The 72,089-nt window shown below is 41.7% G+C and overlaps 1 protein-coding gene across 3 annotated transcripts; it reads right to left on the reverse strand.

Moving 5' to 3' along the window:
- Window positions 1-5,572: 5,572 nt before the first annotated feature.
- LOC106571616 (leucine-rich repeat transmembrane protein FLRT2) lies at window positions 5,573-40,871 on the reverse strand. Of its 3 annotated transcripts, none has more exons than XM_014144885.3 (2): window positions 40,489-40,871; window positions 5,573-11,476 (listed from the first exon to the last, which is right to left on the reverse strand). In XM_014144885.3, exon 2 carries the CDS (start codon window positions 10,990-10,992, stop codon window positions 8,980-8,982), a length of 2,013 nt encoding a protein of 670 aa, XP_014000360.1. In that variant the 5' UTR covers window positions 10,993-11,476; window positions 40,489-40,871; the 3' UTR covers window positions 5,573-8,979. The 3 variants fall into 3 exon arrangements, with proteins under 3 accessions (XP_014000360.1, XP_014000361.1, XP_014000359.1); XM_014144886.3 differs by lacking the exon at window positions 40,489-40,871 and adding an exon at window positions 14,271-14,634; XM_014144884.2 differs by lacking the exon at window positions 40,489-40,871 and adding an exon at window positions 13,786-14,253.
- Between the last annotated feature and the right edge of the window lie 31,218 nt (window positions 40,872-72,089).

Here is a 72,089-nt window from a genome sequence, read left to right on the forward strand (position 1 = left end):
TTTATTTATTAAAACATTCACTCCCTGAACTTGCTTCCCGACTCTCAGCGCACATCGTTACACTGGGTGGTTCGAGCCCTGAATGCTGAAAGCCGTGGTATATCAGACCGTATACCATGGGTATGACAAAACATTTATTTTTTACTGCTCTAATTACATTGGGAACCAGTTTATAATAGCAATAACGGCACCTCGGGGGTTTGTGGTATATGGCCAATATACAACGACTAAGGGCTTTTCTTATACATGACGCAACGCGGAGTGCTACCATGCCGTGGTATATTGGCCATTTACCACACCCCCTCGGGCCTTATTGCTTAAATAATCAATTTCCCTGTGATCTTTCCAAGTACATAGTGCTTATTACCTGATTATAATTAGCTATAGCAGGTAATGGCCAAAAAAACAATTACGTTCTTGTAATCCAACACCTGAGATGGAAAGATACATTTTGCACCAATAAGAAATGTGTAGATGACATTGATACTATTCTGATGTCAGTATGCAAACTGATGCTAAACGGGTTATAGATGAATCAACTGAATGAATGGAATATGCTAATTGTTTACCAACTGTGTTATTCAATTATTTAGCACAGAGGTAATTAACATACTTGAGACCTATTTTAGCAGCACTGGAAAAATATGTAACTCAGGGACTCTGACACATACAGTGTTCTGACGATTGATCTAGAGACATACATAATAGTGAGGTTTGATCTAGTTCAAGACAAGCATAACATGAATTTAGGCCAGTGCTTTTTAATGATCTCTTATAATCCACTTTTAGATTCTAAAAGGGACAATTCTACATTTTCTACCTCAACCAAAAACATCATAGTAAAATTGTCGGTTTTAGTGGGGTAAAGATGGCCGTTCGTGAGTTAGGGAGTATGGAGCAAGACAGCCTGTGGTTGTTATTGGGAGTGTAGGGACTGGAGAGACATCCATGAGATGTTGACAGCCTCAGCACTGCCATAGCTGGGTCTCTGGGGAACTACTGCTGGAGCAGATTTTAGACGGTTATTTTATTCAGAAAAACATTTTGTCGCCAATTAGGTCCGGGAGTAGCTGGGATGCGTCTGCTTGTAGAAGTTCTGAGAGGCAAAACAGAATGTATTTTGAGGACGGGTGTGTTTGGAAAAGTAGGGAAGAGATTTTTACTGGGTTCTGAAAGCAAGTCTCTTTGGTGGCTGTAAACTTGTCATGTTTTCATACTAGTGTTCCTTTTTGGTAAATAGGGTATATTAGTCGGTAATCTCCATTGGGTTACATTGCTCATATTTTCAATCCAGTTGTAGAAACCTTGGAAGGAATGGTCTGTATACACTTGTTTACTAGTACTAGTAATGTCTAGACAGGTCATTTGTAGTTGGGTAGACATTTCCTCACGTCTCAAAGCATAAGGTAGCATAAAGATGTGTACACTTGTTCTTAAATATTTATTTTACTGCGTGAACTTCAGAAATAGGTAGCCTTGGGATTTCAATGGAATCCGATGTTTTGGCCATGAAGGTAAAGGTTGTGGGTTCAGCTCCCAGCATCGTATTTTGTGCAAAGCAAGCCATTTAGAAAAACTAGTACAAAATAAAATAAAACTTTTGCATATTACAAAAAAACTCCATGTTCCGATCAACCCCTGAGCCAAAACATTTTACTCACTAAGCGGTAGCCTACTTAAAAATGTTTCCACTCATTTGTGTGTTCATATGATTTCACCCAGAGCGGTCGACCAAGGCAATGATCTTCAGTGGATTTGCTCTCTCCCTGTACTTAATGATTATGACCCTCTTCAGTGGAAGCAGACGGGCAGAAATTCAGTGACCCATTGTGACTCAAATTAACCCTACAGAACAGGAACAGAGGGCAAGGCCTCACCTCCATGCAGGCCATAATTAAAGCCTATTGAAGGGGATGGAATCAGGGGAATTGAGTCAGAATTAGTGCTTTTGGCAGGCAAACTGCTCAAGTGGAATCCCAGTTGACTATACTTACTGGACATCAATGTAACATTTAATGAGAGTCCATTGACTGGTTCAACTATTTCCAGTTTTCTGTTAGGAGTAATTTTAAGAGCTTGGGAGATATACAGTTGAAGTCGGAAGTTTACATCCACTTAGGTTGGAGTCATTAAAACTTGTTTTTCGACCACTCCACAAATTTCTTGTTAACAAACTATAGTTTGGCAAGTCGGTTAGGACATCTACTTTGTGCATGACACAAGTCATTTTTCCAACAATTGTTTACAGACAGATTATTTCACTTATAAGTCACTGTATCACAATTCCAGTGGGTCAAAAGTTTACATACACTGAGTTGACTGTGCCTTTAAAGAGCTTGAAAAATTCCAGAAAATGATGTCATGGCTTTAGTAGCTTCTGATAGGCTAATTGACATCATTTGAGTCAATTGGAGGTGTACCTATGGATGTATTTCAAGGCCTACCTTCAAACTCAGTGCCTCTTTGCTTGACATCATGGGAAATTCAAAACAAATCAGCCAAGACCTCAGAAAGAAAATGTAGACCTCCACAAGTCTGGTTCATCCTTGGGATAAATTTCCAAATGCCTGAAGGTACCACGTTCATCTGTGCAAACAATAGTACGCAAGTATAAACACCATGGGACCACGTAGCCATCATACCGCTCAGGAAGGAGACACGTTCTGTCTCCTAGGGATGAACGTACTTTGGTGCGAAAAGTGCAAATCAATCCCAGAACAACAGCAAAGGACCTTGTGAAGATTCTGCAGGAAACCAGTACAAAAGTATCTTTATCCACAGTAAAAAGAGTCCTATATCGATATAACCTGAAAGGTCGCTAAGCAAGGAAGAAGCCACTGCTCCAAAAACCCCATAAAAAAACAGACTACGGTCTGCAACTGCACATGGAGACAAAGATCTTACCTTTTGGAGAAATGTCCTCTAGTCTTTTGAAACAAAAATAGAACTGTTTGGCCCTAATGACCATCGTTATGTTTGGAGAAAAAAGGGGGAGGTTTGCAAGCCGAAGAACACCATCCCAACCGTGAATCACGAGGGAGGCAGCATCATGTTGTGGGGGTGCTTTGCTGCAGGAGGGACTGGTGCACTTCACAAAAAAGGTGGCATCATTAGAAGGAAAATTATGTGGATATATTGAAGCAACATCTGAAGACATCAGTCAGGAAGTTAAAGCTTGGTCACAAATGGGTCTTCCAAATGGACAATGACCCCAAGCATAGTTCCAAAGTTGTGGCAAAATGGCTTAAGGACAACCCTATAGAAAATTTGTGAGCAGAACTGAAAAAGCCTGTCCGTGCAAGGAGGCCTACAAACCTGACTCAGTTACACCAGCTCTGTCAGGAGGAATGGGCCAAAATTCACCCAACTTATTGTGGGAAGCTTGTGGAAGGCTATTCGAAACGTTTGACCCAAGTTAAACAATTTAAAGGCAATGCTACCAAATACTAATTGATTGTATGTAAACTTCTGACCCACTGGGAATGTGATGAAAGAAATAAAAGCATTCTATGTACTATTATTCTGACATTTCACATTCTTAAAATAAAGTGGTGATCGTAATTGACCTAAAACAGGGAATTTTTACTAGGATTAAATGTCAGGAATTGTGAAAAACTGAGTTTAAATGTATTTGGCTATGGTGTACGTAAACTTCCAACTTCAACTCTATACTGATTAACTCTGAGCAGCCAGAGTTACTGTTAATGACATAACTAATATGTAATCTGAGGTTACATGTACTGTAACTACAATGGTTAAATGTCATTATTTTTTACATTATTCTAATGAGACCATGTTGGCACCAATCATGAGGAGTGATACAGACCAGAACAAAATGTTATTTTTCTGAGGGAAGAACATGAGAATACATATGTTCCCTTAATGATTCCGAATGCCGGATTTATATTTCATGAAATCTGGGCCTAACGAACGTGGTGCACATTGTCTGCTAATTCAGTGATATTACGGCTATCCGAGTCATTAGCAATAACTTTTGGTATGCTGTGGTTAAACACAGTGTGTGGTTAATTGTCAGAGTGAATTAAGATGAGGCTAATGTGTTGTTAGTGGGGTGGGGTTTGTAAAGGCCTTGTGGAGAAGTGAGAAGGAATGTTAGATTACTGTTGAGACATTTTTTTTACATTGTGGATAGGAATATAGCATTTAAATAGGGATGCACTTGTGTTAAACAGTAGAACAGTACTGTGTTCAACTGAAAGCTAAGCAGTATAGTTATACTGTGACGTGTGATGGATAACTAGGTACAAATAAGTGGATAACTATTGGTAACACACTGTAGGAATAAGTGGATGGAAAGGTCAAATAAGAATAAGTATATAACTCTGTAGATAGGTATAAAGGCCCAGTGTTTGACCCAGAACAGTACTCCAATACATCATTTGACTGTCCACACACACACACACACACACGCAGGATAACAAGGTCAGTAATATTGTCAGTGGAGCAAGTCAAGGAAAAGTACCTCTTCAGTACATCTATTGACATCTAAAATACACTCTTCTCCGTATTTATTTGGACAGTGAAGATTTGTTCTTTTTTTGCTTTATACTCCAGCATTTTGGATTTGAAATCAAATGTTTCATATGAGGCGACAGTAGATGATGTCACCTTTAATTTGAGGGTATTTTCATAAATATATGTTAACTTGGCAAGTCAGTTAAGAACAACTTCTTATTTTCAATGATAGCCTACTAGGGAACAGTGGGTTAACTGCCTTGTTCAGGAGCAGAATGACAGATTTTTACCTTGTCAGCCAGGGGATTCAATCCAGCAACCTTTTGGTTACGGGCACAACGCTCTAGCCACTAGGCTACCTGCCGGCCCATATCTAAAACCCGCATTTGAAGAAGTCATAAATATTTCGACAAATTCACTTATAGTGTATTAAAGTCGTAAAAAGTGTAGTATTTGATCCCATATTTATAGCACGCAATGACTACACCACCCTTGTGACTCTACAAACTTGTTGGATGCATTTACATCTTGTTTTGGTTGATTCTGATTATACTTTGCTCAATAGGAACTGATTGGTGAATGATGACTGGAGTACTGTAAATACGATTTTTCTGAACACTAAATTAGTCCTGACAATGCCATGACTAAGAAAAATCATAAATGAATCATGAATAATGATGAGTGAGAAAGTTAGAGGTTACAACAAAACATGCTAACCTCTTACCATTAGCAATAACATGGGATGTTAGCATTTTTGGGGGGGCATGATCTTTGCGACCCAACACGTTTGTAGTCACAAGCTTGATGTAGCCATTGTGTACTAGGAATATGCGACCAAATACTAAACTGTTGACTACTTTAATCCACCGTAAGTAAATTTGTCCAAATACATAGTGTTTTCTTTTCTAAATGGTAAAACAGATATTTATGAAAATACCCTCAAACAAAAGGTAATACCGTCGCATTGAGTACAGAGCCAAACAAATGAAAAAATGCTTCACTGTCCAAATGAATATGGAGGGGAGTGTAAATTATATGTTTCAATGAGCCTATAATCTTTTGACTGAAATGACGATGAATGATATCAAATCACATATCACATAATGGCTCTTTTATTTGCAAAAAGCTTAACTTCTATATTTACATTTTGTGCAAAAACATTTAAAGGTTTCAAGGACTTTACATCGTAAGTTAACCTCAAGGCACATACATGGGACAACAACAATATTTTATCATGAGAAAAGAAATGTAACTTTGGTTCCTAAGTAGCATATTGGTTTACGTTATTAAAGTCAAAACAACTCAATGTCGAAATGAAAAGCCATAATAGCCGAGAACCCCAAGCCAAATGATACGCGTTGTTAATTTTCAGCATACTTTCTTCTGTCAAATGATACATGAACAAATAACCTGTCGTTGTTCATATTATTTCCATTAATTCGACCCAGCAGCTGTAAGGGAAAGTGTTTATTATCCAAAACACAGAAAATGTAATTACTTCAAACACCCATGAATAGTTTGCTGAAGACTTCTAGTTTGCTGAAGACTTTTATGTTGGTCTACAAGGTAAATTTCACATGAGGGTTTTGCCGTCAAACTGAACAAAGACGACTTAAAATGTATTCAACTTTATTCACTTGGGTGCTTATTTTGATTTGACCTCTCAGTGATTTAACATAATTATTCCAATGAGAATTATTGAGCTTTAAGGAAATTACTATCAAAGCCTGAAACAGTAATAAACAGAGGTTACAGTCACTCTTTTTCTTTCACTCTTTCTCCCTCTTTCTCTAATGTGTTCGGTCTAATTCCATTGGTCACGCCATTGCGTTTGTGTACTTTCTTCAAATGAGGGAGGGAATTAAGAGTAATGTACTGCCACAAATAAACAACAAGGCTTCTCAGTCACTTTGTATCATTACCCAGCACCACTCAAGGCGTCGTTACGAATGAACAGGCTTTCATTAATTATGTGTTGGGTCTATTGCTGTCTGTCACTCTTAGTTTTTTTCACCAATATGAAAAAATGTGCTTTCCATACAGTAACTATTCAATTACTGTCATTGTCTCTTTCACAGTTTAAACATTACTTCTTCTCTGAAAAAGTCCTTGAACAAACTAAGTGCAGTTAGCCGGTACAGTACTGCATAAAGGTAAGGCAATAAATGGACCTCTATCACTTCTTGGAACATTCTTTAATTTGGGGAAAAGTGTTGCAACAGGTTGGCCTGAAAGACTAACATTACATTTAAATCCTAATCACTAATGAAAATAAAGATACTTTGCTGTATGGGATTGTTGTCAGACAGGCTGACTTTGCCACAGGCAAAAAGCACTACGGCCATGTAGCCGTGTAGTGTGACCTTAGGTCAGTAAATGTCGGTGGGATGTTTTACATAACTTGCCATGTAGCAGTGTCAAACTGACTTCAGGTCAGCTTCCGCTGGTGGAGCTTTAACACAGGGTGATAAACCGATATGTGTACGTTTGTAGACAAAGTGGTGACACTTTGATAACCACAGAAGAGCAACTGTTATTTCTAAACGAAACAAATTATTCTGATTTATAAATATAAATTTGACTCAAAACCCTATGAAAGCACACATGAAAGCTTAAGCATCAACGTGAATAATGGCATTATAGTGTCTATTGCGTCATAAGCTCCCTACCTACTATTTCTGGATCTACTGAAGGAGTTATTACTAACGGCAGATATGCACTGGCATGGCAATTCTTCAAAGAGAGACTAGACAGCAGAGAATTTGTCCATTAACACCTGAGCACAAAGCGAGAGTTCCACTCTTAAAATTGTGTTTACTATTGATACTTTCAAATTCAAGCCAAAACAATGCAATGTAGTGGTTTTACGGTGTATTTAAACCAGTGACTTGGTGCCCTGTGAATGGTTAACTCTTGTCATTTGACCTTCCCCTCTCTCTCTCACTCTTCTCCCTCTCCCAGCTTGTGATTCGAACTGCCAAGTGAAAAATAAAGTCTGCATATTTTCTCCCTTTTTTGTATGAGGATTATGAGTGGGGCAGAGGGGGGGTGGATTCTTTGAACTCGGTCTGCAAAATAAAATCTTGTCAAAGCAAATAAAGTCTGAGTAAGAAGTGCATAATAAAGACTCCTCAGTGGTACCAGGCATTCCTAACTGGGAGCCAACATTGTTTGGAATTGATGATGAATGTGTAGCTCGAACCAATCAATCAATTAATCAATAGAATAGCCAATCCCATGTAGACAATAAAACACATCACATGCTACAGTAGGAAAGTCCTTCTATCAACACATTGTAAAGCAGATAACAGATAAATGCCTCGACTGTTTATTGTGATTCACACTCAATTTTCATTTGAGTACTTAACAATAAAGGACAAAAGAAAGGCCGAGGAATGTATAACTGTGAGTGTATCTGCTCCACATTCATCATCACGGCAGACACCACCTGGCAAAGACAAGACACGCAACACAACCTCATGGACCTCCGCCATGATAATATCCGTATCATTTAGCCGCTGAACAACAGAGCTGAGTACTGTTCATCTTAAATGATTCCATAAGTAGCTCTGCGACCATTAATACTCTAAACAATGCCATTTGAGAATGAGTAATGTAATGTAATGCAATGCATCTGAGGTAATGGACTCATGGGATGCTGGAGGTAAGGGAACTCTTAGACTACCGCTACCTCTCTCTCTACTCTATACTGACTGAGAAAACATGCCCCCTAGTGGCCACAACTGGAAAAACCTCCTGTATCAATGGAGGCAAATCTATATCCAACAGCGACAGCATTATCCCTCCCATCCCTACCACATTGAAAATTGTTCACTTAGTCCTGTTAAGGTAGTCTCCCTCCCATCCCTTCCACATTCAAACGTGTTCACTTAGTCTTGTGAGGGCAAAAGGGGGTGTTGAAGAGTGTGCCCATTCCTCTGATGGGATTTCCACAAAAAGCTCATTTGAATGGCTGCTTACACTCTCTGTTGCATTAGGAAGTGCACTTTGATTCTTAAAAAAAATACCACCAGTGCTTATTTTCCACTGCAGTCTAATCAGCAGTGTTAGTTTTGCCAGACCACTGTGTTATCTTAACTAGTGTTTCTGTGAGGGGGTGGCTCTGCACAAAGGCCATATTTTTGTTTCTGTGGTTAGCAAAGAATCCCAGCCCTCATAGCGCCCAACAACCCAAAATCCTGACAGACAGGACACCGTTCGTCCGAACCAACCCAGCGTGCCGTGATTGTACAAATTTCTATGTACAGACAATACTTGAGCAAAAACCACTTACTGTACTTAAAACCCGCTGATTAGAAAACACATGTATTCCTTTTTTACTAAGAATAAAAAAAGATTGCAGATAGAATTCCACATTATTGTCCACAGTATAAATTACATCGTAGACAGAACTTGGAAATATATATGGTACAGTATATTTAACTACTTTGTTGTTTTTTTCTTCTGTCAGACAACCGGTGTGGGAATATCCTGTGAGAAGCATCACGTGTGGCAGAACTCGGTGCTGGGAACATTGCTGCTCTTGCAGTAGGCTAAGCTATTGTCACTGAGGTGGCAGTCTCTGAAGCCGATGCCTCCGTTGGGTGTGTAGATGGGCTGAATCCTGAAATCCCCTTTCAAAAGTTGCTCATTGTTCAGCGAGACTATCTGGAAGCTGGTCTCAGTCATTTCCAGTATAGAGTTATCCTTTTTGGTCCCAGCCTCGCAGTAGTCGTCTTTTCTCCTGCCCCGGTTGTATTTCCACTTGGACGACTCCGAGCGGCTCTTCTTGTGCATGTGCCAACAAAACAGGCTCAGCAGTATTACCAGGACGACCAGGACGGCCCCACCAATCACCCCGGCCAAAAGGAGGGTGGAGTGGGCGTCCTGTTGGGCTTGCTCTGACCCTGTGGACTTGTTATTGGAGTTGGATGAGGCCGACTTGGTCCTGGCCTCTGAGCATATTGTATCCTCGCCTGGGCGGTAGGAGTTGAGGGTGTCCAGTACGTACACACATATCCGGTACACTGACTTGGGCTCCAGGTTGGTCAAGCTTAGCTTCCGCCTGTCCCCACTCAGCGTCCTCTCGCGGCTGACGTCGCTCATTAGGCTCTTGCCCATCTTGACCCAGGTCACCTTGTAGGCCGTAACGGTGAAGTAGGAATCCCAGCTCACCTCGATGCAGGAGGCGTTGACCACGTGGAAGGATATCTGTAGGGGATCCTCGTAAGGGGGCAGGGGTCCAGCGGGGTGGGGAGGCAGAGCAGGGGGAAGGGAGGGCGATGTGAGGTAGGAGGAGGATGTGGAGATAGGGATGGAAGTGGTCATGGCGGTGGTAAGGAAGGTGGTGGAGGAGGTGGTGGGGAGTTGGGGGTGTGGGGGCGTAGAGCGCAGGGTGGGCCAGAGGTCGGGCTGGAGGTCTGTCCCGGCTGAGCACTGGATAGCATCCAGGGTGAGTTCTCTGATTGCCATGCCGCGCACCCTCTCGGGGCTCTGGCACATGAACCCGCGCACGTTGATGGAGCCTGGCAGTGACTTGAGCCACACCACCACCCATTTGACAGTGCAGTCACAGCGCCACGGGTTGTTCCGAACGGTGAGCTGTCTGAGGCTGACGAGGCCATCAAATACCCCCTGTGTCAGCGTCTGCAACTGGTTGTTGGATATATCCAGTCTCTCGAGCCTCTGAAGGTCGGAGAAGGCCATCACTGGAATATGGTCCATCTGATTATCCTGCAGGCTGAGCTTGACCAGGGACTGGGTCGGGAGGAGGGGTGGGGGGAATGTCAGAGAGTTACGAGCCAGCGCCAGCTCCCGGAGGGTGGACAGCTCCTGGAACGTCCCCGGGGCCACGCCCTCATCCGTCAACAAGTTCCCATCCAGCAGTAGGCGTTGGAGCCGCGTCACGTTCTGAAACGCTTCCTCAGCGATGACGGCGATGCGGTTCTCGTCCAATCGCAGCTCCTTGAGGTCCTCCGGAAGACCAATGGGGACACTGCTCAGGTGGTTCTTGGTGAGGAAGAGCAGCTTGAGGCTGACGGCCTCCCGGAACGCCCCCTCCTCCACCCCCACGGTAGAGATGGAGTTATCATCCAGGTGGAGCTCCTCTAGGCGGGGAAGCTGGGCCAAGGCAGCCCTGGAGATGGTCTGGATGTTGTTCTCCTGCAGGTGGAGCACCCGGATGTTCTTGGGCAGGTTGAGAGGAAACTCATCCAGCTGGTTGCCATAGAGAAACACCGTCTCCACAGAGGCCACATTGTGTAGTTCCCATGGGAACCCAGCGTTGTTGATCTGGTTGTTGTGGAGGTAGAGGATCTTGTAGCCCTCTGTCACCCCCAGAGGTACCGACGTCAGGCTCCGCTCGTTGCAGTAAACAAATGTTTTGTCGCAGCGGCACTCCTCCGGGCACGAGGCTGCGGGGCGGCTGAAGTGCAAGTTGAGGCTCAGGAGGACTGTCAACCAGAAACGCAGAAATGAACCCCAATTTTTATTCCACAGCCTGACCTGAAACTCCATAGTGGAAAAACAGAAGGAGGGGAACTGCCTCAAAAAGGGAAAAGGATTGAAGGCGATGAAGTAAATCCCCCAAAATAGTAGACAAAAACGAAAGTCCTCTAAAATAGTTTGATAATGCTCAGTTCACTTCTTCACGGGGTGGTAGAACAGGAAGCCGTAGGGTTAGGCTTAATCCCCGTGTAATTGGTTAGTCCTCTGCTTTAAGAGGAAGGAGTGTCGCATTAGGAAGAGCAGGTCCTCTGACTGAAGCTGACTCTGACTCCATCCATGCTGATATATTAGACCATGGCAGGGCTCCACAATCTCAGCTCCTCCTCAAAGCACAGGGCCAAGCCTGGGCCAATTTAATGCCAAGTCGCAGCTGAGAGCTACCGTGTCCGGGGCCTCCTTCTCTCCTCTCCTCGCCACACGCCCGTCAACGTCACACACTGCTGGTCCCCGCCCGGGGCAGCGTCCAGGTGGTGTGACATTTGGATCCAGAGACCTGTTCCACAAGACAAAAGAAAGGTGAGATAAGTGGGGGGGCGGGTGTTCAGGGCAGGGGTGGTCTGTTTCTCTCCATGAGAAAAAAAGAGCTGTCTATAACTCACGTGCACACAAAGGCTGAAAAAATTACTCTGTTTCACATACATATTCAGACCCATAAACACATAGATCGTAGACACACACTCACACACACTCTCTCTCTCTGTCTCTCTGTCTCTCTCACACACACAAACATACTTAACCTGCACACAGATCCACACACACTGACATTCTCACACCTTGAAATTGAAATTTATGCACAGGCTATTTCTTTAAAAATGTCATACCATCTGATAAAAATGCAGGAGCGCTCTAGCACATCCGGTTTAGCAGACATAAAGGGGCTTTCATTCCTTCCTCTCAGTCAAAGAGGAGAGAATATAATAGCTGCTAGAACAGCATGGACATTCTGCGGTTTCTACAACAACAAGTCAATGCCTCAGTGCTGAACAACACGCTAATACACACATTGCAATTATTTTGAACTGTCTGAAACATAAATTAGACATAACGGAGACATAAAAGGAGAAAAAGCAACAGAAAGGAGATACAAATACTGCCTGAAAGCAAAAATACTGCCTGAAAGACTTATTGGGCAGCCCTTTGACTTGTGTGAAAACAGTCTCTTCTTTTTCTTTGCCTTTGTTAGAGCAGACAGTGCTTTGAAGTTAGAGCTGATAAACACATTGTGCTCACAGTAGACAGAGAGAGGTGTTGTTTTGCCTCTTAAGGTGCACCATGCACATTACATAAGTAGGCCAGACACACCACCAACCATCTCCAGCACATATACATGATATAAGGCACCGCAAAATGAAATGAAAGGGGAGTGTGTGGGTTGGGGGGGGGGGGGGGGGGGGGTAGTGGGACTTTATACCAATCCCAGAGTGACAAACAGAGCCTGTCAAATGAAATGGGATTGGAAAATAATTTAGCTCCTCCACCTGCAATAAATGATCGATACTGGACTATTTCACAATATGGTTTAGAGGTTTAGAGTGGGCACAAGGCCACCCAGTTACAGTAAGGCCTCAGCTCCCCACATCCCAGTATTCGAGTTGCCCATCACACATGTTCTATCCAGAAGACTGAAAGATACTGCTTGTCATCAGTGCTTTTAACGTAACAGGAGCACATGTCAATGCTCAATAGGCCCATACATTTAATAAATAATGGGTTTGATGGTCTGAATTTTATATAGAGGACATAGGTCATATAGGAAAGGAGGAATGGGCATCGGGGGAGATGAAGGTTATCTGCATTTATAGGTTGCTCTGTAGCCTGATGAGTGATGAGATGTGGCACCACTGCTCCTTATAAGGATGAAGCAAAACAATATGAAATAAATCTGTGATCTACTTTTCTAAATTGAAAAGAGCTAAATTTAATCAAATAAGCTTCAGGGGAAATAAGGAGATACCACAAGCTGCAATAAATGTGCTGCCACAGCAAAAACATCTAAAATGATTATAGCTGCATAAATAAAGACTGTGGACATTGGAATGAATTGTGGAGTAAAAATACATCTAAGCAAGGCTGAACAAAATTCTCATATGGACACAATAAAGTTGGCCTTGCATGTATCCAAATCCAAAATGACATGGACAGAGAGCAAGGTGTATGTGTGAACACATAAAATAACGTTTTTCGGTTGAGGCCAGGTTCAATCCGATTAGGATTGGATTAAACGACAGAAACGCAATTAAAAGTTTTAAAAGGATAGGCTATTTAAAAGGCGATAAGAAGCGGATCAGGTGTAGGCTACTTCAAAGGCAGCCCAGTGAGTGGTGTTCAATTGAATGAATTATTACAAAAGGGATTGAGAGCCGTGCTGAGCATTGAGATTGCAAATGCAAACGGAGGCTTTGCTTTTCTCTGAAGAAAAACAAAAATCTAAAGCAGTGCGCTTTGTAGCTAAGCATTGATCTTCGACATCTAATAATGGATTAATAAATTATACAACTGATAAATAAACGATAAAAAACGAACTGAGAATTTACAAATTGACCATATTTCCTTTAGAGATAGCAGAGGGTTGTGAGGAGAATAGAATTAGGCAGCAGTTTGGCTGGGAATAAAATTAGCACCATAGCTCTTAACAATGGCAGTTCTTCTATGTATATATATCCATAATAAATCACATCTAGTTCAATCTACTCATACAGCCTAACAAACTAGAACTCTATATAAACTATTTAAATAAGTTGTAGTATAGTTGTGTATATAGCCTTTATGCTGCTATAAAACATTTGGGCTTCTGTAGCCTACCTTAGACGAGGCTTTATCCATATTCATTGTATGCCCCTTTACCATGTTCAACTATTTTCTTTATCCTTCATGCAATCCTAGAATATAACCGTGCGCAATGATCCAGCGCCATTCGGTATTGTTTGTGCGAATCGCTTCCAATCGCCCTGCCACCCGTGGGTCTACCGGACAGCATGCTGCCTGAGTCGGGGAACAATCTTCTGCTCTGTCCGCACTTTTCTGCAATTGCGGGGCATGCAGCTCAACCTATGACTACACTCAGCTCAGCCCGCCTGAAAACCTTGGGCAATGCATTCGAGCGGGAGAGCGGGACTATATGGACCAGAGGCAGCACCGACTTCTATCGAAACAGTGAACACGCACTTGCCAAGGTATCCGGGTTGTTTTGGGGACGATTAAACTTGCCTTCTATGCTCGGAATCCCAGAGAGATGTTTGCTAAAATGAATTCCGTTGATAGTGATGTGTGTGCAGTGCACCGCTCACCTCTGTCTTGCGCTCTCTCTCTCGCTCTCTTCTCTCCCTCTCTCATCGTCGCTCAGGTCCCTCCTACCCTACCCTCCCTGAATAAAGAATGCGTCTCCCGGTGCAGCTCGGAGAGAGATGGCTAGGAGCCACTTACTGCTCCTCCCAACACTGCTGCCCTCATACTTCCTCTGTTATCAGGGAATTTCAACTTTCTTGTTTTTTCTGGAGAACTTTATATTCAGCCTATGCATTTGTCACTATATATTTTTCCTATACACAATAGTTTATTAGCAATGGTCCAAAACGCAACGACTAGACTGACCTGGATAAAGTAGCCTACATTTCCATGCTGACTTGACATTTCTATTCGGTTTTCAGGACGGCAGACTATGCTTCATTCTGTCTACATTTACAGCCAAAAGTTTGGACACACCTACTCATTCAAGGGTTTTTCTTTATTTTGCCTATGTTCTACATTGTACATTAATAGTGAAGACATCAAGACTATGAAATATCAAATATGGAATCATGTAGTAACCAAAAAAGTGTTAATTATATCAACATATATTTTAGATTTTAGATTCTTCAAAGTAGCCACCCTTTGCCTTGATGACAGCTTTGCACACCCTTTCATGCTCATTTTAAAGTTATGAAGTGTGGCCTACAGTTTGCGATTCATTTTTTTAAAATTTATTTAAAGTGATTTACGTTGGTAAACACATTCTAAACCGCTCTGGTGACAAACACTTTTTGCCTTATCTCCATTCATCCACATGGCTGTTGGCTGCCCATTATTTCATTTTTCTAAGGACCCAAAAACAGAGGCTGTGGGAAAACCTATTCAAGTAAATAAATGCATTTATAAAATGTAAAAAACCGATGTATTATTTGCTCGCTAGCTAACTAGATTGCTGGCTAAAGTAGGCCACTTTGTAGGCTAACTCAACTGAGCAGCTATTTAGCTAACTAGGTAGCTGACTTTACACCTGTTTAGCTAAGGGTAGTAAATGTAATCAGTTAGCTAACTTCATATTAGCTAGAGATCTTGATGTAATGATTGTAAATTAAAAACTAAAATTGCAGCTCTGGCTGTCAGTAAAGGGAAAGTGTAGGCTACTGGACTGGGCAAGTAATTTTGTGAGAGGACATTAAGAAACAATGTAAATAGTCCGGGTGGCCATTTGATTAATTGTTCAGCAGTCTTATGGCTTGGGGGTAGAAGCTGTTAAAGAGCCTTTTGGTCCTAGACTTGGCGCCCCGGTACCGCTTGCTGTGCAGTAGCAGAGAGAACAGTCTATGACTTTGACAATTTTTTGGGCCTTCCTCTGACACCGCCTATTATATAGGTCCTGGATTGCGGGAAGCTTGGCCCCAGTGATGTACTGGGCCATATGCACTACCCTCTGTAGCGCCTTACGGTCCGATGCCTTACGATCGGATCCTATACGCCATGGGTTATATGTGTAGGTTTAGCTATGTTAGCAAACATTGTATACAAACATATGGTTAAACATCACACAAAATGTATAAATCTATTACAATTGGAGCAGGCCTGCTGTTGATCTGCTGGGTGTGCAGGGTTCTGTTTCAGCCCAGCAATAACACACCTGATTCAATTTATCAAATTTAATGAGTTGATAATCAAGTGTGCTATTGCTCAGCTGGAATAGAAGTCTGCTCACCCAGTAGATCACGGATCAGTGGACCAAGGTTGGCCACCGCTGGTATGGAGTTTTATTTTTTCACCTGAAAAGATGCGTTTAGTAATAATTGCTTACTTGTTACTACTCAATTATCTATTGTTGTTTAGACTAAGATATCTAATCTTTACATATGAGTTATCTTTTTTGTAGATTTTGAAGTATTGATTCTTTAAATATGAAGTGTTTAAACTTGTTTTATTTCTTAAGCTATTATTCAAAATTAACTAGTGTCAATGTCACAATCCTGCAATAAAAGGGGTTCTGTCGCTAATGTGTCTGTTTCTGAGTTGTTTTCTCAAATTAACATTTTATTTTCGTCTAGTTGTAAGATGTCCAATCTGTTTTATTTGATTTTTACGCTCTCTCAGTATATTTATTTGTATGTTTTATTTAAACTCTTACTGACAGTTGTGGCTGCTTTACTTGATGTATTGTTGTCTCTACCTTCTTGCCCTTTGTGCTGTTGTCTGTGCCCAATAATATTTATACCGTGTTTTGTGCTGCTACCACTGCCATGTTGTGTTGCTACCATGTTGTTGTCATGTTGTGTTGCTGCCATGCTGTGTTGTCATGTGTTGCTGCCATGCTATGTTGTTACTGGCCTATGGGCACCTGTCATCTGAGGCAGAGAATAGCTAAACCCACACATTTACATGTTGAGAATTTACATGTTCTTAATGTAAAATGATACCAGTAGACAATGTATATAAGGCAAACCTTACACCAGATTTTGTACATGCCTTTAAAGTGCTGACATATACAATTGTTTAGTGCAAATCCAACCTCGTAATTTAGTTTGAAAATAAAAAATAGGTTGATTTTATTTTATTTCAATAATTTTTGCAATGTTGCTTGCAAAAAGGTTGCAGTTGTTCCCATAGATAGACAGTACATGGTTTCTCAATGTGTCACTGACCTTGGATAACCTAGCGACTGGGCTAACACAACTAACCTTTCAGGTCAATAATTTGCTGTTTTAATAAAAAAATAGTTGGCTTTAGAATCTTGAGAGAAATTGAACTAGCTAGTAGCTAGCTGGTTATACCTAGCAGCATACAAGGTTAGCAGACTTTTCTCAAAACGAACCTCTTTGTGGCTAGCTACTTCTTGTCCCTCATGCTAGCCTTACAGCCAAATATCACTTCAGAAATGTAAAAATTAAAATATTGATATGGCCATTATTGTAAACCATTTCTCTGCCCTTGCTGCAGATTTAACTAGTCTTGAAATAGCAGAGAAATGCCATGAAAACCAGCTGTGTTTTGTCACCAGTGCTTGCTGACATTTTTAGTCCTAACACAATGTTGCGCCTACGGCACTAATCCGATGTGCACCTTGAGCTCCGCCCAAGCAAGAAAAGTCAACTCGAAGCCAGCAGATGGCGATTCCATTGGTTTCCTGTATTATCGACTCTCCATGAGTCAATTTTGTGAGTTTCATTCTGCCTTTCATGTTTAATTTTCTCAGCAACATCCCAAAGATGGACTGCCTTGCCATGTCCTGTCCACAAAATGTTATTTATCCATAAATCACACAACTGTAGACAGCATGAATTATATATTAGACATGAAGAATGCAGGGGAAAATAGACCATTTTAATTTGCAACATGTTTTCATGTTTTGCAGCACAATTCCAATGGATGGAATTTGGCATTATGGAGTTGTAAAATGTTTCTCTAAAGTCAAGAAAAGTTTTTACAGTTGTTGTATATACATTTGATTTAATGTAAGTTTGTGTAGGACAGTGTTAATATCAGTTTACTTTTAGCTACCAAGCCCATTAAAGCGTGCATCAGCTTTAGAATTGCAAATTGATTTTGGCCTCTATCAATGTCATTGTCTGCATCATTTCCAATCCCCCATATATATATATATATATATATATATATATATATATATATATATATATACACTGCGAAGTGGTCTGTGGTTACCACCTGCAGAACCACTCCTTTATTGGGGGTGTCTTGCTAATTGCCTATAATTTCCACCTGTTGTCTATTCCATTTGCACAACAGCATGTGAAATTTATTGTCAATCAGTGTTGCTTCCTAAGTGGACAGTTTGATTTCACAGAAGTGTGATTGACTTGGAGTTACATTGTGTTGTTTAAGTATTCCCTTTATTTTTTTGGGCATTATATATATATATGCACTACCGTGTCTTACTCCCTTCACAGAACAGCGCAAACTGGCCTAACCAGAATAGAAAGAGGAGTGGGAGACCATGGTGCACAACTGAGCAAGAGGACAAGTACATTAGAGTGACTAGTTTGAGAAACAGATGCCTCACAAGTCCTCAACTGACAGCTTCATTAAATAGTCCCCGCAAAACACCAGTCTCAACGTCAACAGTGAAGAGGCGTCTCCGGGATGCTGGCCTTCTTGGCAGAGTTTCTCTGTCCAGTGTCTGTGTTCTTTTGCCCATCTTAATCTTTTATTTTTATTGGCCAGTCTGAGATAAGACTTTTTCTTTGCAACTCCGTCTAGAAGGCCAGTATTCAGGAGTCGCCTCTTCACTGTTGACGTTGAGACTGGTGGTTTGCGAGTACTTTTTAATGAAGCTGCCAGTTGAGGACTTTTTGGGCGTCTGTTTCTCAAACTAGACACTAACGTACTTGTCTTCTTGCTCAGTTGTGCACCGGGCCCTCCCACTCCTCTTTCTATTCTGGTTAGAGCCAGTTTGCGCTGTTCTGTGAAGGGAGTAGAACACAGCGTTGTACAAGATCTTCAGTTTCTTGGCACTTTTTCGCATGGAATAGCCTTCATTTCTCAGAACAGGAATAGACTGACGAGTTTCAGAAGAAAGTTCTTTGTTTCTGGCCATTTTGAGCCTGTAATCGAACTCACAAATGCTGATGCTCCAGATACTCAACTAATCAAAAGAAGGCCCGTTTTATTGCTTCTTTAATCAGCCCAAAAGTTTTTAGCTTTGCTAACATAATTGCAAAATGGTTTTCTAATGATCAATTTGCCTTTAAAAATGATAAACTTGGATTAGCTAACACAACGTGCCATTTGAACACAGGAGTGATGGTTGCTGATAATGGGCCTCTGTACGCCTATGTAGATATTCCATGAAAAATCAGCCGTTTCCAGCTACAATAGTCATTTACAACATTAACAATGTCTGATCAATTTGATGTTATGTTAATCGACAAAAAATATAGCTTTTCTTTCAAAAACAAGGTCATTTCTAAGTGGCCCCAAACTTTTGAACAGTAGTGTATGTATTTATATTTTTTCTTCTTTAATTTTCCCCTAACCCTACCATCCCTACCCTAATTGGAGTAAACTAATGGACAACAACACTTACAGTAGGTTTCTACTTCAATCTTATACATACTATATACATTTTATGGACACAGTATATTTTACATTAGTTAATTTTGTTTGTTTTTAGTCCCATCGTTCAGCTATCCTCAAGCCCTCCCATCTATCTCTGAACACCATCCAGTTTTGATTTCTATTTGCCATGATGTTTCACAAAAGTTTTTAGCTTTTCTATTCTCATAGGTTTTACGGATTGTAAATTAAAGATAAACATTTTTGCTAAGAGTTTTATTACAATATATTATTGATTGACTATGACTTTTTGGATCACCCAGCAGTGCTATTTGCAGAGTTAACTCCATTTGAATGTTGCAATTCTTCAGCCATTCCTGAACCTGCGACCAAAAACAAGCTACACATTGACAGTAGCAAAACAAATGATCTAATGATTCTGTCTCTTTGCAGCAAAATCTGCAGAGCTGGGAAGGTTGTATCCCCCGTATATATATTTTTAGTTATTGGTTGCAAGAGTTTTGTATAATCACTAAAATTGAAAAACTTGAATTTTTGAATCCAGAGTCGTTTTGTGTATCTGTTCATAAACCATGTGCCGTGGAATAGGTGTAACGATCGTCGTAGAGAGGTGACCAAGATGCAGCGTGGCACGTGTTCATAATTATTTATTTAAATCAAACAAACACTCGAAGAAAAATAAGAAAGGAAACGAAAGCGCACAGTTCTGTCAGGTACAAAAACACAAAACAGAAAACAACTACCCACAAACAGAGGTGAGAAAAGGCTGCCTAAGTATGGTTCCCAATCAGAGACAACGATAGACAGCTGCCTCTGATTGGAAAACATACCTGGCCAAAACATAGAACTATAATGACATAGAATGCTCACCCCCTGACCTAACAAAATAGAGAAATAAACCGTCTCTCTCAGGTCAGGGCGTGACAATAGGTACATCGTAAATCTCTTCCCAACTATTTTGCAATCTGTATGGCGCAGCTGTCAATTTTTGGTCATTATATTAAACGGGCAAACTTTTTTATTTATCACAATTTTCTTTAACTAATTTTGGTCTTTTTTGCAGAGCTGACAGATTAGTTTCTTACTTTCTCCCCCTTACACTTGCCTCTTCCATTTTTGCAGTAATGCTGCAATTCGTTTTTTGTCATTTTGGATAGAGCAGACATTTCAATATATTTTTGTTAGCTGCATGTGCAACATAACTCATCCAGTCCTATTTATGATATAATTTACAAAGATTATACCGTAATCTTATATTTGACTTTAACCATAATATTTGTAGTAATTTGCAAGCAACTTTCAAAAAATAATATCCGAAAGTGAGAGGTTGTAATCTGAATAAAGGAAAAAAGGCCATTCTTGAACACGGGGTGAGCCATTCGTGCTAATCTGCTAGAGAACCAGTTTGTATTTAACTCTAGCTTTTGTATGACTGAAGCCTTTACTGAGAGTTCTAATGCTTTAACCTCTTAATAGTTAAGAATTTCTTCCCTCAGAATTCATATGAATTAAATAAATAGGCATGTTTCATTTGTGTGGGTTTGATGAGTAGGATTTATTGGTGCAGTGTGGTGGTCCAATCATTATTACTTTCAAAGTAGAATTTTTGACAGATCGTAATTTCAATTTCCAATGCATGACAAGTATCCTTCACAGGGGGAAAACAAGTAAAACATCTCTAATCTGGGGAAATCTCCTAAACCTAAAGTATTTCCATTCCTCTTGGCAGCTTTTAGTTCTTGAAGACAGACGGAGGAGGTCCAGTGAACCCCACACACACACATCGTTTTATTGTTCTTTATAGGCTAATCATCATTGATTAGCTGAACCTGCTTAAACTGCTGATATTGTGTTTCACTTCTGTTTAACTTTGATACTTTCAATTCCCGTCACTCTGTGTACCAGACTGTGACCCTTACACAGGTACTAATATCAAGTTGCGTGTCCACAGAACCTAACCGCAAACTTCCTGATATTCGACTGAAGGTTTCTGTTCCATTTGAAATGCAGAAGACTTAAGACAAACAATGCAGCAGATGGAGAGCATTTACCATAATAGGCAGAAAAAACTAACTTTGTGACAAAACTGCAACCCTCTCAGGTCTCCTCCTTTATCTTTACAAACTCGTATCTGGAATTGTCTTCAATACCATTGTCCATCTCTCAGTGATAGAATAGCATAGAGTCTAACTGGGATGTGGGTCATGTTGACCACACTATATAATCTCAACACTGGGAGAAACGCTGAACACTGTTTCCAAGCTTACAGTTGATAAATACATACATGAATTACATTTTTTCTTAATCATTTTTATGCATGTCAATTATAAATCTACCATTGTTACATTTTTACGGCACAACTCCCACCAAAGAAAAGCCCCATTTTTAAAAGTCAACTGTAAAATTCAAAATTTGTGCATGGCACTGCGTCACCACCATATCAGTTGTGGACTGTGTTTCCGTCGATGTACTGCTGGTGTTATATAGGCGCTCCATTAAATGAAATAAAGAGAAACTTGTAAAGCTTACAGTTCCTTTTAAGAGAATAAAGCTGCTTGTCAAACTGTTGGGCGGAGGAAGGAGGAGGCAGTGCTCAAACAGCCTGGTAGTCAATTCATCAGGAGCTCAGCTCTCACATGGATATGATGTGAATTATGGGGGGAATATAAATGGTAGCTGTAGACCCTCATTGAAGGCTTCCCTGTGAAAATGTCACACTGGAAAAACAGACTGACTGATAACAAGCTGGTCCCTGTTGTAGCCTACTGCAGAGAGAGAGGAAAGAGAGAGGGCAGAAAGGGAGGGAGAGTGGGGGTAGACAGACAGACAGACAGACAGACAGACAGACAGACAGACAGACAGACAGACAGACAGACAGACAGACAGACAGACAGACAGACAGACAGACAGACAGACAGACAGACAGACAGACAGACAGACAGACAGACAGACAGACAGAGAAATAGATATTCTCTAGAGATAGAGAATAAACAGATCGACAGAGAGAGTGATATAGAAAGAAAGATGGAGAGAAAGAGCGATGCCAGGAACAGGTCTTTGGGTCACGCAAAGGATGGGCCTTATCCCACCTCCAATCCCTCCGGATTTCTTTCTGTTTGAAGTCACATCTGGGGTGAATTTCCCCTCCTGAGCTGAGTGGAGAGGAAGTCTTAGTCTAGCTGTTCATAGCCTGGATGTGGATTTGAGCTAGCGCCTACCTCCCAGGCTATAGCTCTCTCTCTGAGTCTCTCCCTGTCACCAGATCAGATCTGCCTGCCTGCTGTTGTCCAGACCTCACGTCTCAGTATGTCTGCATTTTAAAATTTATTTTACCTTTATTTAACTAGGCAAGTCAGTTAAGAACAAATTATTATTTTCAATGACGGCCTAGGAACAGCCATGATGGACACATGGCTGGCTATTACTGCCTGAAAGATCTGCTGACATCATATGGCTCAGCTCTCATAGGGCTAGGAGTTTTTCCTGTCTTTGTGCAACAAGCTCTCACAGTCTCACTGCAGAATTAGACGTTCAGCCACGTTCTCCAAATGTCAAATTTTGAAGAGTTTATGACACCCTGAGTTGACTTCTGCTGCTTTGCATCATTCCATTTCTCCAAAGGTCAACTTTTTGAAAATAGCTTCAAAAAGTAGGCTATTTATAGAAAATTATTTGGAAATGCATTCAAATACTTCAAATAAAAAGAGTTGATTCGGCACTACATCATTTGAAAATATTTGATAGACAAATACTTAAATACTCATGTATGTGAACCCTGGTCTGTTCTCCATATTTAGATTTCAATGTGTTTGCATTCTCCTGATGAGTTGATTAATTATTGAATTGACTCCTAATTAGGGGAGGGTGGAGAAAGACCCTGCGACATCAATTAAACTAGTGATTTAATTTGTATGGCCAAATTCACTGCTTGCTTATCTCCCGAGAGTATCCCCAGAGGATGTCTGTAGCATGGAGTGTGTGTGTGTGTGTGTGCGCGCGTGTGTGTGTGCATGCGTGTGCATGTGTGTCTGTGTGCGCATGCTAATTATAGTTCTAGTCTTCTGTGTCTTGGGTTTTCCACTCAGCATGACCCAGTAACAGTGGATTAGTTGCCCGGTTTTTAATGTGCTAATTCGCTTGTGTAGGGTTGTAACTGTTCTAAGACTGATTGAAAAGATAAAGTACATTTCTCAGGATACAGTATGGGGCTACATTTTGGGGCTTTGATAGCTCTACCTTGTTATTGTTCTTCGCAATCTAAATCTTCCCTCCAACAAGACAGGACTTTGGGTAGCCCTCTCCTGCAGTCAAATTACCTAATGCCCTCATGGGTGGAATATTATTAATATTTGTCATAATTTCATAATTAATCCACATAATTTCAAAAAAGCTGCTGAAAGCCCAGTGTTTCAATGTCAAATAGTTTTGTTATATTTCAGTCTTCTATTATGTATATAAAGTGTAATATTGGGATGCAAACTCAAAATTGAATTCATTTTAACTCTATATCTGACATGGTACAGGTGTTGTCTTTTTTGCAGATTACATATTTTCTTTTGATGAGAACAGTGGCGATTTTAGCAAAAAAGAAAATGTATAAAAAAATTAATAATAATAAAAAAATGTATGCATTCCAGCAAAGCCACTACACAACACAACACTTAACAATACATTAATTGCACTATAACGGTGACAAACGGTGCCCACAAACTGTTAGGGCCTACATAAAGCTGTCCCAACACTTTATCACTGCTACACCTGGCTATCAGAGGAGCCTTGTCTGGCAGCGAAACAGTTCATTTAGCCTCATTTACTACCTTTTAAAAAAATATAGCTGATATTGCTGACTTATTGAAACAAATGTGATTTCTACTGACAATTGAGATAAGGCAATTGGCATAAGGGACGACGAGCGGATAAGAGGCAATCCGTAATTTTGATTAAGACATTAATGAGTGAGCTAAGACTGACATTGTCAATATAACTATTTGTTCAGCAGTTTTGAAATGTACAGCGGCAGAATTCAGAACATGGCTGCTCTTACAGTATTCTCTCTGTACACCAAGTCAGAACCGTAGGATAAATAACAGGGCCATATGAGCAGACAATGAAAGCTCTTACAATATTCGATGATTAGATTTCTCTAAAACAGGCTATAGGCTACATGTGCACGTGCACCACCAAGTCAGAACAGTAGAAGAAATTAAGAGCGGTAAATGGACCAAATTATTAGGGTGAGGCATGTGGTCTACTAACATCTTACTACACAACATACACTTCATATTACTTTCTTAGCTGCAGTATACATTTCTCCCTGGCATATTACATAATTTATGCAGCAGCATACAATACATTTTTGAAATCACCTTGTGCTGTGCTCACTTCCTTCCAAACCACTCATTGTTGAATTTGCGATTTCCAACTTGTTGTGTAATGTTTATGTCCAATGGCCGAAGAGCACCAATACAGTTTATCAATAATTTCTCTTAATTATTTCTCTTCATTTGACAAAGATTTGCCAGTAGATTGTCGACTTAATTCAAAATGATGAGTGCTAGCTAAGATTTTGAAAGTATAATGTTTGACATGATCAGTCCAATCAAAGCTACTGTACATTTAACGTGATTTGACATCATTTTATCTGTGGCCAATGACCTTGAGCCTTCTTGGGTGGGCACTTCTAATGTATTGTTATGTCAGCACCCAAAGGGTTTGAGTTTTTGAAGTCTCCCCTTAGACTTCACGGTGACGTAGTTTCCCCATGAGTGACAGAACACTGAGCCATTCACGGCCAACGCCCCGTATTTTCTACTAGCTTGCTGCACCACCACAGAAAGCATTGAGCTGGGCTGAAACCTGCATTTTTGAGCTGCCTTACTCAAGAAAACAAAAAAGAGATAATGTTAGTATGCGACTTTATTAATTCAATGATCTATATATTTTTTTACATTGTTTGCAACCTGATATTTAACACGTATTAATGCCAAAATAACAAGCAAAAGAGGCAAGCCCCTCCAACATTTATTTATTGTTTATTTATAATTTTTGCTAAAAATACAAGATACAACACAAACTTAATCCACAGTATTTGTGAAATTAGGATTGTTGTATATTCCACACGTTTACCTCCCTAGAACTTGTTTAGTAGCTGGTATTTCCTATATGAGTTAATGATATGTAATATCTAATTCTTTGTTCACGAGACCTTTACCGCCTTCTCCCAACTCCCTACTGAACAAGATTACCGAGATGTGCAAATAAAATGTTTACCCCATATAGCTTTCGCTAAGGCAATAGCCCTCACATACCAATCTGTACCATCTGGTCAATGTGGGTTTCGCATTTACCATTTTCTACCCCTTAGCTTTCACTTACTGCCACAGTGAGTCTTCCCATTTGAAAAGAGTCTTGCAAACATCCTCAGGCGGTCTGCTATGGATCTCTAACATCAGACGATTAGAAGCACGACACTGCCCAGTTGCTGTTGGGACTAGGCTGGTGAATCACACAGCGCCTTTAGAACATGTGCTGCCCTCTTCCAGGTTTATATTAGGTAACACTTTTTTGGGGATATTAGATTTTGGGATAGTAGATGTCCTACAGACTAGCTACAGACAATCAGCAACATTTCAACTAACTATCTACTAACCTTAGCTCTAACCCTAACCTTAACCCTTATCCTAACCCTAAAATGAACCCTTCCCTAAACCTTATTCTAAACATAACCTTAACTGTAAGCAAGCAGCTGCTTATCAGCAGATAGTTTGTTGATAGTATGACCATCTGTAGAGCATCTACAGATGGAAAAATCCAGACTATCCAAATAAAGTGTGACCTCCTGTTATTATATTTCTGTGTTAGTGTACGCTTTCCAGAGGGAAAGAGGGAGAGGAAGAGGGCAGAGTGAGAGAGAGAGTAAGAAATAGACAGAGAGATGGAGAGTAACTGAAGAGGAGTAGGGAGAGAAGGAGGGAATGGGGTTTGTGTGAGTGATTATGTAAGATCTATCGATTAAAAGGATCCCCTTTCGTCCCTCATCCTTCACAGGGCTGCGTTGCCCCAGAAGATAACTCTCTTAACTCTCTTTCTCTCTACACTCCCCTCTCTCTTTCTCTCATCTCCCATTTCTCATCTCTCACTCTCTTTCTCTCATCCCTCTCTCGCAGGTGGAACAGGGCCCAACCCTGGCGCCTGCCACCCTGCGCAGATTAATTGAAGCATAGCGCTGTAAATTAATCACATATGGCTAATATCTCTCCTCTCAGCGTTGCAGGGAGAGGGCCAGAATCACCTCGCTCTATTTTTCCAGGAGTCAGTCAGTAGTGACTCTCAGGCCACTCAAAAAAATGACAAAAATAAATAAATGAAAAACTGTATTGTAGCAAAGTTCAGTAGCTGGAGTCCCACTATATGATTCACGACTTTTCATTTTGTATTACTCGGATCCTCCGGTCCATTCTCTCTCTCTCCGTTCTTAATGCAAAACTCTAGATTAATTGCATTGTTCCAGGTAAGTAAAAAACAGTGGGGAAACCTGTCCGATTGCATTAAGATAAATTGAGTGATCATAGTTTTAGTTTCATTAGTTATTTTTAAGGGCCACTGCCAAAATAACATTTTACTGAGGAAGTGGAAGACGGCTGGACAACTGGTCATCATTAAGGGTTAATGGAGATCATGGTCTAATGGACTTCAACAAAGTGAAATATGTTCATGAAAGTGCAATAAGAGATGATCGAAGACTAAGCAACACAAGGAACTTTGCAATGCAGTGGCAGCAATAATAATACTATTAGTATGTTGATACAGTTGTGTAGGGTTAAGGTAAACACAAAGCAACAATGCTGTAACAATGTACTGATTTTCCTCTCAGATACTCAATGTAATCTTGTCAATGATACGGACTGTCAACTCTTTGGAGGTTTAAATTCTCTCCCTTTTTTTCTTCCAGTCATGGGTTTGACTTGTTGCTCCTAGATTAAATTGCAGAGATTTACGATAGGATAATATTCCTATAACTAAGGTCTGATATCAACAGTCTTATAACTAATAAGAACATTGCTTTCATACAAAGTTCCAGTGCACTGTTGGTTCACCTTATCGTCTGGCTGATCAACAGTATTCATTGACTTGCCAAAGGCCCTGATTGCATGGTTAGAAATTCATGTGGTAGATGTATTGGCTTTGATATGAATGTTATGTGGTTTTGCCCATGGGGGCAGTTCCATTAGTTAGATTTTCGATCTGTCTGAAGCAAGACTGAAGTCTTTAGCTTTGTCACATTACATTTTCTTTGCGAACTAAAAGCTTTCAAACAATAGACTAACTTAAAGCTGCAATATGTAGCTTTTTGGGCAACCAGACCAAATTCACATAGAACTTTGAGTTCTATATCTGTCATTCTCATTGAAAGCAAGTCAAAGAAGCTGTAGAGTTGTTCTATGTTCGCTATTTCTATGCTTCCCGTTCTTAACTTTCGTTTTGTGTCTTTTACTCATTGTTTTGTACACCAGCTTCAAACAGCTGGAAATACAATATTTTTGATATTTCAAAGTGTTTTAGATTATACAATTATTCTCTACACAATGTCTGCTTGTTTTGTCACAAACTGAAATTAGGCGAACTATTAGAATTTTAGCAAACAGGAAATTGTGGAGCAATTTCTGCATATTGCACAATTAAAGTTGAAATATTGACATTTGTCAAGGAATTTTTACTTTCTAAATTATGTTTCTAGCTTGTGCCTTGAAATTATTTCCCTATTGAATCCTATATCTAGGATTATGATGCTAAGAAATTCATGTATCAATTCCATGCTCTTGTACATCAAAAGGAGCGGAGACCATGTTGTGTTATATTTAGATGCAGCAGCACCCTTGTTCTGCGTGGTGTATTTACTGCTAGTACTGTGTACTATTGTTATCTGTCAGAAAAAAAACACGTTCTTAGAACACGAGAACAGAATCAGATTTTGTTGAATTGATGTGCCATTCAGCCCATGTGTTCTATGCAATGTTTCGCCACATAGAGCAAGCAAGCCTGGGTCTGATTAAACATAATCTTGATGTGTGTAATGCATATACTAAGCGCCATGTCTTCCCTGCTGTGCGTGTGCACACACTGCCCACACACATTTGTCATGCCGAGCTACTTGTTGAGACTGTTGTTGTGATTAATGTGGTGGTTTAGGGTGGCTTTAGCGTGATCGCTGCACTGTCAAAGCAGTGTGTGTAATTTTGCTGTGCATGCCGCAGTTTTGCTGAACCACATTCACATTAACAGCAGGCACGAGGAAAACAAATTGAAAAAAAATAACAAAAACAAACTCATTTAAACCGCAGGTTGGTAGGTTTGCGTCCGCGAAACGGTGAAGTGGCATTCCCACAAACAGTAAACCCCTTTGTTCTCCCCACGATCTTAGTACCAACACTTTTATTTCACATTGAGGTGTGTCCTGCCCAACAACGGTTGTTAAAGCATCTTAAGTCCCCTTAACACACGGATATGTCTCCCGTGTGAGATTATGACTGTAATAAAACAACCTTGGCTCTGTTTCCCTGAGAAAATAAAAACAATAGTCAACACGTGTGAGGCATGTCAAAAATTCCCCCTGCGTTATTTAAAACTGTTATGGCAGGTAGCATGGCGGGTAGGAGCGTTGGGCCAGGAACCGAAAGGTTGCTGGATTGAATCCCTGAGTTGACAAGGTACAAATCTGTCATTCTGCCCTGAGCAAGGCAGTTAACCCACTGTTCCCCGGGCACCAATGATGTGGATGTTGATTAAGGCAGCTCCCCGCACCTCTCTGATTCAGAGGGGTTGGGTTCAATGCAGAAGACATGTCAGTTGAATGTATCCCTCTTTCCCCAATTAGAGTGAGCAGGTATTTCTCATGAGTATCTGTTTTCTCCTGGGTGTCCAGTGACTTTGAGGTGAAAAGCCTGGGATTGGTAGTCAGGACTGGGGAATGCTCTAGACGTGCACATGGAAGTGTTTTAGAGATATTTTGTGGGGGAGGCGGTTTGCCAGAGAGATGTAGGTTCAAACAATGTCCTCTTAAATGTATCTTTTGGAAGGAGAGTGTTAGCACATGTGCGTTCCTCTCTAGCTATCTGTGCATGTCTGGATTTTGTGGGGGAACGGTAACTGTCGTGTAGCACAGGGGTTGTGTTAGAAAACCCACCTCAGGACTTGAGAGTTGGCTTCAGTCCAGTTCAACTGATTGGCTAACAAGAATAACTTATAAATGGAGCCCTTCATGCTGTCTGTACATGCAAACACATACACACGCATACAAGAATGTAACGCCCCATTCACATCCCAAATTTGCAGTCCGTTGCGTTGCAGTCCGTTGCGTACAACATTGGATGTTAAGCCAATTATATTATATGACTGTAGCCTCACGTTTTAATTCGGAAAAGTTTCTTGTGACGGTAATGACATTTGTTTATGAAGTGTAGCTACACCATCTTCAACCGAGCCTAGCTTTTAGTTAGTTAGCTATCGTTAGCTGCTCTGTGTAAACTAGCTTGACTTGCTAGAAACTAAGAGAAAGAAGTTGAGGGAAAAGTAACTCAATGTTTTATTATCACCTGAAACATTGTTTATAAATGGAGCCCTTTATGCTGAAACATTGTTTCAGGTGAGTGCTATCTCTGTCGAGATAGCACTCACGCGTTATGAAACCCTATGCTCATCCGACCAGTAGAGGAACGAGATTACGTGAAAAGGAAGTATGGCCAACTGAATTGTGTCAGTTTGGGTATGGGTCATAAGCTCGTAAACGCAGGCACGCATACACACATACACACATGCGTGCACACAGGTAATCACTCATTCACATGCACGTGTACACACACACACATACACACACACACACACACACACACACACACACACACACACACACACACACACCACTGCCTGCAGGTGTCAGAGAAAGTAGTGTTTTCAACTCCCCAGCATTCATCACAGCACTTCAGTAACACAGTCAGAAAGTCATTGTTATTACTCTTACAGAGAGGAATCCAAGCCCCTCATAGATAGACAAGCTGAACTATGCCAAGAATAGGGAGAGGTGGGGGGAGAGAGAGAGATCACAATGATGATAGGGAGGAGGAGAGACCTGTCACTTCTCTTGCTGGAGTTTTTCTTGGCTTCTACACTGGATACAAGACAGGGTGAGGTACAGCAAACAGTACCGCCACTGAGCGTGCCCAGTTGAGCCTACCAATCTCTCAACGCACTCCGACCTATCCGGCCCACTGACAGAATTTAATTACAAACAGGCTAGTGTCAGGCACACACGCACACACACACACACACACACGCACGCACGCACGCACGCACGCACGCACGCACGCACGCACACATACGCACACACATACGCACGCACACACACCGAGTGTCAGGTAATTCCTTGCTCTCCCTCTCTCACACTTCCCCTTCCCAGGCAGCAATTACACCCTTTCGCTCTTGTCAACGCAGCAGCGTTTTTTTTCCTGCTCTGTGTAGCCAAACATCTACCCCTACCCTCCCTACCTCATCTGTCACCCCCCCCCCCCCCCCCCCCCAAGTAGAACAAAGGCCAACTGCTCCATTACTCACTTGTTCAGTTTAACTCAACAATGAGAGCCTATAGTATTGGCTCTGTTGAAGCTAACATAATACAGTAATTCTACACCTAGAAGTTGATAGATCTAGGATCAGGTTCCCTTTCACAAGTTTTCATTGGTCTATTAAGGGTTAAAGCACATAATTGACCTTCTGTGTCACGAGCTGATCAGTGTCTCAAGGCATGTTGATTGAGAATACATTCTTTTGCCAGAAACGCCCTCGGGAAGACCATGAAATCATCTACTGGATTAGTTCATTCAATTTGATTTGTTTTGATAATGACTCATTTATGACTAGCCAAAGCGATGGAGGCGTTATACTGTATCAGGTTAACGGGAATTCACTTAACTGAGATCAATCAGCAGTGTTTCCATCTGTTTTCTCTGGTTTCATCTGAGACTATAATTATTATTTACGACAAGATACATTCTGAATGCAAACAACACCTGTCTTTCTTACCAGATAAAGAAGTTGTAAAAAACTACAAAGCCATTGGATTAATAAAAGCATTTCCTGTAACTAGACAATCAGCTTTTGAAACAACACAACAATTACACTTAGTTTGATATAGCTGTCATTCAGCCGTTTACAGTAATTTTCATATATTTTCATAGTAAAGTATGGCTTCAGGCGAGGATACACAGTAGGCCTATAGAATAGTGCCATAGCATAGGACCTGATGAATGAAAATATACATTTAAACAGGGATCCTTTCTGTGGTCATTAAGGGATTTTATGAAAGCTACTTGTCACCTCCTTAATACTCAGAGTACTTACTGGAAAAAAAGCCTGACTTGATTCTTCCCTAGCGTTGTTTACCGAGCCAGCCAGAGCCGATGAATGCCAAAGAATAACTTCACCCTCAAACTCTCCCTCTTTACCCACAGCCAATTTCCTCCATCGGAGGTGATTCTTTTTGCTGGGCTTATTGAGGCGGATGCCACTCTGGCTTTTACACAGTGGAGTGAAAATGAGGGATTTCTAATGACTGTGCACTCTGATAGTCTTCCAACGGAACAGGGTCCAAGGCCGCTCTGCCCAAGGCCTCTAACTCCAGAGCTCTAACTCAGCATAACTCATCAACAGCCACATAACTCTCCCTACTCTCCACCAGGCCATAGTAGAATACTGGAGAATGGAAGGAAAACCGAGCTGCTCGCTGTACTCTATGAGTGTTAGCAGATGGAGAGAGTTAATGCGAGTCTGTAACTGAAAAATATGTGGCGTACTCGGCCAAAACCTTAAAGCTTATTATATCTCATTATGGAGATTTCTGTTGTGACAGCAGGAGAATGTTCAGGTTGTTGATATAGCTTCTTTTTTTTTGCCGTGAACATCTGCAGAGAAAAAACTGTGGTGGTGTTGGTGGTGGATGCGTCGGAGAAGAAAAATACACTACCATGTACACTCCAGTGTACTGGTACATTTGCTCATGCTAACCTAAAGCACGAGTAATGAGCACTTAAATGTGTAGTGTCAAAAATGCTAATGGACTTAAAAATGTTAACGGTTTTAATTGATGGAGTAATTAGTGGTGTGTTTGTTGAATAACATCCAACCTTCATAATCGTTTTCTTGAGAAAGTAATGTTTCTTGTTCCTAGTTCAAGAATTTAAAAAATAACACTTTTGTCCTTAGTTACGGGCTAGATAGTTTTGTATATGCTTTTTTGTTGTTGTATTTCCTTAGTCATAAGGGAAATGTCAACTATATTTGTTTTATATAGTATGTGGAGTTTCAGTCTAATTTGGATTCAGACGTCTCTCTGTGTAGTGTGTCTAGATTGCTTAAATCCATTTATTGTTTATTAATCAAGTAAATTAATGTACAGGCAGCTACTGTATATCTACAGTAAAACTTTCCTACCATCCTAATATTTTACAATTCTAGAGATACTGTTTTTTATAAAAGGGGGATAATTTATTTTTTTAAATGACAAAGGGGGATGGTCAAAGGCACATTTTTGATCATTTAAACAAATTATATATACCCATTGATTCTTGAAGAATATCGATTAAAAATGCCTTATACATTTATTCAATGGGCATTTCAAGGTTCATAATTTTTCAGTGGAGGTTCATCAGTTTCTAATCTGGTTCCAGTGACAGGTTTGGTATAGTAGCCTATATAGACAGTAGACACTGGGGGACTATTTTCTCAGGGCCAACACTTCATCTCCTCTCCCTGAGTGAGCGTTTGCTCTGTGTAAAAGGAGAACACTTGACCCCTATTGTCTCCATGTACAGACATATTCCCCTGTCTGGGTAATGGGCTTTTACATATAGATGTCAAGACACACACACACACACACACACACACACACACACACACACACACACACACACACACACACACACACACACACACACACACACACACACACGCACACACGCACACATGCACAGGTAGGCACATCAGCATGCACATACACACACACGTGGGAGTGCATCCACAAACACAAGCCATATTACAGAGATGCACATACACACACACATGTGGGAGTGCATCCACAAACACAAGCCATATTACAGAGATGCACAAACACACAAAGTCGCATTTCTTTTCATTGACGTACCACACCCAGGATGAGCGTCTTTTAAAGGCATTCGTTCCATGGCATTTGACTTGCAACATTCAACTGAAGCAAAACAAATTCCACTCATGAGTGCATTTGAAATAGCGCGGCGCAAAAACAGACGCGCCCAGGAATGTCCTGTCGACTTGCAAAGACCTACCGATAAGAAGTCTTGAATTGATACAGTACTATGTTCTGAAAATAGCTACAATAGAAGCAGTGTTGAAATTCATAGTCTATGTGGTTGTACGGAGATGAGAGAAGGGTTTAGCAGATAATGATGTGGCTTTACACAGTAAGAGGTTAACTAAGTTTTAACCCAGTAGGAATTCACTGCTTTTGCTCGAAAAGTTCTTAGTAAAAACTGCTTCCGTTTCTTGCCTTTATGTATCGGGTTTTTTTCTTCAGTTTAGTGCACTTTTCCTGTAGGCTAGTGTCTGTCTGTCTGTCTGTCTGTCTGTCTGTCTGTCTCTGTATTTTTTCAGCAGTGCCACTGGACTTATTTTTCCCTCTGTCTGTCTTTCCTCTCGCTTCAATGGGCCATATGCTTCAACAACATGTGGGAGGCAGGGAGACATCTTGGGTGGAAAATTGATTATAACTGGCTGATCCAGGGTATACGTGTAATGGTGGCCGAGACTGCCTCAGTCCCACAGTGCAATGTCACCACAAGCTATCAGCCTTAGCGCTCTGGGCTTTGATGCTGCTCAGTGCATATTCTGAGCCGGTAAGCCTATATGCCCCAGGGGACCAGGTCAACCAATGGGCCCACAACCATCTCCTCTTCTTTGATATTGTTATGGAAAAGTGGCAACCGACAGATTTTTTTAGGGGCTTGATGTTGAAACAGCTAGAGCTCAGCAGAAACAAAAAAGGGTGACTCTTCTAGCTACGCTGAGTGTGAAGGAGATGTAACTGACCACCGTTGTTTTAGTGCCAACACAAACTCACTCACTTCTTGGAATCTTTTAACGTGCCATAATAAATTGCCGCAGAAAGCAATTGCTGGGCGATATGCTGAGGGGTTTGAAATTGAATCCTGTATCATTTGGGGACGACGAGGCACCCTCAAAGAAAAACGCCGGGGTCCCTGGGGGATTCTGGGAAGGCCATCCGATCCCACCTCGAATGAGCTGAATTAATGGACATGATACAGCTTTCAGAACTACAGGTCTCTGTACTGTCTGACTGAACATACACACAGACGTACACACATTCACACAAACACAAGCACGCGCACACAAACACACACACACACACAAACACACACACACACACACACATACACACACACAGGGATAGATGAACCTTGACATGTGTCGTCTAACTACTTCATCACACGATACAGCAAAAAACCCTCCCAGCAACAAGAACATTCCAGCAAATGACAGCCCTGATCTGCTGCACCCTCCAAGAGAGATGCGAGTAAGCCCATTAAATATGTCTCTATAACTCTCACTGGCTAAAATCACCCTGGTCAGCCCAAGGCTGAGACACTCCCTCTGATTGGTTGGCTGCAGTTTGTTTGAGTTTAAACGGTGGGTCGTTGCCGTGGCGTTGGAGCCCCACTGTGTGGCAGTCAGCCCTGTTTACTCGAACTCCAGGTGGCATTAGCGATATGCATTAGGAGCCCTCTGCCCTCATAATGGCAGAATAAAAGTGAGCCCCAGCGCTGTTGGGCTCAGATGTAACTGGATAAAGGCTGTCAGAGGCTTGTCTGCACCGCAAGTGGAAACGTAGACAGAATCTAATAAGGAGGTCCAACCCGCAGCGATTCAGACAGAATCAAAACAAAGGGGCTCTGAATATGGGCCCTAAGGGTAAATTGGGCCCTTCTGGGCCTAAACCAGTGCCGCCTCTAGCCCGTTTGGGGCCCTAAGTGTGATTTGGATTGGGAGCGCCTTCTGCGTATAGGCCCCTTCTGCGTATAGGCCCACTCTGTGTATTGGGCCCCCCCTCTAAATCTGGACCCCCTCTGCATATAGCAGAGCACTGCTGACATGGGCTAACTGAGTGACTGACATAACAAATGGAAAACTCCTGATGCACAACAGATTTTGGAAATTACACCTTGTGTATTCCACTTTTTCTGATTCAGTTCATAAAAAAAGGCCCCCTAGTGGCCGCATTTTGTTTCATTGAGTCCAACTAGCCGATTCGGGATGGTAGCCTACTTTAGGAATATAGATAACCACAGTCAGTCAATGTCTTGTTTATCTGTATTCAGACAGAAGGATGTTTTTTCTTCTTCTCTTCTATCAGGGATAAAATTATGGGAAGAGAAACCACCAAAAAAGGATTGGGGAGGGGAGAGAGGCAGAGCTGGGTCAGCGTGAGGTATCTGATAGCTCTGTGTGTGTGTGTGCGTGTGTGTGTGTGTGTGTGCGTGCGTGCGTGCGTGCGCGTGTGCGTTTCTGAGTGTGTTCATGCGTGTGTTTCTTTTTTTTTTAATCCCAGTACAATGTGTGGGAAGACAGACCCTGGACTAAAAGACCCATTCATCCTGAGTCATGTTTCACTAGGGCTGCAGTGTCAGGCTGAGAGAGAAAAATAACAGAGCCTAATATCCTCCATATGTCCTAGCAGCCCCATGCAGGAAAACAACATCCTGGTCCTGGCTGCCTCTCCTACTGCCTGATCAAAACAATACCTCTTCCTCTCATCGCTGCTCCTGTCCTGCTTACTGGTGTTGGATGGGAATAACTAGGAAAATATATGCGTAACCCTCCCCTGACATAGCGCCTCGTTTGATGTGGATTATTCAAACACATGCACTTTCTCTCCGTTCTCGGAGCAAAAAAATACATCTGACTCATTAAGTTTGAACAGCTCTGACAGAATATGAATGAGGCCAGTCAGTCAACAAGTTTTGTAGACCTGATTTTTAGGCCTGAGATAAGTTGGCTTGTCTAAAGCTTTCTCTCAGATGTTGAGCTGGAGGGCTGTCAATTTTTCAAACGTGGTGTAAAAAGAAGGTGTCTAAAATGACCTCTTTTTATCCTTTTTTGAAAAGCAGCTGATCTTTAATGAATTCACAACTAGAGCTCTTCCACGGTTGGGCTAATGCGTCTAAATGTTTTTCTTGATAATTTTGATTTTAACGTAAGAGTATACAGCAGTCAGATCATGTCAAATGCAACAGATAAAAGCCCATGAAATTAACAACACCTCTCACTGATAAGTAGAAGTGAATAATTGCTACGCCTCACCAAATATATTAGATTTTTTGGGAAAGTGATTCAAAATTATTTAAACAAGATATCAAACGTGTGTACCAGCTGACTTATTAAGTTTGAACACCTCTGTTTCTCGCAGTGACAGAATATGAATGAGGCCAGCCAGTCAACAAGTTTTGTGGACCTGATTTTTAACCCTGAGATGAGGTGGTGTGTCAAAAGCTTTCTCTCAGATATTTAGCTGGAGGGCTGTCAATTTTTCATGCCAGTCAAAAATAAGGTGTGTCGTGGGATATGATAGTTTAGCCTTGCTTTGCTCCAGGCCAGGTCTGTGGGTCATGTGAAAATGTGAGTGGCTTGGCTGATATTACTGGCTGCTGGAAGACAGACAGGGAGAGGGGACAGTACTTTCTCCCTCTGGCTGATAAAAAGCAGAGAGGTGATCACGCTGCTGCCCAGGCCTACAGCCCTCTGTTGGGCTACTGCCAAAGCAATACATACATACATACGCACGCGAGCACACACACACACACACACACACACACACACACACACACACACACACACACACACACACACTCCACCCCCACATCACGGGCCACAGGGATAAAAGATCTGCCTGCCAGGCAGCACTGTCGCAGCCAGGTCGTCAACTGAGCCTGCTATTAGCAATCTGAACGCAGCCGACAGACTGAAACCAGAGGAGGGCAGGTAGCAGAGCTTGGATGAGCATGCCTTTACATTACAAGCCCTGGGCAAGTGAACAACCAAATGTATAGGCTTGCACAAAGTCCACAAAGTTTATCTTGGATATGTGCTAATGTATTTGTTGATTAAACCGCAATGAATTCAGACTATATTCGTGATGAATGATATGGAATGGAATAGATGTTGCAATAGCAACATGAATAATGACTGATGGTTTAGTGTCTGATTGAGAGTGGAAGAGGCACTAAGGCATGAAGGGGGAGTCGGTGGTCAGTGGTCAGAGACGTGATGCCTGTTAAATGAGTCTACTGTGACGGTGGCTGGACAGAGGAGAAAATACAGAGACTGAGCGAGAGACAGAGAGAGAGAGAGTAAAGAGTGAGAGAGAGCGAGAGCAAGAGAAGAGTGAAAGAAAGAGAACGAGAGAGAGAGAGAGAGAGAGAGAGACTGCGCGGGAAGCCTTGGCTGCTGGCAGCTCGGAGCTCCGGAGTGCTCTCTTGGCCGCCTTCTGAACGTTCCAAAACAAACAACAATGGCCCGTCCAGCCTTGCTGCTCACAGCCCATAAAATGACTCTCAGAATTCAGTCAGTCACAAACTACTTTGCTCTCTGGATATCCATGCTCTAGCCAAGAGAGGACGCACACAGCGCAGTTATCACGAGAAGGCTAAAACATTTTCTGTGATTAATCTGAAAGTGGGTTAGAATCAGTTAAAATGATGTTTTTGTGTTTTTATAGATTCATCTTCATTTTTTTTATAGTACATAAAAATATGTTTTAAAAATCCTATAAATAAATACAAATCATTGACGTCTAAATAAACAAAATTCATATTTTTTCATCTGGAATTGGGCTCAATTTTGAAACAACCCAGTGGGCAAAAACTGGTGGAATCAAAGACGTTTCCATGTCATTCCAACCAAAAAAATGAAATGTAATGATATTAAATCAATATGGAAAACTGATTGGATTTGAAGAAAGTCATCAACATATGGGAGTTTTGTCTTTTTTTCACCCAACTTTTAACCTAAATCCAATGACACATGACATTTTTTGTTGATTTCACGTTGAATTCACATTAGTTGACAACTTAACCAAATGTAAATCAAAACTAGCTATTGAACTGATGTCTGTGCCCTGTCTGTGTACGAAATAAATAAATAAATAAAAAGGTATGAAATGTATGCATTCACTACTGTAAGTCGCTCTGCTAAATGACTAAAATGTAAAATGTAAATGTGCCCAGTGTGAACTAATTAAATGTGGCTGATGGTAAAAATGTAAATAATCAAATTATTTGATATATTGTACTATGCTTATGCACTATTTTAGGATCCTACTTTTACAATTATTCAGACACACAACATTTGTATTTTATTTACATTCATCTGTCATCAAGTTCCAAGGAAAGGTTAGCTCACAAATTCTAGTACAGTATGTTTTTCCACATATAGACTTTTTAGGTCAATTACACATTATCCATTCCTTTAGCACTAATGACATTGCCCGCTGGTATTTGGTTCTATTTTTCTTTCATCTGCGGGAGGTCATTTCTCTCTCCCTCTTTTTCTGATGCCCAGAAGAAGGTGAGGGTTGAAGGCAGTAGGTTATAACTCAGTACGGTTCTTCCCTTATCCCTGGCTCTCAGTTTGCCATGTATGTTCTGCTCTCCCTGGCCTCCCTCCCTGCATTTCTGGGCTGTGCCCTGAGGCCAAGTTGCTGCTCTAGACAATGCTTGATTCATGACTGAGTTTCCCGACGGTCATCTGACTCAAGACACTAATGGAGATTTAGGTCATGCACTCCCGAGGCACCTAAAGCGAGGGTTGGTATGACATATTCTAAGTGGAGACGTGTAACTGTTCTTTGTAGTGGTATCAAACCTGTTACCAAACCTGATGCTCCTATCACGTAGCAAGTAGCAATATGTTGTTCTGATGTCATAGTTACATCATGATTAAATAGTATGTGAATAGAGTTCTGGTTTCTGAGGAATGTGTTAATTGAAGGTAGGGAAAATACCATTTTACATGGTAGAATTACAAAAAATATTGTGGGGTTTGTTTAACAATGGTTCAATAATCAAACTGCAGTTTTGGCAAGGGCCTTATGAGTTCCTGCTTTTTCACTGAAATTAAAACTGACATAGAGATAAAAGAAAGTACTGTATGAGAAACCCCAGTGCAAACAGTGTGAAAAGAACGTATCTAAAATCAAATCATAACCTCTTTTTATCCTTTTTTAAAAAGCCGCTGATCTTTAATGAATTCACAACTAGAGCTCTTCCACGGTTGGGCTAATGCGTCTAAATGTTTTTCTTGATCATTTCGATTTTAATGTAAGAGTATACAGCAGTCAGATCATGTCAAATGCAACAGATAAAAGCCCATGAAATTAACAACACCTCTCACTGATAAGTACGCCTCACCAAATATTTTATAATATTCATTTGGAAAGTGATTCAAAAATATTTTAACAAGATATCAAAAGTGTGTACCAGCTTTTAAAATGTACCATTATCTTCACAATTTCCAGGCTACTCCTAAGAGCCTATCTTTCTCAGCTACCCAGAATAATACCCTACTTTATCAGGCTATAAAAAATACCATAAGTCATTCTAGGTTTGCTCTGTCTGAACGCATCACAATCTTTCTGAAACGTTTCACAAGGGAATTATCCTAGTAAACACTACATTAACAAGTTAAACAAGTTTCATTGGCCAAAAATACATAGCTCAAACTGCACAACAGTCAGTGAACTGGAAAGGGTTAGGGTTGTGGCCAATGGCCAATGCCTTAAAAATGGATAGACTACTGTATCTAATAGCACCATTTAAATTTTAGAAATAGCTTCCTTGTATTCAGATCCAGTGGCTCCCTTTCGGGAGTATGTTCTTCCTTCGCTCAAACTCTACCTCTTTATGCAGACGCACTGATTGGTTTAATTATGATTGCACCGATTAAGTGTGTCTTCACTGCTCTCCTAGCTATCTCAGCCTGAATCACAAAGATCCAGGGAGTTTGAGTTTGGAGCCTTGCTTTAAGTGCCGTGGGGTGTTGTTAGTCTCTCACGCTCTCTCTCTCTCTCACACTCTCTCTGCTGTTACTTTCTCTCACATGTTGTCAGACACTCATTAGAAGAGGGGCTCTTACCGTTTTTTGAGGCAGCTGGTGGTCAGATCAGGGTCAGAGAGAGAGCGGCGACCTCCCGGAGTTACACACGCATCCCAGGACAGCTCCCGGACGGCAGGGTAGTGAGGGCTCGTTATCTTTAAAGAGCGCAGCGTCTGTCGGGCAGCATGTAGCAAGCGGCAGACGTGTGTCGGGCGGAAACTACAGGCACCAGTCAGAGAGGCGAGAAAGAGCTGAAAGAGAGAGAGAGAGAGACAGAGCAGGACGTCGGCAGTCGTTTCGCTTCCTCCTCTTGCGTGAGGAGTGTATGTAACTTAACCCCTGAGCAGCCTCAACCTTCACACACTGACACACACAACCAGTTCGAACCCGTCCAACAATGGTTGTCTTTTTTTGTTATGTTGTTTAACTCCTCTAACTCCTGAGAGTGGCGATGAGCTCACCGTGGTCTCGTGTTTCAGGGCTGGGGTGTCTTGGAGGAATGTGAGAGCAGGTTCACAGAGAGGCAGAGGCGATGGAGAGGTCAGAGGGCACGAGAGGGCACCTGGGGGAGTTATCAGGGGAATGATGGGGGGGGGAGTTCGAAGAGAATCGCTGAGAAAAAAAGAGGAGTTAGGGACTGTTCGACATTTCTGGAACTGGGACCCGGAGAAAAATGGGGGAGGGACATGTTTTTCCAATTTCAATCAGAGGAAGGGTTTAGTATTTTTTTAATCTAGTCTAGGAGAGGGTCATGTAATTTGTAATCGATGAAATTTCTAAATTTCCCATTCTGCCTCTCATCCCTGATTCTCTGCTGGTTGTGCAATATCAGGTGCACCTTGTGCCTGTGGTCTCAATAAAATGATACAAAGCCTGTAGTTATACTATAGGCTATAGGCTATACGAAGTACATGCTCAGATAATTTTTGCTTTTCAGTGGGCCCATCAAGCAGAAATTGCTCAGTTCTGCCTCCAGGACAAGATTCATCCCAATAATCATCAACCTACTCATGTAAAATTATGTAGAATTGCTTGAATTATATATTTTTTCTCTGATAAAGAAGATCTTTCCACCCTACTCTTGTCCACGGCGGTCTTCGAAACCCACAACCTTCTAGCCCACAGCCCTGTGCACTATCAAAATTGCTACGTTACAAATGTAATGCTGACAGGAAGAAGAACAGCTTCTAAAAGTGCATACCTAAGGCTCTGACCTGTCCTAAGAGTGAGGGTAAATGGTAGACATGTTATCGGCTATCCACATTATGATTGAATTATTATTTTGGGTATAGGGGAGGGTCACTTGTTTTTTTTTGTGTGTGCAGGGAGGGTTGGGTAAAAATATATTTTACTGAAGGGAGGGTCATCCATAACGTACAGTTCCTTATAGGGGTCAGGTGTCAGACATGCTGCAGGGCTAGAGGAGCGCCCAGGTGGATTGAGAGCTGTAGGCTATGAACATGAGGACAGAGCGCAATTAGCACTCCCTTCACATGCCACAAACCCACTGTCGATTTACCCCTCGCTCAGAAACTGCACAGGCTCTGTGCTTTGCTTTGAACAGAGACAGCAGCCGAGGTGTGTGTTTTACTGTCTAATGCTCGAGGGGGGAAATGACAGGCGCCTGCTTTGTTGGAACTGGGGCCTCTCCTGTCTGACTAGATGATTTCTATATTTCTGTTATGTTCCTCCGTTCCACCTGAGGAGAGGACAGAGGTGTGAGATTGTTGGTGTTAGTCATTTTTTCCTCAGGCTAAATCCATACAAAAACTTGCCAATTAGGAAAGGAACAAACTGGTTTCTTAAAAAACTTATATGAACTAAATCATCATCCCATATCAGTTCCAACACACGCATAACTCACTGGGCAGGTAATAGGGAGTTGGAGCATTTATTTGTTTCTTTTTCAGGGCTTTGTTTACTCTCCTTGCCTGCTGTTGCTGTTGCAGCTTCGAACTGCCAGATCAGCATTGCTTCAGAGCCTCTGGGAACGTGTGGTCTGTATTAGGGAGAGGAAGTGTGTGAATGAACACTGCAGGCCCCACATCCCACATCTCAGGAATCTTAATCCCTTTTTCTCTTGTGGCTGATTCAAGAGCGGGACTGGCTAATCGCTCGCACTGATAGCCTCCTTTCTGAGGCCTTTTGGGACTGTAAACACCCACCTCATTACGGGATGGAAGTGTGTGTGTCTCTCTGTGTGTGTGTGTGTGGCGTGCAGTGTGTATGTGTATGTTTGTGCAGATGAATGTAAGTTTCTGCGGGATGGGCACACCCTGGTGGGTCCGATCCCATGGGAATGCGGTGATAGCAAACAGCTTGTTTTTGTGTTCTTTGGCGATGCTGCTGCTCCTGGAATTCTGACAGGCACAGGGGAGGTCTAACATTTAAAAACACTGCCAGGTATGAAAAAAATGTTTTTTTTAAGTTATAAAACCTTTTTTATTTTTTTACTTAAAATGTCTTCTTACTTTTTAATCCATGTTTGTCTAATTGCTGCCATATTTTAACTGTATGTTTCTCAGAATATCATTTTGATGCTAAAAACCTTAGTTTGAGTATCAACTTAGTTTTGAGTCAGTTTCTAGTGGCTCCCATTTTTGTACCTACCTATGTGTTGATCTAATGTAGCTTGTATTCTATGTTAATTCCTTGTCACAGCCTGACAGGTTGAACTTGAGGTTGAGTTTAATCCTCTGGTGAATCACCTGATCTGTCTCAGCCAAATGAGTCAGGTCAGTGTTACACGACCCGACACGCCCAGCATACTAACACTTGGCTCTGGTCATGTCCCCTAGGCATCCACACTACATAAACAGGAAAATAACTTTAAAAATGCCCCCCCCCCCCTAAATAATAACATCCCTGTATATTTACTCTCAGGTCATTAGCATATAAGTCATTGGAGACCAATCTCCTTCCTGAATCTTGATTAGAAGGGTGAGAGAGAGGGAGCTTTCAAACTAACTAAGATTAGATATAGCAGGTTGCTATGGTGAGAAGTTGTAAACATGTTGTGGGTCTGATTCCCATTTAAATTGCTTACACTAAAGGTGTTTAAAATATAATTATTAAACTGGGATGAAAACAAAAGTGTTTTGTCTTGGTTTATAGGAAGCAGCAAAGGTTTGATGTTGGGTAAACAAACACATTCCCTATCTCTGTCCAACAACTAGAAACAAACCCCACTGCACACATCAAAGGGAATTCCATAACCTCAAATTATCAAACGTTTGTTTTATACACCGCCCCCCAGCTCTCTTATACATTACAAACATAAGCCACCAGCTGAAACCGCAGTGGAAGGGCTCAAAATGAAATGAAAGTGTACGTTTATTGTGCAAACTACTACCTCTCTTTATGGTGTTTTGAGTCTTAAATGAAAACATATTCCTGGAAACCCCCGACACTGGCCTCTCGCCGGGAGCCCACAACCTTTAAGTGAAGAGAGTGTGTGTGCGCGCATGTGCATGCGTGTGTGCGCACCTCTCCACCAATGCAAGCAGGGTCGAGGCTGCTGCTACCCTGCCCGGGACGCCTGGCTAATTACATCATTTTGGAGACAGCATGAAAGCACTTTAAAAGCAAGAGCAAATGAAATTCTTTATTATTTGCGGAAATGCCAATTAAAAGACAACACCTGGACACATGGCCGCTAACATGGCCACCGTCTCCCTGCTATGCTGAGGAGGCATTTGGTCTTCGTACGAACCGCAAAGGGGCCCACCGCCATTTCGATTCTCTCTTGACAGGCCGAGGAGGCATATGGTCTTCGTACGAAAGCCAACGGGGCCCCCTGAGAATGTTTTTCTTTCCATCTTTTTTTTTTACTACCTCTTTTATTTGTTAAACGTCACCAACAATGTCAACAACCTCTCACGGTCTCACTGCAGAATTAGACGTTTCTCCAAATGTCAAATTTTGAAGGTTATGGGTAAAGGGTTTGGATAGGTTTAAAACATGACGTTTAACGTAAGTGTGAAGGTATGGGATAGGGTTAAATAATATAAAAAAATAAAAAATGAGTGTCTACCACTGGGATTGAACACACAACCTTCTGATTCAGATTCATGGAATTATGCTCATCTGCCACACCCAACCACAAAGCCCCAGCAAAACCCAAGCCTACTTGATGGTAATAGCGCTGACTGTTGCCCCTAGCGGCTCATGAGATAGGCAGACGTCCAATTTCGAAGCAATTCTTGAGCGATCTGCCTGGACAATGTACCTTCACATTCTCTCCCATTGGCCCATAAGTCACTCTTTGACGTGCTCTTAACAGTATTAATAAAGGCTGTTTCCTGGACGAACCATATGGAATGGATACAACGTAAACTTGTTTGTGGCACGCTACTGAAAAAGAAAACCCTCCTGATTCTCTAGTCAGCATGCAACACCCATGCCTAAGTCCTATCCCTCATCAATTTAACACTACCCCCCCACCTTAGTTTGAATGCACACATGCAAACAAACACACATACAAACATACACACACACATACATAGCCGCGGGAAGATCTTTGCGGGTGGGGGTGATGGGAATGGGGGGAGTAGTAATGGCCCAGTGAACTACTTTTGTGAAGCAAAAAATGTTTCCCGTGCTGCAGAGGGCTATATTGGTCTGCTAATACAGGAATCACTCATTCGGCAGGATTAGGCGACCGCCTACGGCGGCAGATTGATGATGGCGCCATTTTCAGAGCTAAACTGACCAAGACGCATCTCCAACAACACAGAAAATCTCACAGAATTCTGCTGAAAAACTATGACAATTTCTCTGATGCCACCCTGTGATAAGCAGTGCCCTCATTGTCAAAGGCAGGGGCGCAAAATATTTTGCTTGTCCATTCCCAGTGGACAAGCTGTTGGAGAGACGCATCGCTGCCACACTCCACCAACGTTCCGTCCAAAAAATTATCACTCATAAATCATATAGTATATGGAAGAAAGAGTATGTAGCTTTTTCTGTAGTCTACAGTCTGGAGATAAAATGTATGACAATGCAATGAGACAGACACTTTTTCATCATGCAGGTTTCTCTGATCAAAAAGCCTAATATAAATGGTGCACTATCAAATACAAAATGTGCTGACATGTTAATTAACAAACAATATATCCTAAAAACAGGACAGGCCAATGTAAAATGGACCATATGGAATGCAGAATGAGGCTACTACAACTGCTGTCCTGGAGTTTCACATCATGGGATAAATTGTCATGATCAGTGGTTTCAAGTTTATATCCGTATATTTTTGATGAGCTGATCATACCGAAAAATAAAATACTCATGCATTTCCCAATGTGTAAACACATTTCAAATAGGCTCTGGATAACTCCTGATGAAGTTGGTTAACCTGTCTGGGAACCTGGGACGTTTGCGTCCCACCCTAGTCAACAGCCAGTGGAATCGCGTTGCACGAAATACAAATACCTCATAAATGCTATAACTTCAATTTCTCAAACATATGACTATTTTACACCATTTTATAGATACACCTCTCCTGAATCGAACCACGTTGTCCAATTTCAAAAAGGCTTTACAGCAAAAGCAAAATATTCGATTATGTTAGGAGAGTACCCTGCCAAAAATAATCACACTGTCATTTTCAAAGCAACTAGCATGCATCACAAATACCCAAAACACAGCTAAATGCAGCACTAACCTTTGACAATCTTCATCAGATGACACTCCTAGGACATCATGTTACACAATACATGCATTTTCTGTTCGATAAAGTTCATATTTATATATAAAAACAGCATTTTACATCGGCGGGTGACGTTCAGAAAATATTTTCCCTCAAATGCTTCCGGTGAATCAGCGTTACAATTTACTAAATTACTATTCGAAAACATTTAAAAAATGTGATATTGTCATTCAAAGAATTATAGATTAACATCTCGTGAATGCAACCGCATTGCCAGATTTAAAAATAACTTTACTGGGAAATCACACTTTGCAATAAACGAGGTGCTATGCTCAGAAAAATAGGCTAGGCGATACAGGTTAGCGCCATCTTGGAGTCATCTAAAATCAAATATACTATTGTAAATATTCACTTACCTTTGATTATCTTCATCAGAAGGCACTTCCAGGGATCCCAGGTCCACAACAAATGTAGTTTTGTTCGAAAAAGTTAATAATTTATGTCCCAATAGCTCCTTCTTGTTATCGCATTCCGAAGGCTACTCAAAATGTACGAGGCGCGCGGGACTTGTCGTCACGAATGTGCAAAAAAATGATATTTACGTTCGTTCAAACATGTCAAACGTTGTATAACATAAATCTTTAGGGCCTTTTTCAATCAGAGCTTCAATAATATTCAAGGCGGACGATTGCATTGCCTTAATAAATGTTTCGGAATGAAAGGGTACCCACGGGCGCCCGCGTCATAGTAGTAATGGCCCTCCCTCTATGACCAACTTTCCAGGCCTCTCGTTCGGTCAGTTTTTACCGGAGAAGACTCAAACCACTTTGTAAAGACTGTTGACATCTAGTGGAAGCCTTAGGAAGTGCTAAATGAATCCTAACTCACGGTGTGTTTCATAGGCAAAGTGTTGAAGGTGATTCCACAAATCCACTTCCTGCATGGAATCTTCTCAGGTTTTTGCCTGCCATATGAGTTCTGTTTTACTCACAGACACCATTCAAACAGTTTTAGAAACGTTAGAGTGTTTTCTATCCAAATCTACTAATTATATGCATATTCTAGTTACTGGGCAGGAGTAGTAACCAGATTAAATTGGGTACGTTTTTTATCCGGCCGTGAAAATACTGCCCCCTATCCCAATTAAGCTGATATTTAAATATTAAATAGCCAAATTTATTACAGGAATCAGGACTAATAAAGCCAACGCAACAGCCTGTTTAAAACTTCTTAGGGATAGGGGGCAGTATTTTCACTTCCGGATGAAAATCGTCCCCAAAGTAAACTGCCTGTTTCTCAGGCCCAGAAGCTAGGATATGCATATAATTGATAGAGTTGGATAGAAAACACCCTAAAATAATGTCTGTGAGTATAACATAACTGATTTGGCAGGCAAAACCCCGAAGACAAACCATCCAGGGGAAAAAAATTTGAGGTCATAGTATTTCCCATTGATTTTCTATTGAAAGCCCTATTTAATAGGAACCTGGTTGCAGTTCCTATGGCTTCCACTAGATGTCAACAGTCTTTAGAAATTGGTTGATGTTTGTCTTTTGAGAAATGAAAAAGTACGGCTGTTCTTTGTTTGTGTCACTCCAGATGGATTCTACTGTTTGGTGCGCGTGAACTGGAACGCGCTTCACGTTGTTTTTATCCGGGATTGAACACAGTATATTCCGTCTTAAATTGTATCGATTATTTACATTTTAGGATACCTTATGTTGGATTAGGAACGTTGTTTGAAATGTTTGGACTAAGTTTACAGGTAACTTATTAGATACTTTGTAGTCATGTTGGGGGAGTTGGAACCGGTGTATTTCTGAATCAAACGCGCCAAATAAATTGACATTTTGGGGATATAAAGAAGGACGTTATCGAACAAAAGGACCATTTGTGATGTTTCTGGGACATTTTGTAGTGCCAACAGAAGAAGATCTTCAAAGGTAAGGCATTTATTATATCGTTACTTCTGACTTTTGTGTCGCCACCTGCCTGGTTGAAAATGATTTTCATGTGTGGGGTGCTGTCTTCAGATAATCGCATGGTCTGCTTTCGCCGTAAAGCCTTTTTGAAAAGACTCTGCGGCTGGATTAACAAGACGTTAAGCTTTATTTTGATGTCTTACACTTATATTTTCGGTTATCTTGAATATTAAATATTGTATTTCTGTTTGAATTTGGCGCTCTGCAATTTCACTGGATGTTGTCAAATCGATCCCGCTAACGGGATTGGAACAGGAAGGGATCACTAACAGGTTTTTAACAAACGGTAGGCCTAACACAAATGGGCATGCATTAAATTCCATTACAGGCTGATATGGTAGGCAACACCCAAGTAAACATGCACGGACCGACGACGAAATCTTTTGGACGTCTTTTTTTGGTTTTGTCCGGACCAACAGTCTTTTCTTGGTGCAGTCCAGACCAGCCTTGATTTCCACGTCCACGGATGTTGGTTTTTGGGCTGGTCTTTCATTCAGAACTGAAAATGAATCTGATTTCAACGTCCGGAAAATACGTCTTTTCACCTTTTACTCAGAACCTAAATTGAACCCAACTTCAACGTCTAGAAAATACATATTTTAGACGTGTTTTCAACATAATTTTGCTTACTGGAACTATTCTAGTTTTATTCTAGTTATTTTTGTCTCAGAATGGCCGGGACCAGCCCTGAATACAGGGGTAGGAAAGGTACAGTGCGCTACCTTTGTGAGAGAAAATATATACACACACATATATATATATATATATATTCATTTTTTTAAAGGGGTGCTGCAGCACCCTCAGCACCCCTACTTCCCGTGGCTATGCACACAGTATATACACACAAACTAGCATTCTAAAACTGGGTCCAGACGTTTCCTCCATATGGGGTCCACGTCAGGCCTCATCATGTCCAACAGTAGCACACTGACACGTCGTTCGCCGCGTCACACCGTTTCGCCGCTGTGTCGAAGCTGCAGAAGAGATTAGAATAAACCGTGGTGCCGTGGCGACACTGAGGATGACTACAGTACGTTGACAGGCGGTGCCATGTTGACAACGGTCCTACTACACACACATTGCGGTGTCAACCAGAGCCATATTTACTTTAGAAATGTCTTTACCAGCGGTGGTGAGAGGTTTTTATGGGTTATTACACTAACGGCAGACAGACAGTACATGCTCCCTGGAAATTCAGCAGGACCGCAAGGCATATACTGTATGCATCTGGAATGTCACTCATATTAGTTTTCTCTTTGCAGTGTGTTTGTGTGTGTGAGCGAGCCAGTGTGATGAAACATGGTGAATTCTCTAAGAAAAGATGCTATTTTCATGAGAAGGAAGATGAGGATGTCTTAGAAGTACGAGTAGTGCTGCGTTGTTCACTCTGTTGTGTCACTGTAGTTAAGAACCTCAAACCGATTCAGCGTCCTCCGCCAAGAATAATGTACCTCTCATATCCAAATAATTGATGCTGCGCTTTTGTACGACCTCGAGTTTAAGGTCTGGGCTACAGTTTACAAAGTGTAGTTTTCCCCTTTGCCTAGAGTTAAGGATCTATTATGAAATAAAGTATCACATTCCCTCTTTGTGCATTTCTCTTTCATAAAAATGACATTGCAAAAAGAACAATCTTTAATGCATGGTTTGTGTGAAACTGCCTGTACTGTACAGGCTTTAGGGCCGTTCCTGTTCTAGATGTGTTCCTCCGTGTGAGCGAGGCCAGAGAATCATCTGATACGTAGCCATTGTGTTATGTTAACATGGACAGCATACATGGGTTCAAATAGTATTTAAGTACTTGATTGAGCTTGTCTGGCGAAATGGAACCAACAAAATTGTCATAAAAATTCCAAACGCTGCCCCTCTATCACTCCAGGCCAAGCTCAGACAAACGCTCAAAGTATTCCCAAAAAAAACAAATACTGTTTGAACCCTGCAGCAAGGCCTGGCCAGTGTGTACTGGTTCTTGCTTATGCCCCACCTGTGGTGTTACTGCCTGTACCAGGTCCACTCAGTCAGATATGATATCCATTTGACTCACTAAAATATTCATAGATGCAGCCAGGGCAGCCGGAGTTTGTGTGTGTGGGTGTGCTTGCGTGTGTGTGCGTGTCTGTGGCGGGGTGGGAGTGTGTGTGTGTGTATTCATGTGTGTTCATGTGTGAGCGTGTGCGTGCTTGTCTCACAAAAGGGATGTGACAGCGCTGCTCTTTAACCCCCCCCCCCCAGAAAAACACTTTAAACCAGACATATAAAATAAAAAAAATCCATTACTATTTGAAAAAAGAAACTTACTGGAGGAACATGTGCATAATCAATGCAAGGTATTATTAAAGTGGAACATATTCGCGTCTTGTTTTGGGATGCAGCAGAAAATAACTTAAAGGAGTTGCAGTCGAGCTCATTCCAGAATTCGATCTTACACTTTGATTAAATGAGTTCCATGATTTCTTGAGTGAGTGAGTAAATGCTGACTTGGCTCTCGTTCCCTGAGCTCATTCTTTTACCCTTTTCTTCCAATCAGCAGGGAGTCTAATATATATATATGGAGCATATGACTGAATGCATCCCTTTTAAAGTGGCAATCAGCAGTTGAAACAATAACAAAGCATACTCCCCACCCCTGTTTCGGGCAAAATGCTGGGGGGAGATTATTCTTACTGTGGAATGCAGTGTTTAGTTTTTGCCAGATATAATGGGACCCATCTCATCCAAAAAGTTGACTCAAGTTAGCCTAAAACACCTGGTGTCACCTGGACGATCATCAAGACTATTGGAAGAATGTTCTATTGACAGATGAGTCAAAAGTATAACTTTTTGGATGACATGGGTCCCATTATGCCTGGCAAAAACTAAACACTGTTTTCCACAGTAATAACCTTATACCAACGGCCAAGCATGGTGGTGATAGTGTGATAGTTTGGGGATGCTTTGCTGCCTCAGGACCTGGACGATTTCCATTAATAGAAGGAACCATGAATTCTGCTCTGCATCAGAGAATTCTACATGAGAATGTCAGGCCCTCCGTCTGTGAGCTGAAGCTGAAGCGCAGCTGGGTCATACAGAAAGACAATGATCCAAAACACACACTCAAGTCTACATGAAAATGGCTAAAAAGCAACAAATATGATGTTTTGGAAAGTCCAGACCTAATCCCAATTGAGATGTTGTGGCAAGGCTTGAAAACCTACAAATGTCTCTGAGTTACAGCAGTTCTGCATGAAGAGTGGGCCAAAATTCCTCCACAGCGACGTGACAGACTGATCAACAACTACAGGAAGTGTTTGGTTGTAGTCATTGCAGCTAAAGGTGGCACAACCAGTTATTGAGTGTAAGGGGGCATTTACTTTTTCACACAGGGGCATTGGGCGTTGCATAACTTTATTTATGAAATAAATAAAATAAGTATGTAGTTGTTGTGTTATTTGTTCACTCAGATTCCCTTTATATAATATTAGGTTTTGTTAAAGATCTGTAAACATTCAGTATCACAAATATGCAATAACAGAGAAAATCAGAAAGGGGGCAATACTTTTTCACGGCAATGTAAAATTATAGTTGTAACCATGTTTTGAGGCTATATAGAGTTTGGTTACATTTACTTTGTTTACAAACACTGGAGTAAAACAAGCTTATATTTTGTCATTGATAAGTTATGTTCTTCAAGAATCAATGAGTGCATATCATTAATTTATAAGTAAAAAAAATTGATGTAACAACTGCAGATTTCCCCTTTAAAGCAATACGGTGGAGTGATTAAGTCCTGGAGGGTGCATCCACTGGTTTGGGAACATGGAAATCCCAGGTCACAGACACACACGCGCATGTCGGTACAGCACTTTGAGATATCAGCTGATGTAAGAAGGGCTATATAAATACATTTCATTTGATTTGATGTAGGCACATGTACACACATGCATGGAGACACCTACACACACAAAGGCACACATGATAGAAACACACAAACACACTACGGAGATGAGCTTACAGAAAGGTCCTGATAATAGACAATATACAACAGCCCTGCCCTGACAGTATCCAGTTCAATAAACATGCATTTGCAATTTAATCTGAGGGCTACTCTACACGTCATTACTATGGGAAATCTGAAATGATATCCGAGTGGCTGCAATAAATTTAATACGTAAGCTTTTGAGATTGTCTTTAGTCTGCAGACCAGAGAGAGACTAAGTGAGAGACAGAGGGAGACGGAAGGAAAAAATAGAAATATGAAAAGATGGAGGCCTGAGATATGAATAACCCTCACCTCTGGCTAGCCACCCATCTGTACCCCCCCCCCCCCCTCTCTCTCTCTGTCTGTCTGTCTGTCTGTCTCTCTATCCCCATTCCTCTCTCTCTTTCTGTTTTCCCCTGTCCACCCCATCTCTCTCTCTCTCTCCCTCACACCAATCTCTGTTTCTATTTCCCTCTCTCCCTCCCTCCTTCTCTCCACCTAGTCTCTCTCTCCTTCTCACCATTCTCTCTTTCTCCCTCCCTCCCATTCTCCCTCTTCCACCCTCTCTCTCTCACTGAGTTCAAAGCTAGCGGGCAGTGATACAGAGGTTGTCCCCACTGTTCCTGTTCCTGTTCCCGTTCAGAAGCACCCTGAGTGATTTACTTCCATTTGACAAATATTTTCCGTAGCCACACCTTCATGAGGCATGCACCCACTTTATAACTTACACAGTATCTACAACCTCACTTGTTGAAATTGGGCACCTTGTATACAGCTGCTGAAGAGATTGGTAGAGAGGTGATTGAGTTGCGATGGAGATCTGAAGTGAGAGGTTTGAGATCGTTTTAAGGCCGAAAATGTTATCGACCTCGTGTCCTGTGTGAACTTAAGTATGCTCCCTCTAATTCTCACATCACTCTCTCTTTGCATCGCTCTTTCTCTTTCACACATTTCCTTAGTTCTGTGTCCATAAACACTAGAAACAGACAGAAACAGGCATATTTTTCGGCTACCTGACACCACCCTGGATAATCCTATGTAAACGCAACTGGGTTCTGTTTTCCAAAAGCATCTTAAGCTTAAGCTCATTGTTAGACCCTTTGTAGGAACATTGTTAAATCTCTGAGCTTTTTCCCAAAACCATCATTAGTAAAGTTGCACTTGAAAACACTTGTTATTTACAGACTGCCTCAGACCACTCGCAGAACAGCTAAGTGCGATGTTAGATTCTTTTTTGCCCTTGCGTGTCACTTTATACACAGAAAATGTCTGCTAAATGTAGAATCAAGATGTTTATCTGTCTCCCTGTAACCGCTGATAACTTAAGAACGAAGTTGACTACCAATACAAAGTTGGCAATAAAAAGATGCTTCAAATCGAGATGACTGCATTAAATAATAATAATAATAATAATACAGTCTAGACTACATAGGTATTTATTTTTCAGTCATATTGAAATCAATTTCAAGTTCAATCAATTGAGCTCTATTTTGCTAATAATAGGCTACCATCTGCCATTTTTTGTGTAACAACGTGCTCAATGATGTGCCAAATCTAAGATTTAATGCCACCTCAATACTTGCTGACATAGGTGGTAATACAGTTGAAGTCGAAAGTTTACATACACTTAGGATGGAGTCATTAAAACTCGTTTTTCAACCACTCCACATTTTTCTTGTGAACAAACTATAAGTTTGGCAAGTCAGTTAGGACATCTACTTTGTGCATGACACATTTAATTTTTCCAACAATTGTTTACAGACAGATTATTTCACTTATTTCACTTATTTCACTGTATCACAATTCCAGTGGGTCAGAAGTTTACATACACTAAGTTGACTGTGCCTTTAAACAGCTTGGAAAATTCCAGAAAACTATGCCATGGCTTTAGAAGCTTCTGATAGGCTAATTGACATAATTTTAGTTTATTGAAGGTTTACTTATGGTTTATTTCAAGACCAACCTTCAAACGAAGTGCCTCTTTGCTTGACATCATGGGAAAATCAAAAGAAATCAGCCAAAACCTCAGAAAGAAAATTGTAGACCTACAGAAGTCTGGTTTATCCTTGGGAGCAATTTCCAAACGCCTGAAGGTACCACGTTCATCTGTACAAACACCATTGGACCATGCAGCCGTCATACCGCTCAGGAAGGAGACGTGTTCTGTCTCCTAGAGATGAACGTACTTTGGTGCGAATGTGAAAATCAAATCCCAGAACAGCAGCAAAGGACCTTGTGAAGATGCTAGAGGAACAGGTACAAAAGTATCTATATCCACAGTAAAACGAGTCCTATATCGACATAACCTGAAAGGCTGCTCAGCAAGGAAGAAGCCACTGCTCTAAAACTGCCATAAAAAAGCAAGACTACGGTTTGCAACTGCACATGGGGACAAAGATCATACTTTTTTTAGAAATGTCCTCTGGTCTGATGAAACAAAAATCAAACTGTTTGGCCATAATGACCATCGTTATGTTTGGAGGAAAAAGGGGGAGGCTTGCAAGCCAAAAGAACACCATCCCAACCGTGAAGCACGAGGGTGCCAGCATCATGTTGTGGGGGTGCTTTGCTGCAGGAGGGATTGGTGCATTTCACAAAATAGATGGCATCATGAGGGTGGAAAATTATGTGGATATACTGAAGCAACATCTCAAGACATCAGTCAGGAAGTTAAAGCTTGGTTGCAAATGGGTCTTCCAAATGTACAATGACCCCAAGCATAGTTCCAAAGTTGTGGCAAAATAGCTTAACCTGTTGGGTCTAGGGGGCAGCATTTGCACGTCTGGATAAAAAAAATGTACCCGATTTAATCTGGTTACTAATCCTACCCAGTAACTAGAATATGCATATACTTATTATATATGGATAGAAAACACTCTAAAGTTTCCAAAACTGTTTGAATGGTGTCTGTGAGTATAACAGAACTCATTTGGCAGGCAAAACCCTGAGACATTTTCTGACAGGAAGTGGATACCTGATGTGTTGTATTGACTTTAAACCTATCCCATTGAAAAACACAGGGGTTTAGGAATATTTTGGCACTTCCTATTGCTTCCACTAGATGTCACCAGCCTTTACAAAGTGTTTTGAGTCTTCTGGAGGGAGATCTGACCGAACAAGAGCCATGGAACGGTGATGTCCCATTAGACACCTGGCGCGCTACTTCATGTTGGGTACCCTCGTTCCAATACGTTATAAAAGAGTATGCATTCGTCCACCTTGAATATTATTCATGTTCTGGTTAAAAAAGGCCCTAATGATTTATGCTATACAACGTTTGACATGTTTGAACGAACGGAAATATATTTTTTCCCCTCGTTCATGACGAGAAGTCCGGCTGGCTTACATCATGTGCTAACGAGACGGAGATTTTTGGACATAAATGATGAGCTTTTTTGAACAAAACTACATTCGTTATGGACCTGTGATACCTGGAAGTGACATCTGATGAAGAGAATCAAAGGTAATGGATTATTTACATAGTATTTTCGATTTTAGATCTCCCCAACATGACGTCTAGTCTGTATCGCAACGCGTATTTTTCTGGGCACAGTGCTCAGATTATTGCAAAGTGTGATTTCCCAGTAAGGTTATTTTTAAATCTGGCAAGTTGATTGCGTTCAAAAGATGTAAATCTATAATTCTTTAAATGACAATATAATATTTTACCAATGTTTTCTAATTTTAATTATTTAATTTGTGACGCTGACTTGACTGCCGGTTATTGGAGGGAAACGATTTCCTCAACATCAATGCCATAGTAAAACGCTGTTTTTGGATATAAATATCAACTTGATAGAACTAAAAATGCATGCATTGTCTAACATAATGTCCTAGGAGTGTCATCTGATGGAGATTGTAAAAGGTTAGTGTATCATTTTAGCTGGTTTTATGGTTTTGGTGACCCTGTCTTTGACTTGACAAAACATTACACACAACTCTTGTAAATGTACTGTCCTAACATACTCTAAATTTATGCTTTCGCCGTAAAACCTTTTTGAAATCGTAAAACGTGGTTAGATTAAGGAGATGTTTATCTTTCAAATGGTGTAACATAGTTGTATTTTTGAAAAATTTGAATTTTGACATTTATTTGGATTCAAATTTGCCGCTCTTGAAATGCACCTGCTGTTGATGGAGTGCACCACGGGTGGCACGCTAGCGTCCCACCTAGCCCCAAGAGGTTAAGGACAACAATGTCAAGGTATTGGAGTGGCCATCACAAAGCCCTGACCTCAATCCCATGGAAAATGTGTGGGCACAGCTGAAAAAGCGTGTGCGAGCAAGGAGGCCTACAAACCTGACTCAGTTACACCAGCTCTGCCAGGAGGAATGGGCCAAAATTCACCCAACTTATTGTGGGAAGCTTGTGGATTGCTACCCAAAACATTTGACCCAAGTTAAACAATTTAAAGGAAATGCTACCAAATACTAATTGAGTGAATGTAAACCTCTGACCTGCTGGGAATGTGATGAAAGAAAAAAAAGATAAAATAATTCTGATATTTCACATTCTTAAAATAAAGTGATGATCCTAACTGACCTAAGACAGGGAATTTTTACTAGGATTAAATGTCAGGAATTGTGAAAAACTGAGTTTAAATGTATTTGGCTAAGGTGTATGTAAACTTCCGACTTCAAATGTGTCTCTCTAGGAGCTGATCCTTCATCAGTATTGTGAAATAATTATAATGCTATGGTAAGAATTGAATATAGAAAGCTGATCCGACTCTGTCTGTGTGGTGTTGTTCTATCTTCGGCCGTTGTTGGAACGATGTGTCGTTAAAGCACTCGTAAGACTAAGTTCCATCACTTTTGGGAAAATGGGCCCAGACCAGGAAAAAAAAGGGATTGCGTCCACCATTCACTGGTTTTCACATTTCTTGTTTTTAGAGCAGAAAACATTCAGCACATGGGTATAGCACGCAACTATTCTCAGGGCTTCCCGGAGCCTATACTACACGAAGGGTGAATGATGGCAGGTATGTATTCATATACTGTATGTGAAGAGAGAGAGAGCGAGAGCGAGAGCGAGAGAGAGTCCATGTTCCTTCCTCGACATTGTTTTCCCATTTGGCTGCTTGCCTACAGTCAGACATGTGCCATGTCCTGTGTTTCCAAAGACAGTTCCCCCTCTCCTCCTCCCCCTCTTATCCTCATCCACCTCTACCAGACCTGGGCTCGGCAGCACCAGCTGTTGAATGCATCGCTCTTAAAATGGATCCTCAGCTGCTGTGATGGCGGCCGGAGGAAAGGCAGGACAAGGATGACTGCATAGGCAGCTGGGGGACCATGGCAGCATACTACCAGACCTGGGTGTAAATACTATTTGAAATCTTTCAAATCATGGAAGCATTTGCCAGATGGAAGCATTTGTATTGGTGCCATCGATTGGTGCCGTTGAAACAGGCAAGCTCAATCAAGCATAGCTAAGGCATTTGAAATCATTTCAAATAGTATTTGAAACCAGGTCTTCCATTACAGTTTACACACATATGCCTGCCCAATGGCAACAGGGATCTGTTTTGGTCTCATCAACAGTTATGTGCCACCAACCCCATGTTAGAGGGTGCTGCCATATAATAAGCCAATCAATGGTGTCAGTTTGGCTATTCTGTGAAGTCATTTAATGTAATTTGTCCATTGTTCTCTTAGCCGAGGATATGAAGGACAAGAAGCTATAAAGGGACTCCGGTTACCCAGTGTTAGAGGATTGATCCCAATTATCAATGTATCCAAAAAGATCACTCACTATTCTTCATGGTGTTTAGAACTATGGATATATTCTGTACATGTTGGGTTTGATTTCCAGCTGATATCATTTGACCATTGATCTCAAAGATTGAAATCTAAAGAAGATATGAATATAAAAATACATTGTCTATTCAGTGAAAGTATGGTTAACACGCTAAATAGCCATGTGAAAAGACAGACCCCACATGTTCCATTCGTTCATTTATTTATTTGGATTGGATTTCCTTATGCTCTTTTTGTAATGTAATGGATATTTTTGTGGAAATTGCAAGCTTCAGAAGCCTTTTAAAACCTCAAGTACACAAATATCCTACATACTGTATGTGTGTTTTTGTTTATAAGGTCCGCAGGTTAAGTGAAAACTTTAATGGCTATTGTATCATGTTTCATGTTTCATACTGGGCCTGCTGACTGTGTTTCATTGTTTCACTGTGTAACGGCCGTCATTGTGAAGAGACCAAGGTGCAGCGTGGAATTTGTTCATCTTTGTAATTTAAATGGGGAAAAATGAACACTTTACAAATAAACAAAACGACTGCCAAACAGTTCTGTCAGGTGAACTAGAACTAAACAGAAATTAACCACCCACAAAACCCAAAGGAAAACAGGCTACGTAAGTATGGCTCCCAATCAGCGACAACAATGTACAGCTGTCCCTGATTGAGAGCCATAACAGGCCAAAACAAAGAAATAACAAACATAGAAAAAAGGACATAGAATGTAACCCCAAAACACACAGAAAAACACCCCCTGCCACGCCCTGACCAAACTACAATAACAAATAACCCCTTTTACTGGTCAGAACGTGACACTCTGTTGGGAAAAAGCGGCCATTTTAATAGCAGTGAGAGTTAAAGCTGTCAAAGACTCGGCCTGAGGCGAGTTCACCTCTTGAACAAAATAATAATAATATATGCCATTTAGCAGACGCTTTTATCCAAGCGACTTACAGTCAGACATGTCAGTCTGATTGCGTAAACTCCTGAAGTACAACAAAGGCAGCTTTGTCAACACATCTCTACTGTAATTAACTCTGGATTTACTTTGACAGATAGGCCGTTTTACATCCCAAGGTTATGATTTCTTAGATATGAATATCTGTGGAAGTACTGTGCAAATTAAAGATGTACATTTATTAGGTATTTGCAACTCTAACATGTCACACACTTTGTCACACACTTTGTTTAGATGTTGGCTTGGGATTTAAGGAAGGAGACAAATATATAATTTCTATTTCAGGTATGACAAGTCTATACCCCCTCTCCCCTGCCTGCCTCAGTCATAGCACCACTAGTCTGGGGAGCATTAGAACTGCCCTGTAGGTTTTCCTGTCTGTACATTTCTACACACACACACACACACACACACACACACACACACACACACACACACACACACAGAGTCCCAGTCATGTGAACATAATATCTCTGCTTTTGTGTATCACCAAGGACTACAGTAGCTATAGATGTTGTTCTATAAACATCTGATGAAATATGAATTCAAAACATTATCCTAAACTATGTGCATCTTAATCAAGATAAACAGGAAATTAGTTTGGGGGTTACAGAAATGTAAAATGAATCCTAGGTAATGATCTATCATTTTGTTTATCGACGGGGTACATTAGTGTTCCCAAAGCTGCTTATTTTGGTTTTGTCAAGCTTGGGTTTGCTTTCTCCACACTTTTATCTTGGGTTTAATTTCTGCACACTGTAATATGAGTCATGCTTCATTGGCTTATCATGTATCTTCTCAAATTATATAAAATATTTGTGCTTTTTCACTTGGATAAACAATTTAGAAAGCACTGATCTGCCACACTGAGACAAAATTGCATGCAGAGAGACAGAGAATGAGCGAGAGAGAGAGCGTGAGAGAGAGGGAGAGAGAGAGAGCAAGCTAGAGAGAAGGTGTGGGCGCTGTCTCAAATAGAACCAATTACATTCCTCTGTAGTACACACATTTTTCTAAAAACATATTGATTCGGACTGGACCTATTTTATGCCATTATATCCCCACGTAGAGCCAACCACCTGGTGAAAATGTTATGCACTTTTCCAAGAATGTGAACCATGCAAATTCCGCAAGCCATGCTGCAGAAAGAATAGGGGAACTAAAATGCTCTCAGGTTTGACACACCTGAATACTCTATGAAATATTTGACCTGATATCAATATTTATTAGGATATTAATATAATGTACATTTGGAATGGGAACATTGACTATCACACACTGTCACGACTTCCGCCGGAGTCGGTCCCTCTCCTTGTTCGAGCGGCGTTCGGCGGTCGACGTCACCGGCCTTCTAGCCATCACCGATCCACTTTTCATTTTCCATTTGTTTTGTCTTTGTTTTTTTACACACCTGGTTTCAATTCCCCCATTACATGTTCATTATTTAACCCTCTGGTTTCCCCCATGTTTGTGTGCGTGTTTGTTTTATTGTAAGGCTGTATCTGACGGCTGGTATATTGTCTACCGGGTTTTGTTATTACGCCCGTTTATTTCGTGGTACCGGTATTTTTCCAGCACCGTAGTATTGTGTTTATACTGGTGTTTTCTTGTATTAAATACCTTGTCCACGCATCTCAGCTCTCCTGCGCCTGACTCCTTTCACCAGTTACCCACAGCCTTGACACACAAAGACCCAGTCAGTCCTCCCAGGAATTGTTTGTTTTCAGTATAAAATCAATTGAAATCTCATGATGTTTTCTACAATTTTCCTGCTCAGATAGAGAGAGAGATACTGCAGAATTCATGCATGATATGCTTCCTATGAAAGAGTTTAACAGCTACATTGTAATGTCCTGACCAGTATAGAGCATATTTGGTTATTGTAGTTTGGTCAGGACGTGGCAGAGGGGAGTTGATGTATGTTTATGGGGTTTGTCACTGGTCTGTGTCTGTGTTTCTATGTCTAGTTAATTGGGGTTGGACTCTCAATTGAAGGCAGGTGTGTTGAGTTGCCTTTGATTGGGAGTCCTATATAGTAGGGTGTGTTTGTCTTTGTGTTTCGTGGGTAGTTGTTTTTTGCACTGCTAGTTATAGCCTGCGAAACTGTCTCCTGTTGTGTTGTTTGCATTTATTGTTTTTTCGTGATCAACGTGTTTAATAAACATGATGTTGAGCACACAACCTGCTGCGTATTGGTCCACGTTCTCCGACAGTGATTTCGTGATATCGTCAGAAGACGAGGATCGTGACATACATGACTACATCTTAAGTGTAAGCCATAGGAGAAAAGCCATAGAATATATGGGATATGTGAGCCAACGATGCACATTTAAAGAATAATACCATATATGATTCTCTTCAAACAAATGGTACAGATACATTTTTATGTTTTTATCTAGACTAAACCCTATGGAAGTGAGTATTTACAGTGCATTCTGAAAGTATTCAGACACTTTGACCTTCCACATTTTGTTACGTTACAGTCTTATACTAAAATGCATTTTTTCCCTATTAATCTACACACAATACCCCATAATTACAAAGCAAAAACAGTTTTATAGAAATGTTTACAAATGTATTAAAAATAAAAAACAGAAATATCACATTTACATAAGTATTCAGAACCTTTACTCAGTACTTTGTTGAAGAACTTTAGCCAGCGATTACATCCTTGAGTCTTCGTGGGTATTACGCTACAAGCTTGGCAGACCTGTATTTGGGGAGTTTCTCCCATTTTAGTCTGCAGATCCTCTCAAGCTCTGCCATGTTGGATGGGGAGCATTGCTGCACAGCTATTTTCCAGTCTCTCCAGAGATGTTTGATCAGGTTCAAGTCTGGGTTTTGGCTGGGCCACTCAACGACATTCAGAGATTTGTCCTGAAGCAACTCCTGCGTTGTCTGGCCTGTGTACTTAGGGTCATTGTCCTGTTGGAAGGTGAACCTTCATCCCAGTCTGGTCCCGAGGGCTTGGGAGCAAGTTTTCCTCAAGGATCTCTATGTAATTTGCTCTGTTCATATTTCCCTTGATCCTGACAAGTCTCCCAGTCCCTGCCTCTGAAACACATCCCCACAACATGATGCTGCCACCACCATAGGGATGTTGCCAGGTTTCCTCCAGATGTGAGGCTTGACATTCAGGCAAAAGAGTTCAATCTTGGTTTCATCAGACCAGATAATCTTGTTTATAATGGTCTGAGAGTCCTTTAGGTGCCTTTTGGCAAACTCCAAGCTCGCTGTCATGTGCCTTTTACTGAGGAGTGGCTTCCGTCTGGCCACTACCATAAAGGCCTGACTGGTGGAGTGCTGCAGAGATGGCTGTCCTTCTGGAAGGTTCTCCCAGCTCCACAGAAGAACTCTGCAGCTCTGTCAGAGTGACCATAGGGTTCTTGGTCACCTCTCTGACCAAGGCCCTTCTCCCCCGATTGCTCAATTTGGCCAGGCGGCCAGCTCTAGGAAGAGTCTACGTGGTTCCAAACTTCTTACATTTAAGAATGATGGAGGCCACTGTGTTCTTGGGGACCTTCAATGCTGCAGAAATGTTTTGGTACCCTTCCCCAGATCTCTGCCTCAACACAATCCTGCCTCGGAGCTCTATGGACCATTCCGTCGACCTCAGGACTTAGTTTTAGTTCTGACATGCACTGTCATCTGTAGGACCTTATATAGACAGGTGTGTGCCTTTCCAAATCATGTCCAATCAATTGAATTTACTACAGGTGGACTCCAATCAAGTTGTACAAACATCTCAAGGATGATCAATGGAAACAGGATGCACCTGAGCTCAATGTTGAGATTCATAGCAAAACGTCTGAATACTTATATAAATAAGGTATTTCGAAAAACCTGTTTCCACTTTTTCATTTTGGGGTATTTTGTGAAGTCGGACTTTCTGAATGCACTGCATGACATTCAAGAATATTACCTGAAGCTCAGCTCATGCTAGGTCAATGACCTGTTTTATAAACTGTGAAGGCTATTTAGCAGAGCTTTAAAAAAAATCTATATAGCACTATGCTGTCCTATAACACAGCAAGGAGCTGAGAGAGATATGAACTCATCCCTCACTGGATGAAGAGGTAAATGTGAGCTATAGTGTGAACCTCTCATTGTATACTGTTGAGAAACATACCCTCTGGGACTCCTTTTGCTAAAACAACAGTTTCTTTTGCATGGCTTCTTCCTCCGCAGTGATACATAATTGAAGAGTACATCTAGTTCAGATCAAATCACATTGTATTAGTCACATGTGCCGAATACAACAGGTATTAATTTAACCTTACAGTTAAATGCTTATTTACGAACCCCTAACCGACAGTGCAGTTTAAAAAAAAATAAGGATAGGAATAAAAGATAAAAGTAATTAAAGAGCAGCATTAAAAAATAATAATACAGGGGGGTGCCGGTACAGAGTCAATGTGCGGGGGCACCGGTTAGTTGATGTAGTATGTACATGTAGATAGAGTTAATTAAAGTGACTATGCATAGATGACAACAGAGTGTGGTGGTGGTGTGGAAAGGGGAAGGGTGGGGGGGGGGGGGGGGCAATGCGAGTAGTCTGGGCAGCCATTTGACATGATGTTCAGGAGTCTTATGGCTTGGGGGTAGAAGCTGTTTAGAAGCCTCTTGGACCTAGACTTGGCGCTCCGGTACCACTTGCCGTGTGGTAGCAGAGAGAACAGTCTATGACTAGTGTGGCTGGAGTCATAGACCAGGCAGCGATGCAACCAGTCAGGATGTTCTCAATGGTGCAGCTGTAGAACCTTTTGAGGATCTGAGGACCCATGCCAAATCTTTTCAGTCTCCAGAGGGGGAATAGGTTTTGTCGAATGTCATGGTGTGCTTGGACCATATTAGTTTGTTGGTGATGTGGACACCAAGGAACTTGAAGCTCTCAAACTGCTCCACTGGAGCCCTGTCGATGAGAATGGGGCCATGCTCGGTCCTCTTTTTCCTGTTATCCACAATCATCTCCTTTGTCTTGATCACGTTGAGGGAGAGGTTGTTGTCCTGGCACCACACGGCCAGGTCTCTGACCTCCTCCCTATAGGCTGTTTCGTTGTTGTTGGTGATCAGGGCTACCACTGTTGTGTCATCGGCAAATTTAATGTCGGTGTTGGAGTCGTGCCTGGCCATGCAGTCATGCCTGGCCATGCAGTCATGAACAGGGAGTACAAGAGGGGGCTGAGCACGCACTCCTGAGGGGCCCTTGTGTTGAGGGTCAGCGTGGCGGATGTGTTGTTACCTACCCTTACCACCTGGGGGCGGCCCGTCAGGAAGTTCAGGATCCAGTTGCTGAGGGAGGTGTTTAGTCCCAGGGTCCTTAGGTTATTGATGAGCTTTGAGGGCACTATGGTGTTGAACGCTGAGCTGTAGTCAATGAATAGCATTCTCACGTAGGTGTTCCTTTTGTCCAAGTGGGAAAGGGCAGTGTGTTAGTTAGCTCACACTGCTCTTGAATAGAGGGCTGTCAGCCTGGGGAGAAACAGAGAGAGTAATGGAATTATCCCTCACTAACTGGGCCTAAAATAGTGTATAAAGATCATTGTGCTATGTGAATGAATGATGTTATAAATATTTATTGGTTTAATGTGATTAATAAGGAGCATCCAGACGCTGCACTTGATGAATTTATGAAATTGTTTCTTCCAACTTTTGGTAAACATGCACCTGTTAAGAAACTGTCTGTTAGAACTGTTAAGGCTTCATGGATTGATGAGAAATGTAAAAACTGTATGGTTGAAAGAGATGGGGCAAAAGGAGTGGCTAATAAATCTGGCTGCACATCTGACTGGCTGACTTACTGCAAATTGAGAAATTATGTGACTAAACTCTACAAAAAGAGGAATAAACTGTATTATGAACCAAGATCAATGATTTAAAGAATGATGGAAAAATTTACTTTGGAGTACTTTAAATGAAATTATGGGCAGAAAGAAAAATTCAACTCCATCTTTCATCGAATTAGATGGCTTATTTATTTACAAAACGCCGCTATTTGGATATAACTATGGATTATTTTGAACCAAACCAACATTTGTTATTGAAGTAGCAGTCCTGGGAGTGCATTCTGACGAAGAACAGCAAAGGTAATAACATTTTTCTTATAGTAAATCTGACTTTGGTGAGGGCTAAACTTGGTGGGTGTCTAAATAGCTAGCCCTGTGATGCCAGGCTATCTACTTAGAATATTGCAAAATGTGCTTTCACCGAAAAGCTATTTTAAAATCGGACATAGCGAGTGCATAGAGGAGTTCTGTATCTATAATTCTTAAAATAATTGTTATGTTTTTTGTGAACGTTTATCGTGAGTAATTTAGTAAATTCACCGGAAGTTTGCGGGGGGGTATGCTAGCCTCTTCAGCGTCTCGTCCCGTCAGCGGGATCAAAATCCAGGGAAAACTCCTAGCGACATTAGCATAACGAAATTTAATATTTTTTTTTTCAAATATAGGACTGTCTCATCGTTTTATAGATACACCTCTCCTGAATCGACCCACGTCGTCCGATTTCAAAAAGGTTTTACAGGAAAAGCAAATCATTAGATTATGTTAGAGGAGTCCATCGTAAAAGCAGCAACATAGCCATTTTCCGACCAACCACATGCATCACAAATAACCAAAAAACAGCTAAATGCAGCACTAACCTTTTACAAACTTCATCAGATGACACACCTTGGACATCATGTTACACAATGCATGCATTCTTTTGTTCAATAAAGTTCATATTTATATATGAAAACAGCATTTTACATCGGCGTCTGACGTTGACTAACTATCTTCCCGTCAAATGCAATCCGGGGAAACAGAGCTACAATTTACTGAATTACTATTCGAAAACATGTTTAAAATGTAATATTGTCATTCTAAGATTTATAGATGAATATCTCTTGAAAGCACCTGTCATACCAGATTTAAAAATAACTTTACTGGGTAATCACACTTAGCGATAAAAGTGGATGCGATACTCAGAAAATGAGCTAGTAAATACAGCTCGGCGCCATCTTGGAACAATCGCATCTAATGTTGTATAATATTGTCAATAATCCCTTACCTTTAGTTGTCTTCATCAGAAAGAACTTCCAGGAATCCCAGGTCCACAACAGATGTATTTTCGGTCGAAAAAGTCCATCCTTTATGTTCCATTAGCTTGCTGTTGTTAGCGCGTCTGAATGGTGTATCCAAATACTCTCCCGGGCGCGCCACAGCCGTTTCGAAATAAAACATTTTTTTCCCATTTAGGTTCGTTCAAACATGTCAAACGTTGTATAACATAAATCTTCAGGGCCTGTTTCAACAAGAGAGCCAATAAGATTCGAGGGGGATGATTGCATTGTGTTTCAAACCGTTTCCAAAGGTGGGGGTAGACAGGGCCGCCGGCGTCATAATGGTGATGGCCCTCCCCCTGTGACCAATTTCCAACGCGTCTCATTCACTGAGTTTCGACAGTAGAAGGCTCAAAACACTTTGTAAAGACTGGTGACATCTTGTGGAAGCAATAGGAAGTGCTCAATGAACGATATCTCACGGTGTGAATAATAGGCAACGACGTGAAGTTGAGTCCACAATTCAGAATTCCACTTCCTGGTTCAATCGGTCTCGGGGTTTTGACTGCCATATGAGTTCTGTTATACTCACAGACACCATTCAAACAGTTTTAGAAACTTTAGGGTGTTTTCTATCCACAGGTATTAATTATATGCATATCCTCGCTTCTGAGTCTGATTAGTAGGCCATTGAATATGGGCACGAATTTTTTCCAAAATGCGCTGTGGCGCCCCCTATCGTAGGGTAACGTCAAGAGGCTAGTTCTGAACGTCACATGCTAATGTAAAAAGCTGGTTTTTGATATAAATATGAACTTGATTGAACAAAACATGCATGTATTGTATAACATAATGTCCTAAGATTGTCATCTGATGAAGATCATCAAAGGTTAGTGCTGCATTTAGCTGTGGTTTGGGTTTATGTGACATTATATGCTAGCTTGAAAAATGGGTGTCTGATTATTTCTGGCTGGGTACTCTGCTGACGTAATGTAATGTTTTGCTTTCGTTGTAAAGCCTTTTTGAAATCGGACAGTGTGGTTAGATTAACGAGAGTCTTGTCTTTAAAATGGTGTAAAATAGTCATATGTTTGAGAAATTGAAGTAATAGCATTTCTAAGGTATTTGAATAACGCGCCACGGGATTCCACTGGCTGTTACGTAGGTGGGACGAAATCGTCCTGCTGGCCCTAGAGAAGCTAAACCATTTGATGTTGCCAAGTATTTTAAGGATTACTTCATTGGCAAAGTGGACAAACTTAGGCAAGAAATGCCAACAATGAATGGTGAGCCATCATATTCATTATAATTCCAAATTATATAGAAAGAAAAACATTGTAAGTATGAATTTAGTAGTTTGTGTGTGAGAGGTGGAACAAGTATTGTTGTCGATCAATAATGACAATCCTCCTGGTATTGACAACTTAGATGGAAAGATACTGAGGATGTGGCCACTTCTATCTGTCATAAAGAATGGTTAATCTTCGTCTGGAGGAAGTTGTTTGTCCTCAGGCCTGGAGGGAAATCAAAGCCATTTCGCTACCCAAGAGAGGTAAAGTGTCCTTTACTGGTTCTAACAGCAGACCAATCAGCTTGCTGTCATTTCTTAGCAAACTGTTGACCAAATACAATGCTATTTCTCTGTAAACAAATTGACAACAGACTTTCAGCATGCTTATAGAGAAGGGCACTCAACATGTACTGCACTGACACAAATGACTGATTATTGGATGAAATACATTGATAATACGAAAATTGTGGGAGCTGTACTGTTAGATTCAGCGCAGCCTTTGATATTATTGACCATGACCTGTTGTTGAGAAAATGTATGTTTTATGGCTTTTTAACCTCTGCCATATTGTGGATTCAGAGCTATTGATCTAATAGAATTCAGAGTGTTTTCTATAATGGAAGCCTCTCTAATGTCAAACATGTAAGGTGTGGTGTACCGCAGGGCATCTCTCTAGGCCCTCAAATCTTTTCTATTTTTACCAATGACCTGCCACAGGCATTAAACAAAGCCTGTGTGTCCATGTATGCTGATGACATTTTACATTTTTTTTTTTACATTTTAGTCATTTAGCAGACGCTCTTATCCAGAGCGACTTACAAATTGGTGCATTCACCTATAATATCCAGTGGAACAACCACTTTACAATAGTGCATCTAAATCTTTTAAGGGGGGGGGGGTTAGAAGGATTACCTTATCCTATCCCAGGTATTCCTTGAAGAGGTGGGGTTTCAGGTGTCTCCGGAAGGTGGTGATTGACTCCGCTGTCCTGGCGTCGTGAGGGAGCTTGTTCCACCATTGGGGTGCCAGAGCAGCGAACAGTTTTGACTGGGCTGAGTGGGAACTGTGCTTCCTCAGAGGTAGGGAGGCGAGCAGGCCAGAGGTGGATGAACGGAGTGCCCTTGTTTGGGTGTAGGGCCTGATCAGAGCCTGAAGGTACGGAGGTGCCGTTCCCCTCACAGCTCCGTAGGCAAGCACCATGGTCTTGTAGCGGATGCGAGCTTCGACTGGAAGCCAGTGGAGAGAGCGGAGGAGCGGGGTGACGTGAGAGAACTTGGGAAGGTTGAACACCAGACGGGCTGCGGCGTTCTGGATGAGTTGTAGGGGTTTAATGGCACAGGCAGGGAGCCCAGCCAACAGCGAGTTGCAGTAATCCAGACGGGAGATGACAAGTGCCTGGGTTAGGACCTGCGCCGCTTCCTGTGTGAGGCAGGGTCGTACTCTGCGAATGTTGTAGAGCATGAACCTACAGGATCGGGTCACCGCCTTGATGTTGGTGGAGAACGACAGGGTGTTGTCCAGGGTCACGGCAAGGCTCTTAGCACTCTGGGAGGAGGACACAAGGGAGTTGTCAACCGTGATGGCGAGATCATGGAACGGGCAGTCCTTCCCCGGGAGGAAGAGCAGCTCCGTCTTGCCGAGGTTCAGCTTGAGGTGGTGATCCGTCATCCACACTGATATGTCTGCCAGACATGCAGAGATGCGATTCGCCACCTGGTTGTCAGAAGGGGGAAAGGAGAAGATTAATTGTGTGTCATCTGCATAGCAATGATATGAGAGACCATGTGAGGATATGACAGAGCCAAGTGACTTGGTGTATAGCGAGAATAGGAGTGGGCCAAGAACAGAGCCCTGGGGGACACCAGTGGTGAGAGCACGTGGTGCGGAGACAGATTCTCGCCACGCCACCTGGTAGGAGCGACCTGTCAGGTAGGACGCAATCCAAGCGTGCGCGGTGCCAGAGATGCCCAGCTCGGAGAGGGTGGAGAGGAGGATCTGATGGTTCACGGTATCAAAGGCAGCAGATAGGTCTAGAAGGATGAGAGCAGAGGAGAGAGAGTTAGCTTTAGCAGTGCGGAGAGCCTCCGTGACACAGAGAAGAGCAGTCTCAGTTGAATGCCCAGTCTTGAAACCTGACTGATTAGGATCAAGAAGGTCATTCTGAGAGAGATAGCAAGAGAGCTGGCCAAGCACGGCGCGTTCAAGAGTTTTGGAGAGAAAGGAAAGAAGGGATACTGGCCTGTAGTTGTTGACATCGGAGGGATCGAGTGTAGGTTTTTTCAGAAGGGGTGCAACTCTCGCTCTCTTGAAGACAGAAGGGACGTAGCCAGCGGTCAAGGATGCGTTGATGAGCGAGGTGAGGTAGGGGAGAAGGTCTCCGGAAATGGTCTGGAGAAGAGAGGAGGGGATAGGGTCAAGTGGGCAGGTTGTTGGGCGGCCGGCCGTCACAAGACGCGAGATTTCATCTGGAGAGAGAGGGGAGAAAGAGGTCAAAGCACAGGGTAGGGCAGTGTGAGCAGGACCAGCAGTGTCGTTTGACTTAGCAAACGAGGATCGGATGTCGTCAACCTTCTTTTCAAAATGGTTGACGAAGTCATCCGCAGAGAGGGAGGAGGGGGGGGGAGGGGGAGGAGGATTCAGGAGGGAGGAGAAGGTAGCAAAGAGCTTCCTAGGGTTAGAGGCAGATGCTTGGAGTTTAGAGTGGTAGAAAGTGGCTTTAGCAGCAGAGACAGAAGAGGAAAATGTAGAGAGGAGGGAGTGAAAGGATGCCAGGTCCGCAGGGAGGCGAGTTTTCCTCCATTTCCGCTCGGCTGCCCGGAGCCCTGTTCTGTGAGCTCGCAGTGAGTCGTCGAGCCACGGAGCAGGAGGGGAGGACCGAGCCGGCCTGGAGGATAGGGGACAGAGGAAATCAAAGGATGCAGAGAGGGAGGAGAGGAGGGTTGAGGAGGCAGAATCAGGAGATAGGTTGGAGAAGGTTTGAGCAGAGGGAAGAGATGATAGGATGGAAGAGGAGAGAGTAGCGGGAGAGAGAGAGCGAAGGTTGGGACGGCGCAATACCATCCGAGTAGGGGGAGAGTGAGAAGTGTTCGATGAGAGCGAGAGGGAAAAGGATACAAGGTAGTGGTCGGAGACTTGGAGGGGAGTTGCAATGAGATTAGTGGAAGAACAGCATCTAGTAAAGATGAGGTCAAGCGTATTGCCTGCCTTGTGAGTAGGGGGGGAAGGTGAGAGGGTGAGGTCGAAAGAGGAGAGGAGTGGAAAGAAGGAGGCAGAGAGGAATGAGTCGAAGGTAGACGTGGGGAGGTTAAAGTCACCCAGAACTGTGAGAGGTGAGCCATCCTCAGGAAAGGAACTTATCAAGGCGTCAAGCTCATTGATGAACTCTCCAAGGGAACCTGGAGGGCGATAAATGATAAGGATGTTAAGCTTGAAAGGGCTGGTAACTGTGACAGCATGGAATTCAAATGAGGAGATAGAGAGATGGGTCAGGGGAGAAAGAGAGAATGTCCACTTGGGAGAGATGAGGACTCCAGTGCCACCACCCCGCTGGCTCGATGCTCTAGGGGTATGCGAGAACACGTAGTCAGACGAGGAGAGAGCAGTAGGAGTAGCAGTGTTATCTGTGGTGATCCATGTTTCCGTCAGCGCCAGGAAGTCTAGGGACTGGAGGGTAGCATAGGCTGAGATGAACTCAGCCTTGTTGGCCGCAGACCGGCAGTTCCAGAGGCTGATGACTCAACCATATACATGTCAGAAACCACAGCTAATGAAGTCACTGAAACACTTGGGGCTAGGTGGGACGCTAGCGTGCCACCCGTGGTGCACTCCATCAACAGCAGGTGCATTTCAAGAGCGGCAAATTTGAATCCAAATAAATGTCAAAATTCAAATTTTTCAAAAATACAACTATTTTACACCATTTGAAAGATAAACATCTCCTTAATCTAACCACGTTTTACGATTTCAAAAAGGTTTTACGGCGAAAGCATAAATTTAGAGTATGTTAGGACAGTACATTTACAAGAGTTGTGTGTAATGTTTTGTCAAGTCAAAGACAGGGTCACCAAAACCATAAAACCAGCTAAAATGATGCACTAACCTTTTACAATCTCCATCAGATGACACTCCTAGGACATTATGTTAGACAATGCATGCATTTTTAGTTCTATCAAGTTCATATTTATATCCAAAAACAGCGTTTTACTATGGCATTGATGTTGAGGAAATCGTTTCCCTCCAATAACCGGCAGTCAAGTCAGCGTAACAAATTAAATAATTAAAATTAGAAAACATTGGTAAAATATTATATTGTCATTTAAAGAATTATAGATTTACATCTCTTGAACGCAATCAACTTGCCAGATTTAAAAATAACCTTACTGGGAAATCACACTTTGCAATAATCTGAGCACTGCGCCCAGAAAAATACGCGTTGCGATACAGACTAGACGTCATGTTGGGGAGATCTAAAATCGAAAATACTATGTAAATAATCCATTACCTTTGATTCTCTTCATCAGATGTCACTTCCAGGTATCACAGGTCCATAACGAATGTAGTTTTGTTCAAAAAAGCTCATCATTTATGTCCAAAAATCTCCGTCTCGTTAGCACATGATGTAAGCCAGCCGGACTTCTCGTCATGAACGAGGGGAAAAAATATATTTCCGTTCGTTCAAACATGTCAAACGTTGTATAGCATAAATCATTAGGGCCTTTTTTAACCAGAACATGAATAATATTGAAGGTGGACGAATGCATACTCTTTTATAACGTATTGGAACGAGGGTACCCAACATGAACTCGCGCGCCAGGTGTCTAATGGGACATCATCGTTCCATGGCTCTTGTTCGGTCAGATCTCCCTCCAGAAGACTCAAAACACTTTGTAAAGGCTGGTGACATCTAGTGGAAGCAATAGGAAGTGCCAAAATATTCCTAAACCCCTGTGTTTTTCAATGGGATAGGTTTAAAGTCAATACAACACATCAGGTATCCACTTCCTGTCAGAAAA

This window comes from Salmo salar, chromosome 15, assembly GCF_965601325.2.
Source record: "Salmo salar chromosome 15, fSalSal1, whole genome shotgun sequence".
Taxonomy (NCBI): Eukaryota; Metazoa; Chordata; class Actinopteri; order Salmoniformes; family Salmonidae; genus Salmo; species Salmo salar.

What these genes read in the sequence shown, in the direction of transcription:
- LOC106571616 (XM_014144885.3), bottom strand. Translation starts at nt 10,992, where the DNA reads ATGGAGTTTCAGGTCAGGCTGTGGAATAAAAATTGGGGTTCATTTCTG.